The 61383-nt window shown below is 40.4% G+C and overlaps 1 protein-coding gene across 3 annotated transcripts; it reads left to right on the forward strand.

Annotated features, from left to right (window-relative positions):
• Positions 1–16636: 16636 nt before the first annotated feature.
• Positions 16637–57947, forward strand: tcf7l1b (transcription factor 7 like 1b). Of its 3 annotated transcripts, none has more exons than XM_054773619.1 (12): positions 16637–17405; positions 17506–17578; positions 17660–17787; positions 40416–40499; positions 53389–53524; positions 53891–53993; positions 54282–54365; positions 55842–55985; positions 56073–56235; positions 56325–56432; positions 56544–56595; positions 57042–57947. In XM_054773619.1, the coding sequence occupies exons 1-12, from the start codon at positions 17220–17222 to the stop codon at positions 57515–57517; spliced, it is 1737 nt and encodes a 578-aa protein (XP_054629594.1). In that variant the 5' UTR covers positions 16637–17219; the 3' UTR covers positions 57518–57947. The 3 variants fall into 3 exon arrangements, with proteins under 3 accessions (XP_054629594.1, XP_054629595.1, XP_054629596.1); XM_054773620.1 differs by having other exon boundaries at positions 16638–17405; positions 56076–56235; XM_054773621.1 differs by having other exon boundaries at positions 17270–17405; positions 17492–17578.
• The last annotated feature ends 3436 nt before the right edge of the window (positions 57948–61383 follow it).

A 61383-nucleotide genomic window follows, 5' to 3' on the forward strand; every position in this document is an offset into this window, starting at 1 on the left:
GGGATCGACGCATTACAAATAAAAGTATGACCACAAGTGGTTTTCAGTTTTATAAAAATAAATAAATAAATAAACGGGATGAAGAATACTAAGTAAAACTTTTTTAAGAATTTATTGAATTAATTTTTTTAGCAAAAGTGAACAATTATCTTTTTTTGTTGTTATCCTCTTAATGAACGACCTGTATTATCATTAAAAAAACTCAGCAGTGCCTCACCAGCCATGAACCTCACCGCACGTCACTGCTGCCAAGTGTGACACGTGCACTACAGTTAGCCCTGCACCCTGCCTGGCCTCAAACCCGTATCCACAGATCCCCGCTCAATGAGCGTGGAACAACGCTGGCCAACCAACTAAAAGCCTGGGCAGTCAACTCATTGTCCAGTGCAGCTCTTGAAGCGTTGGGGAATGAGGTGTACCATCATACTTTCACACAGACACACATGTAAACATAAGCATATCACATAAGGCCCAAGTGTATACCAAGACCACAAGACCCCATGGGGTATCAAAAGATTCATTGTGAGTGTAGTGTTGCTTTTTCGTTTTTTGCAAAAGTTATGTGTTCGGCCAAGAAGTGAGAAGAGAAGACAGATATCTGCTGAATCAGTGTTTTATTGTTATGCTATAATGCTCCTATAAGAAGTGGATTTTTTTTTACAATTGTATGGCAGTTAGGAATGCCACTTAAAACATTGCCTACGAAAGGTAGCACTTTGTCCCTGGAACATACTTTACTCTGCAACAAACAAATGCACAAATGTGCTGTATTTTCTTCTGAGGAGATTTAAATATTACTGATCAGTCATATTGTAGCGCTCCACAACAGATTACAATGCAGAAGTGCATGCTAGTGTGCGTGTGTGTGTGTGTGTGAATGTGTGAGTAAGCGACTGGGACATGGGGGGGTGCCCATCCTGCTGCACAATAAACAGTTTGTTTCCCATGAGCACCCCTCATGTTCCTGTTGTTGGCTCCATCCCTGCTCACTGGGAAACGTCCTGGCTTCTATTGTCCAAGATGTCAGGGGTCACAGGATGCTCCTAAAGGCCCAAAAGGGGTGGTAAGAGGTTGGATGGAGGCGTGATAAAGAGCCCAGCTTCCCCACAGACACATACGCACCACTTCATAAACAAAACATTAAAATTACTTAATTATTTTTTGTCTTGTCACACAAAAATTCCAGCCTCAATGAAAAAGTTAAAAAAAAAACTTCCTGATTGTCTTTAATGCTTTCTTTTTTGCACCCTTGGAAAACTATAGCCTGCAAGCTTTTCTGTCCAAATATGTTAAATTCAATCCAAACACACTATCATTATAGTAAAAACAGCCAAGAAAAGAGTGGTTGCATTGTACCCTTTTTACAACACAAAACCACAGGCTGAGCTCAAACACAGGTTGACGCTTGCAATGAGCCTTTTAACAAGATCACTGAAAGGAGGCATATTCTGTAAGTACTATGTTGCAGCGTGAATAAATATATGACAACAGCCGTTTATGGAAGTTAAACAGAGACATTATAATCCCACAGTGGAAACTGCATGTGCCTCTCAAATAGACCAGACTAACTTGCTGTATATGCAATAAGTCGTGGACTTGAAAAAAAAAAATGTTTTCTACAATATAAGGGCCTGAACCGAAATATGGGTCGAGCCAGTTTTGGGCCTGCAGCCTGTCGTCTGCTTCCAGGTGCTGCAGAATTTGGATGAGAAGACATGCTTTTCCCCAAAAAAATTCACAAGGAAGCATTTATCTTTTTTACAGAGCCAAGCTGGAGCAATGAATGATATCCCAGATGTTGTATCATCCTATTACCTTCTACTGCAAAAAGCCATGGTAATTCATTCAATATTCACAACTGATGCAGTTTACCTTGTACATACAAGGCTCATAGAACATTAATAAATGTGTTGTTTTTACCCCACAATTTACAAATTTGCGAGAATAGATGACAATAGTCATAATGTTATGAGAAAAAAAAATCACAACTACAAATATATGAGGAATTAAAGGAATTAAATCATAGCTCAGATAACTGATCATTTAAAAAAATACTCCAATTATGCGAGTGCTCCTTTTCTCCTATGTGTGATGTGCTGTACATGTGCTGTAAACAAACACGGCATTGATTGTGTGGGACCGCCGCACTACCTCAGACACCTTACGCACTAGCCGCACCAAACGCTTCGCAAACACTTCGCGCTGAGAGAAAAAAAACATAGAACCTCAACACATCAACCTAAAACACCACCATCGCCACTACGGTACCCCGAAAGCCCATGAAGATGCCCACGCCACCAAAAAAGCTGCCCCAAAGCCAGCTGCGAAGTATTGGCCCGGGGCAGCTCCACCATCGCTGAGGAAACCGATCAGGCAAACCACTCCAAACCACCACGGTTTGTACTTCAGAGCCGCTGCAATTTAAAAAAATATTTAGTTGAAACTAGTGACAAATCTACAGGTACAGTTTGTCTAATCCAACTTTGTTTGAGTTATTCTCAAGATGGGCACAAACTACAGTTAAATCTAAATTAAAAATTAAAAAATAATAGTTAGAAAGTTTGAAAAGTTATCGGTCTTCAGAAGCAGGAAGTTATCGGAATAGAAAAAAAAAAAGAAAAAAATGGTGCATCCCTAATTAACTATTGTTTTTTGAGAAGCAATAATCTTATGAGAATCAAGTCATTTATTATTTTATATAAGTTATTTATTTTATTTTAACAAGTACACTGGGCACACGTGGTTAGCACGTATGTCAACCTGTGGCTGACAGGCGATCAGTCCTGGGTGTACCTTCCCTCACACCCAAAGTCAACTGGGATAGGCTCCAGCTCACAGCGACCCTGAACAGGATCAACGTTAGAAAAATGAATGAATTTCAAGTTTCTCACACACCTAAATGCAACAGTCTGAGACCAGTAGCAGTCTACGTCTGGAGACAAGCCATATATTAATCCGGTGATATGAATAAATATTTTTTTAGAAAGCGTCAGTTGATTAGGGAACAAGATGATTGCAATTCAGACTTGCACAATCACATTAAACTGCTTATGCTGACAGTAAACTGACATTTGACTTCCAGGTATATTTCTCTCATGCCATTAAAACTTTTTTATTTGGTTTTAAATGTCACAGTGTGATCCTTTTTTTCAGTGTCCTGAAGACTGATTTTTTTTTTTTATTCAATTAAACAACTGCATTTACTGATCATTCAACAACATGTTGATCAACATATGTTATCACAGGTGTACAGTATGTCACACAAAGTGAAAAAAATCATCTCCAAAAGTACAACTTTCATTACGCCAGTCGTTGTAAATTTAGCACTGTAAATGTAGATAGCAGCAGAATACTACAGCACATTATTATTATTCATTCAGACAATATTTGAGTATTATAATGAGTGAATTTTGTTAGCAGGATGCGCCTTAAGTAACAAAAGAAAAGGGGTTGAATTAGTTTTCTGGAAGAGTGCGTTAGTAGACTTTTAATATTATTTGAGTAGGTAAAATGAGGTAACAAAGTGGCAAAAAGTCAAGTTAACCTGCATGCTTAAGTACAGTGCATAAGCAAATGTAACCAGCACTTTTGTACAGTGGATTTCCATTGTTGTTTTCTCCTTGTATGCATGAGGACTTGTGTCTGATGTAAAATGAGAAGATATGTGAGGTAACATGAGAGACAATAGGCATAGACTATGACAGTCTTCACTTTTCAACCACAGGCAATTATGTTCATAATGCTGGTAGTTTGAGTTACATGTCATGAATCATCCGCAAGGCCTGACCCTCACCTTGTGTTGCCCTGTCATATCAGGTTAGGATACAAGGGCTGAGGGACGTGACAGCTGGAACTGCTTCGAGCCTCTCTGGATAGCTTCAATTCAGATTGCTGCAGGGAATGAAGGAGAGCCACGTGTTGCCTCACAGTGATAAATAAAACTGTTTCTGTGAATGATATCACTGTAGTGAAGTGCACCAGGTTGGTTGGGAGACACGGACTTGAGTTGTGGGTTTCCAGTCATCTTATGTTTTGTGCACAGTGATCTAACAGAACCTCATCTCCAAGAGTGTTTCTAAATCATGACTTCTGGCTTAAATTGCATTGCACTCTTGCTTCTCAGTCCTTCTTTCCTTTCTGTATGAACGAATAAATCTGACCGGTGCCAAAGGAAAAAAATGGCTTAAAATTCCCCTTTCGCTGTATTAAGGAGCCCAGCTGCATGATACCATTTGTTTTCCACAGTGCAGCTGCACAGTTGCGCTTCATAGAAAGGTGGGCCCAAACAAAGCATATCATTCAAGAAAACAGCATTTCGACATTTTCATTTCAGCCTCTCAATCCTCGAACTGTAACCTTTTTGTGAAATGTGTCCATTCCAGAAGACACACTGCACTCGAGACACGTGCTGTGTGATGCTGGTGCACAAACAATTATGAGTCAAACAGCAAACACAGCAAAACAAACACAAATAGTGACTGTTGCCCAAAGCCAAAGAATGATAATGACGCAAGCAAAAGTGTTGACAGCCCAAACAGGAAGCCTCCACTGCGGAATCATTATGGAGTATTTAGTCAAAAGACATAGTGCAGCTATTTTTTGAACAGATCATCACTCACTCGAGACGTTAGGGAGAGCAAGAGTAGTGTTTATTCACGTTAAGATAACACAAGGAAATGTGGTTCAGCAGGTAAGACGTGTCTTGGAGCAATATTATCTGGGCCATGCCATCTTTCAGCGGATTTTCAGTACATGGTGTCTGAGAGTAAAATCAAATAACGACTGTCCAGCAAGTTAATGACAGCTCCCTTCACCACTGAATGTGCTCATTCAGTGTCGCCAGTTGAAGCAGACACAATGCACTACTTCTAACTTAATTAGCGAAACCGCTTTGCCTCAAGAATGTTTTATTGTTTTGTTCTTCTTTTCTAAAGGCAGTTATGTCCGTTTTTTAAGCCAGATTTTGATCAGACATCAGATCTGAAGAAATTGCATTCATTTCCTCCACTGCTTTGAGCGTTCTATTTGCATTTGGGAACTAATAAGCTATTTCATGCAAAAGCTCCACAAACATGGTGGACATGCTATGCTAAAAAAGTTTATTATGCACATCATAATAAATAATAATTGTCATAACTGAGTTCAGTTAAAGTTGGTTCGGGGTAAGGTCATTGCTATTATATACATTAAATAAAAAAATTACAAAATGTAGGCTTACAGTACATTACTTTGAATATAAAATAATAATAAACCCTTGAGAGGCCGGACTCCAAATAGATATTAATATTGACGAGAGCTTATTTAATCACTTATTGTTAAGAAATTATAATATGTGTCCGTGTCCTAAACTTGTTTTTTTTTATTATATATGGGATATCTGTGCTTAATTTAAATTAGATACAATTTGTCTATTTGTTTGCTGTGATCATTATATGTACCTTTTCAAGTCAAGCTGTACAGCACACTAAAATAGCAAAATACAGTACTACAAAATATTAGCAGTGCACGACATGCAATACATACAAGTACACGGACACGCACAGACAAATCTACACATGTACACATGCATGTGAAAGTGTAGGTTGGTGCAGTACTTCTATAAGAGCAAGTTGTTTTTTTGCATGGCTGTCAGGCCCTGTACATTACACTGACAGTATGTGAAATGTACATGACTGGACTGTAGAAGGGAGACCAAAACACTAATAATATGTAATCCTTGTGAAAAACAAAAGTCCCAGTGAACTTGAAATAACTATATCATCTGTGGTTTCATACACACAAACAGCAAGGAGGCTAAAAATATGCTAAAGATTTGCGGTGCAAAGTTTCCCAAGGCCGGAGAAAGGAAATAGACAGACAGTTTCTCCCTGACCCCTTTGCCCCCCCTCCTGTAACCTCCTAACAACCCCCTTGGGAGATCCTGTCTCTATGTGTAAAACAGACAGTCAAAAAGCATCCTGGAAACTTGAGAGTAAGGAAAACAAGAGGACGTGAGGAAGTCCAATAAGCTTGAATGTAGACGGCTCAGTCAGTGGATAATCCTGGGGCCACACAGACCAGGTGCCAAAGCCAAAAAGCCTAAAAGCTGCATGGTGCAGCAAAGCAGTATGGTCATTGTTGTCTTTGGAAAGTAAGGAGCTTCTTCGAGGCCGGTGGTGTGAAAGCTACCTCTCTTTCTGAGTGTGTGCTCCGGATCCTTCTGTTGACATACGGCGCAGGTGCGAGCGCACTCTGCAAGTGAATCAACTGAAACCCACCAACACACAAACACGGGGCTATATACACCAAAACATTTCCACAATCTGCTTTAATATCACGGCCACAATCAGCAAGGCACTGTGAGTTAACACAGGGCCCACTGAGACGAAAACAATGTCTGGATTCTTCTGGCCTGAAGATGGCTATGGGAAATGGCAGGGATGCCAGGGCTGATAAGTGACCGAGAGGGGTTCGTGTTACTTCCAGCTGTCTACAGCCGTGCATGCCTCTGTGGAACGTATAGTTCACACGTAATGCAAACCATTTCATTTGCACAACGCTCATAAAAATCTGGCAGAGATACTCAATGAAGTCAACAGACTCACACTTCAGCTTGGTTTACATCACGGGAAAGAATCTCCAGTCTTCCGAGGATGCATGCATCCTCAGCTGAGAAAACACAGATGCTTAAAGACTGTGACCTTGCAAAGGGTAACTAAATTCAATAAAACCTGTGTAGCAGAAAATCTGAATGCAGCATCTGGACAGAGTCAGACTCAGGCTTTGTGGACTACTATGGTTGTTTAACAGCCATACAAGTTTAATAGTATTCACATAGGACCTGTTTACAGCATCGGCTGTGCAATTTTTTTCCCTTCAACCATAAAATAAATACTTCCAGCACAAAATAATTCCCACATTCTCTTCTTGTAATTGAAATAAAGATTAAATTAGGTTACAAATCAAGCCTTGAGGTAAACACTGGCAACATTTTACAGCAAAAACTAGCACCACACTGCATTAGCATCACCTCAAGACCAAAGAGGGCCTCTTCCTGTTCATTTGAGGAATATAAGTACATGTTCAAGCTAGTGCACACTCCAAGTGGAGAGTGCTCTTGGCCAGCTTTGAAGTCCCCAGAAAATAATACTCCTTAAAAGCATCCCTTACAATACTGGCAACCGTCAACATGCATTTCAGTCAAGAGCCTGATGAATCCGACTTGGCAACCACGTGACATGTTTTTGATGTCTTCTTTGCCTTAAAATATCGCACCCTTGCACAGACAATACTTAGTTGCTCTTACAAATGAGGGATTTTGACATGTATTCACATAATTGTGCATTGTCTGCTGGATTCTGTGAAAGATGCAAGATAAAGTTCAAAAAGGCTGATCAGTCACACATTTAGAAACAACTTGGATTGAATTTGAAGGGATTTCACACTGTTAATATCTTGACTTTATACAGAGGAGAAAAAGCTTTCCTGTCTTGAAATCAAGACCCATCTGGAAAAGGAATCCTGCGAATGCAACACTACACCAGAAAGGAGTAAAACTTTGCAACTAAGTCCTCTTGGCACAGTTTAGTGTTACAGTTACACCCTTCAGGCAGTAAAAACTGTCATCTAATCATATCCTCACACAATCTTGAATGCCATTTACACCCATACCAGCCTGGAAAGGGGTCCTTACAGTGGATTAGAACGGATATGAGGTTATTTTTTTTGTGTGATCCATGATTGTGTGAGCAACTCCCAGACAGAGGAGCTGAGCCTCTATGGTACATGGTGACGCAGAGAGAGTATGTACTATACGTTGTTTAGCTGCAATGGACACTGCCTTTTGTTTAACCCTCATCGGTCTGTTATGTGTGGAAAAAGGTTGGTATTTTATGCCTGTATAAAACAATACACGTCAATGCATTGATATTAAAGTTCTATTATAGAGATAATTAAAGATAATTAGAAATCTGCCAATAATTTGAGTGCATTCATTATTGTTTCATCCTTCTCTGCATCCCAAATCTCCATTTGGTCACCGGCCAAATATCAGGCTAAATTGGCGATGCTGCTAGAAAGTATACGGGCAACAAAACTAACATAACACAACACATGTACTCATCCGGCTACCGCTACCTGCATTAAAAACATTGAGCAAAGTGTTTACCCAACAAGCTCGTTCAAACGCTAGACATCCAGCTTTCCATATTTACAGACGATAAGGCTTTCAGGATATCTCCTCCACATTGAGTAGCTAAGGTACCACATCCAGGAAGTATAGCCAAAAGAGTTGCTATAACTATCCACGGCTGGACGTTTAGAGCAACTGACTTTTTTGTCACTATCACTGCACCCTACACACTATAGATGAGTGGGTTTCGAAGAGTCATCTAAATGGGAGTAAATCATACAGCAGCAGAAGTTGCTTCAGAATTATTGTAAATGTAAGCTCCCAGTCAAAAATTTGGACACATTTCCTCATGCCATTGAAAGTGTGTCCAAACCTTTGACAGGTAGTATACGTCGATATGTATATCTCACTGGCCTCCGTGATGGAGATGCACGTTCCAAATAGATATCAAGGTTAATTTAAACCATACACATTAAATAAAAGGAATGCGTGCATAAGGATAAAGATGGAGCTTTAAAAAAAAATAAAATTTAAGGTATACAAACTTGGGACACCCTCCAAAGACAATGAAGTCAAACTTATACTGGGCCAATTGTACCCTGCTTGGGCCCACTCCACACCACACGTTCGGCTAGTGTGAATGCTCTGATCCATCCTCAAGCTTGGCATACTTTCCCCTCCTTTTGCATCACTGGAATAGGTGGGTCAGCATGATTACATGTACATGCACAGGTGTGCAATGCAGCTGTAATGTGCTCCTTGCAAGTCCTTAATGACTATTTTTAGACATATTTCATAATAGAAATAAAGTACAAAGATTTTAAATAACCCAACCGACGGCACGCCTTTGTGTGTTATGTAATAATGGCGCATTATGTAATAATGTAATAAATTGGCAACTCATTATATAATAACGCCGCATTTCGTAATAATTGCTGTATTCCGTAATAGAATTCTTGAATGTATTTGGTAATAAATGTTGCCGCATTTTGTTGTAATAACTTGTTACATATTGCAAAAGTTACTACCAAATGCGGATGCTGCACTTTTTTGGGCAAGAAAATGTAACAATTTGGTGCATTTTGTAATGAAACCATTGAAATTGATGCCTTAATTAGAAAAAATAACATTAAGCATGTCAGCTTTTTTCACAATTATTACAAAATGTGGCGTTATTACATAATAAGGTGAAAATGTATTACCTGATTACATAATGCACTATTATCACATAATGTGGTGCTACATGTGTACAGTAAATACCTGTCATTTAATGAATGTGATCAGTCCTCTTGCAAGTAAATGACAGTCGCCATCTTGCACTAAATAAATAATCAGAACGACTTGAAGTAAGACATGCAGTATACAGTGGATGGGATACACTAAACGGGCGAAAGCATGAATGCTCAGTGTGAGTACAGGCCAACAGCGGCCTGGAAGAGCAGGCTGAATCCCGCCCAAGCCCAGCACTGTTCGAATGGCCTAGTGTGAGAAATCCAGTGACCCACTGACCTGGCAAGATATGCTGGATACACTGCAGCAAATCAGAAGGGAACATATCTGGTTAGGCAGAGGTGAACACATGATGAGGAGATGGGAATTACTGCTGAATTAAGCACCACTTTGATTAGGACGAGACTCGCCGATGGTTTGCGAAACATAAAAGGATGACCTTGAATTCCCCTAGGTGGGGTGGATTGACTCACATCATCTCAACGCCCCACCCTTTCTGTTTCTGTCTTTGCTCTGCTGCTTTCCCTCTCAAACATGACAACACACAGTGCTAAATACACCTAATAAAACACATATCAGTAGCAGCAGCCTTTTCCTGCTCATTAAAGTGCAGGAGGAAAATAAAATCCACATTCATGTCTGACGTGCCAGTGTGCAGTGAGCAACTTCAAAGCGTGGCAGATGCAGGCACAACGTCCGGTGAATGCATTTTCTGGCCACCAGTCGATCTGCCCTCGGGCAAAGATTGTGGCTATTCAAATCTCTCCTGACCCCTCATCATCGCTGCACTCAAACCAATCCTGGTCCCACAAGATAGCTTCAGGTGAAAGAAGGGGATGTTTGGGTACATTTTAAAAAGATAAAGGGCACGTGTACGCAACAACACACAAGTAAAAAGAGTTTCATGTACAGACTAAAACGTCTTTTCTCACTGACCTACAAAAACAACAAAAAATGTTATAGTATGCATGCCAGGCCTTTACTTTATGACGAAACACTACACGCATTTGAATCAACTGATTGTCCTCCTGAACAAAACCATATTTTGACACCCCCTGAATGAAGACTGCTGGGTACAGTAGCAATGCAGTTCAGATACACTTTGCTGGAAAAGTGTTACTCTCGTAAACTCCCTCTTTATACACAGTTACAAGCATACATGTCGCAACGCTTTGTTCTGCTGTTACTGTTCAGATTGTGACATACAGTACGTGTTCCACCTGCAAATGGTGAAAAAACTAATTGATGTCTATTTTTGACACACGACCCACGCCCCCATTTGCATTACTGTTGTAGTTACTGGATTAGATTCAGCTTCTCTCTTCAAATGCCATTGTTCACTTGCAACACAATCCAGGCCTAAGCCCTAAATATGCCTCACACATTATTAAACACATTTAATGTGTACGTGTAGGTACTCACCAGTAATGAATGATAATGTAAGATGATCGATGAACAGATGATATCGGAGTCACAATGTCAGCAGTCGCAGCACACAACTATGGTGGGTTCAAGGACAGCCCAACGAAGTGCAAAATTTAAAACACTTTACAAAAGAACAGTGAAGCATAAAAACGTAATGCCCACCAAATGTAAAAATGGTGGGCATTCTAACAGTGCTACATGTATGCTGTACATTTTACCTGTATTATCACTTATTTATAAATTATTACTGACGTACAGTGCCCTGCAATTGGCTGGCAACCAGTATGGGGTGTACCCCATCTCTCGCCCAAAGACAGCTGGGATAGGCTTCAGCATACACTCACTACCCTCGTGAGGACAAACGTATAGAAAATTAATAGCTGAATGACTGACTTATAGTGAATGAGATGTGTTTTCTGAGGAAAAAATAATATTTATAAATCTATATTTTTTGAACCAAAAATCCACAAATTTGCGAAGCCATGACTGCTACAGTATATTGCAATTGTGCGGGGATCCCCTGTATTTGTGCATGACGACACTGCTCCCAAAGATCGTTTGTTTTTATTCAGCATTAAAGCTAATACATAATTATAAAAGATGCGAGGGTACAAGCATGTTAGTTGTCAATAAGTAAAAGTATTCAAACAAACTACCACCGTTAACTAACATATGGACAAACACACACAAATACAGTACAGTGCTCCGTGATTTTTTTCCACGTTGTTAGTTTGGTCTGTGTACTACCAGTTGAAATTGTAGCTTTCTTTTGTTTTTCATTTTGTATTGAATAGGCACTTTATAGTATTTATACTAAGTGTTCTCGATTTTATAGGACCAAAACCTTGCAGGTAGATTTGTGTTATTCATCACTAGTGTGTTATATCTCACTGAACTGTTACATTATACTGTGAACAACAGGAGCTGCCTGCATGTCTGCCGTGGCTGATATATAGCACACAACTGACTGTGTGACTGACTGCGAGTCAATAAAAGGTATCACTATTCACCAACTACTCCTGCCTTTTTTTCTTGACTAGTTTTGATATTTGATTTGCATTATTATTCATAGACCCTGAATAGTTGCAACTACACCTGCTGAGCCATTTACAGTCTATTATAGCCAGCATGTTATTTCTTTGAAAATGTCTATTTTGTCTCTTTCGCCTTCTCTCAGAATGGCGATAATTATAGTTCATTAACATACAAGATGGCAACATGAAACATTTTGAGGTAAAACGTGTTTTAAGCATTACTTATAAAATTCTGTCACATTCATGGCATACTATAGCTCATGAAAACAAAAACATCTGCTTGGGGGCAAATATTCACCTATGCACGTGTGCGTGCAAGTGCAAACGTGTATTTATGCAAACAAGCGACCTGCTACCCTCCGTGCAATTCTCAGTGATGCAGTCAGCTATAGGTTGCCTTTAACAGAATACAGTTACACACACACACACACACACACGCACACAGGAGGAGTGGGGATCTAATGAGGCCCGTGGAGACACTGAATTGTCAGTCAATACTCAATTCGCTGACACACACTCGACAACATCAAGGACCTCTTTTTTTCAATGAGGAGAAACATGTCAAATTGCATCAGAATTGTGCACATCCATTGCACTTGGACTGGAGAACGCAAAGGATGAAATAAGTACGGAAGCATTCTAAATCATTCAACTTTACCAGTGTTGTCACTTTGTGTCCCCACACACCTCTAAGCCAAGATTGAGATTTATGTGCAGGTTACTCCACAGGAAAAAAAAATTCTAACCACTTCCCATCTTCCATGACTGCTTGCAACGCTGGGCCTCCAATCCTGTTCATCAAATTAACAACGTGGCCCATGTATTTCAGTCTTGTCTCAGAGGAGGCCCTGGTCGCAGGCTTGCCTCACTTTGCCTTCAGTTACGCCACCAACATACTGATCCCAGGTACTCATGTTTATATCTCTGCCATCTTATTGTTTCACCACACATGCAATTATGGAAGCATATAATTATGACACTCTCCCTGAACATACTGTGTCATTCACTACGAGGTGAAGGCAGTGAAGTAAATCTAGTAAGTGAAGTTTTTATAGCGTGACTTGACTTGACTTCTGCTCAATTGCTGACAATACAACAATGATAATAACCATACAAGATGACTATATCTGCACTCACACTTGCTACAAATCTGAAGAGTATTAAATATTGATATTTTAAAAAACAATAGAAAAAAATCTTGCAATCAAAGTTGGAACATTACAATGTAGTATATTATGTACCATACAGTTGTCCCTCGCCACTTTGCGGCTCAAATTTTACGGCTTCACTCTGTAACCGTTTTTAAAAAATATATTATTAATGAATCATGCTGTTTTGTGGTTGAATACAGCCTAAAATTTGTCAAAAATCTGCATATTTAAGCAAATGTTTGTATTTTTTGCCTAAATTAAGCATTATAAGCATAAAAATGGCTAAATGAATTGTAAGGCATTCAGAAGATGCATTCAAAGACATTGATGTAGTGTTCTCCACTCGTGTCAGTAATGGAACTGAAATGTTCGGTGAGCCGCACAAGCGCTGGACTTGATCGCCGGAACAACAGGCTTTTGTTGCAAGTTTGAATTATCTCAAAACAATAATAATGACATAATAATAATAATAATAACACGGGCTACTGTTGTGCACTCTTAGCTAAAATTTAACTCTGAATACTTCCTGTCTTCCACATGTCCAGAACACATTTATTGCAACACACACAAGCACAAGTATTATTTATGTTTTAAATAGCTTATTTTCCGTTATTACGTCTACTATATTGGGCAATGCGAATGTAAAGTTGATTGTAGTAATGTTAGTTCTTGTCTAGAAGGCTCTAATGATGTTTAAAAATGTATTTAGAAAGTGGTAAAAAGGTTTTCTATGCTCAAACTACAAAAATATTTGATTTATAAATAAGGAATCCTACTTCATAGAAATTCATAGGTCTGGAACCAATTAACTGCGATAAATGGGGGAATACTATAATATTTTGGCATAAATAGAGGATGTATCAGCATCTAAATGTTGTTTGAAATGTAAAGAGATATAATTCAATATTTGTCAAACAATACCCTCAACAAAAACATAAATGCAACACTTTTGTTCTTGCTCCCATTTATCGGTGTATACAGTATTTGAGGCAAATGGAGATCACAGCAGTTTTCAGACCCCTCCGGACCACCTCCAATACAGTTGAACATTTGAGAGTGGCCTTTTACTGTGGCCAACCTAAGGCACACCTGAACAATAATTATGTTTTCTCATCAGCATCTTGATATACCACACCTGTAGGGTGGATAGATGATGAATCATGAGTGATGAATGCTGACTAACACAGATTTAGACAGATTTGTGAACCAACCACAGTTCTGTGGTCTGCGTTGCCATTCAAGAGATGTTATAACTTTTTGAAAAAAAAAAAATTCTTTGGAGGTGCACATCAAGCTTCGCCGGAGGGTTTGAAGGGAGAGGAGCCAGTTGGAATTTCTTACTCTGTTGCCGTGATGCAGAAGCATAATTGCTGGGTCGCAACCATATGACCTTGAGGTAGTCCGCTTCACTTCCGGTTTTGAAATGGGGGACGAACATTTCAATGTGGCCACTGTTCAGTTAGCACCGGTTGCACAGATGTTGGACTTTAAATGACATTAAAAAGGTTTAGAGCATAATATACAAGACAATTATAATAAAACAAAAAGCTGAATGTGATGGAGTGGATGCAGACACTCTTAAGAAATACTTTTCACAACACCAATGTTGTCACTTCAAACTATCTCATGGACCACACTTACTTCTACACTCCTACGGAGTTCAAAAACTTCAAAAGTATGGCGGCGTATCATTTCTTCACATATGGTTTTGAGGCCATGAAAAGCAATGTTGGAATTATTTATGTGTTGTATTTGATGGGTGTTGATGCATGCATGCAATCTTTGTTTATTGGAGTTAGTTTCTGTGTTGTCAAGCAATTCGCTTATAATTTTTTCTGCATTCTTCTTCTCAAATATGTTGCTCTCGTCTATAATTCGGCATCTGTAGTTGCTGGTGCGAAGTTAGCTTTTCCTCAATGTTTCAGTTGTTTCCTTGTTGTCCAGCAATGTTTTGCACAAGTTTAGATTTTGTGGATAGCAAGCAAGTGTTTTGCCTACATTATGCCTGTCAAAATAATCAGTAAATCAATTAACCGCAAAATAAAAACAAACTAGTTTGTTTTCCTCCTCTCCCTCTACCAAACAGGCTGGACAAGAGGGTTCACTCTGTGTATCTGTCTCAACACCTGGGTGTGTTGGTTTTATAGAGGAATGAACGAGGTGAGTGAACCATCCTGTCTGTCATTCTTTGTGACGTAATTCCCGAAGTATAACACCACATTGTGCACCAACCACATTTTCCTGCATCCAAAACATGTACTTTGACCAAACTCCACCAAAACATTATACCTCATTAAACGTAAACAGAGTATTCCATTAGATAGATAGATAGATAGATAGATAGATAGATAGATAGATAGATAGATAGATAGATAGCTCTTCACATTCCAATTACAATGTTAAATACTCTTGAGAAATTAGAGTTTATTGCTTTTAATACTGTGTACTCTCATTATTATGCCATATATTATCACTACATTAATGAAAAAATGGTCTCAAAATATGTTGTCAATAATGTCGTTTATCTGCAATAATTTGTGGGACAATTATCGTGCAGCAAAATTTGTTATAGTGACAGGCCTATCCTCCATTTCTTGTCTAGATGAGTTGATTGTAAGTCTTCGCAAACATTTTAAAGTCTTCACTTGCTTTTTGCTGATAAGCATTTTTTGCTGTCATAAACCATTTTCATGAACATTTTCAAGTTACACCAGTATTTTAACTTTGTTTTTGTGTACATTATGCTTGTTGTTGGTCACTGCAAACTCGAAAGAGTTCATACTCTTCCCCATGACGAAAGCAACTGTCAAAGGAAGTCTGTAACTTTTTCCAAAAAGAACAATTTCCACATGCGAGAACAGCGCATATATGGTATTTTCGGTCTGATTTCACTCAAAGTCTTGCTACGACTATGCTTGTTTGACCCCCTTTTGCTTGATCCTGTGACGACTCCAACTGGAAGCAACGTCACATGCAACCCAGCAATTGAAAGAGATTTCGATCCAGATCTGGACTGTGGTCAGTGTTTTGAGACCCTAAGGACTTTATAGCAGGGATGTCCAAAGTGTAGCCCTGTGTACATTTGCGGCCCGCGGCTTGCTTTTCATTGGTCCTTGGTACATTGAAGAAATACAATTAAACCAAAAAAAAAAATCCAGCAAAAATTGGAAAAATACAGCAAAAAGGCACTATGTAAAAAGAAAAGCAATATTATAGTAAGAACTAACAATAATATCTCTGTCTTTAAACATACTTCAAACTTTTTTTTTTTAGCCGTGTTACAAAACACATTATATAAAAATATAAATGTTGCTCCCAGATTTTTCAGTATGCAACCATCGGTGGGAAAAGTTGGAAAGCATGAAACAAAATATATCAAGAAACGCCAGTTGTTTTCGTGTATAATATAGCCTGAAAACGAAGTAACTGCTATGCCAGTGTAATAACTACCTTTTTGAAAGTGTCAGTCACAATTAAGCATAATTATCTTTGCAGATGAATTTTTTTTTACTACTGTATCGGTGCACCTAATTTTGTGGCCGGTGAGTGAGCAAAAGTTGGCTGTCTTGATCGTGTTAGTGTGGCTAACAGTGTGACTCCGTGTCGGTGTCTTGGGGGTTAAGAATAGCAGTGTTGCTGGAGGAAGAAGTGTCGGTTTTCAGTGTAAACTCCTCCTCTAAACGCACGGACGGGCTGCGCTCTTCCACTTGAGCAGCCAACTTGTTATCAGGGCGCATTCTCCGGTTGCTATGAGGAGGGAAAGACCCACCGCGTCCAGATAAACATTTACTACTTTTTTAACGTCCATTTTTAAATCTTTGACTTTTTGCGCGAACGGAAAACAGCCAGACGTTGGCTCAAACTTCAGGGGCGCACCATAAAGTAGGCACACATTCTTGGCTGTAGCCATTGTTTCCTCACACATGGATATTTAGTGCATTGAGTAACTTCTAGCTGGCTTGGACTGCAGTTTTTGTGTCCCCCGGGGCTCTACAGGAGGACATCCCACAGTTCGGACGCACGGAGAGGGGACGCGCACGCTGCGAAGGAGACAAACTTTCACAAGTTGCTGCAAATACTGTGGATTATTGTTGCCATGGACGTCAGGACAACGTCCAGAAGATGATAAAATGGACATTTACTTGTAGTTAGTTTTGTCTCTCCACTGAGCCATTTGGACGATCTGATTACAAGTGGTTTGTTGTAGCAGTTGCACACGTTGTGTTTTTTTCTGCTCCTCTTGTCGATCCAATTTACTGGTGTGCAAATATGCCTCAGCTGAACGGAGGTGGCGGGGATGATTTAGGGGCCAACGATGAAATGATATCTTTTAAAGACGAAGGTGAACAGGAGGAAAAAATTTCCGAAAATGTCTCGGCGGAAAGAGACCTGGACGACGTTAAATCCTCGCTAGTCAACGAGTCGGAAAACAACAGCAGCTCGTCAGATTCAGAGGTAAGAAAGTCAACTGTGACTCCTTTTCCCCTTTTATCCACGCATATGTATCATACAAGTGATGTTAAAAATGAAAATTCAACTAGTTTTTCTATGTCAGCAAGCAGAGAGGCGCCCCCAAACCAGAGTTGACTCAGAAAGTTATGAGAAAGCACGAGACTACTTCAGTGAAGGTAAAAAAAGGGACAAAGACAAACAGTATGGGCGCAAAGCTGGTTTTGCCAGTGTTAACTGACTTTACTATATATTTGCAGCACTGAGAAGACAGCAAGATGGAGGTCTCTTTAAGAGTCCCCACTACCCTGGTTACCCATTCCTCATGATCCCTGACCTCACCAATCCATACCTATCCAATGGCTCTCTGTCTCCCAGTGCAAGAACAGTAAGTTTCCACATCCTGTGCTAATCTCCACACTCTTTCCTGTCCAGTCTTTCCCTCTCCTCAATAACTTTGGGCGAGCCTAAAAGTTTCTTGTGCATTGCCAGACCGCCATATTCCCTCAGAGTAGTCTCTCAAGGAACTACTTCTTTGTCCTATTTGGGGGTTGATCTAAAGTACGCAAGTGTTGCATTTGATAAAGTGATAAGTAACTTAACACTGGTATTTATGGTTAGTAACTTGCACTAATCTAGTTTTTAGTATGGCTTCATCCCAATTTCCCTTCAATAGCTGAGATGTTATTGTTTGCATGGTGCTACCTATCACCTCTATATGTTTACACTGTGCTTGCAACTTTCCTAAAGTCACACCCAGTAGTCACAACAATGTAATACCTTGCTTTGACATACACGGGAGGCATCACACTGTGGTGTCTATGGCAGCTGTTGTCCAAGACTTTTTCTAAGCACAGATTTAAAGTGTTGATGGAACGCTTGCAGGGACTTGTTTAGCATGTCATTTGCTGCATGGTGTGCAGCTCCAACATGCTTTGCTTTTCTTATAGGTGTTATTTTGTTGAGCACAATGTTGTCCTTGCAATTTGTGGTTTGCAATATAATAGAAATATGACTGCTGCAGTGATATTTTAAACTCATGTTATAAAAATAGACCGAGCTAAATGCTGGTAGACATTATCAAAACCTGTTGGAATGATGTTTTCTCAAATGGGACACAACTTTCTAAAAATGTTCCGAGTTGGAGAGCTGTTTCTCACATTTGTCCATCCCCCAACCCTTGTCACCTTCCAAAAAACAAGTACTTTCGTTAAGGCCCGCAGGCATAGGACTGAAAAGACACCCCCCCCCCTTTTTTTTTCCGTCGTCTTTTCACTGTTGCAGGCCCACCACTCCCCTCGCCTCCCTGTACCTTCCATTCAATTAGAAAGGCGTTAGTTGACCATTGTTATTCTGAACAGTCTTGATGGCTTCATTGGAGGTCTCCATTGGGGCTCATTAACTAAATGGCTACTCTGCTCTCTCTGGACCATAGACAGCAACTTGATGATTGCTTTTGGCCACTATGGTCAATATAAATGCACATGATTTAGCTTACATGCTTTCAATAGATTATATTTGCACATATTTGTATTACTTTTTTTTCCGGTTGTGCCTCTGATTGTTGAACCTTATTATTTAACTTGAAGGCTGTCACTTAAGATAAAGTAAAACATAGTGGGGAATGTACAGTAAAGATGAGAGCCTTCACATGAGAAAAAAGATTGAGGTCAATGGGACAGAGTGAGCAGACTGCGTCCATCATCGCCATAGCAGAAAAAAGCAACCAGACAAAGGCTGGCATACTTAGGGGCCGTCTTGGGGTCTCCATATTGCCCAGTGGGGGTCTAATTGGTGAGAGGGCTGGCTTTTTCATTTCAAACTCAGGGTTTGGTTTGTCTACATCATGGATACATTTCATTGCAGTAAAATCATGCCTTCTTCCATGATTGGCCGACAGTTTAGGTTATGAGTTTTACAGTTAAATAGAGCTGCAATAATTAATTGATGTATTGATGAGTAGTCAAGTATCTATTATGATTATTAATTATCTACTATTTTGGTATTCTATTCTATGTTTTTTTATTTCAAAATGTACTGTAAATATTCTCTGATTTCAGCCTCTCAAATGTGAATTTTTTAAAATTTCCTTAGTCTTCCATGAAAGCAGACCCATTATCTTTGTTTCAGACTAGGGATGTCCTACCTAGTCAGACTAGTGTTTGTCCCACCTAGTCACTGAGCATGAACTGATGAAGACTGATTGGATGAGAGGCGAAACCTCTTTGAAGGCACCTGGAACAATCCAGTTGCGATCGATTCAATGCCTTGAGAATACAATGACCCAGATTAATGAGGATACACAAGCATATTATCTTTGTGTTTTAGGCAAAGCAAGATATTCACATACAGTAGATCAGCTTTGACTTTGGAAAACAGCGATGAACATTTTTGCCTCTTTTCTGATATGTTGTGGACCAAACCACTAACTTGTTTGTGTTTGGTTCATGGTGATTTCACTTCTAGGGCCTAACCGATTACTTGGTTAATCAAAACAACAATTAATCGTCTGAGAAAATAATCGTTAGTTACGGCCCTACTGTTACATTCATCACATGCATGTATGTAGAAAACACAGAATGTCCTGTGAGATAAGAGCTACCCCAAGGGTGCCCTAATATGTGCAGTGATCCCTCAGGTCTTGAGAGGCAAACAATCAATTTGCCTGAGCGCAGTTGACTGACTGTGCCCCGTTGCTTTGGGCCTGACAGGTTTGTTTTATGTGCAGTGTTTTTGTGTGTTTGTGCAACATGAACATGCTCGAGTTGCAAACAGATTGATTAATAGCAGGTAACATTATCTGCTGCTTTCGTTTCCTTGTTGAGAGGTGCTGTCTAATAGGGTTAATAGGTTTAAAAGACTAAAGACGTTTTTGTGGTTACATGTACAACAATGTGTGCGGATGTGTTTCTTTTGAAATGGACTGCTTGTATCTGTTTATAGTCAATTAGTGTGAAGCAATTTGAGGCAGCATAATTCCACTTCATATACTGCACATTCAATATAATAGCACCTATGAAATATAGTAAAGACTAATAAGGCAGTAATTTCCCTGTGTGCAACACGAAGGATTGGAGGCCCAGCTTTTAAATTTGGATGTGGCGAGCCTATCATGAGCAATGAGAGACGGGCCTACATGGGATCAGCACAGACTTCCCCTGAGGGCCAAGCATAACTGATTTAAAGCCCGCTCCGAGCTGACATTCCGCTGTAATCCGCTGAGGGCCGAGGAGGAGGTTTTATGTTTGCAGAGATGTTCCACCAGACGCCTGCCTGAGGTTTGTCTCACCAGGTCTAAATCCAGCTCGTTGTCTGTCAGTCCACTGACGTGATTGTCACCTCATTGTTCCAGTAGTGACAGAGCGGTGCCGGATTTAATGGCCGAATCTGCTCTATGGCCACGTCTGACAGCCTCATCAGCACTTTGAAACAATTCTGCAAGTAGCATCATCATCATCATCATCATCGCCACTAAAGAGTGAAATGCCTCTTTTGTGTGAGAAGTGGCGAGTAAGCGAGAGTGAGGTTAGCTGCTCAAATATATCTTCATCAAATACACAGACTCCTAAGCATGATTGTTGAATAGAATTGTGTGTGTGACTGAGATATGAATGGAGAGCTTGTGTAAGTCTGAACATGTCCCGGGCTACAATTGCATGCCTTTCTGAATCTTTTTTCTTTTCTTCTCTCTGCTGTTGCTTTTGCCGCTTAAAACAGACAAAGAAAAGTCAACACAGACACTGTCCTGATGAATAAAAGGGCCTCTCCCAACATAAACATATACTGTTGGCGTGGAGGTATCTTTTCATCACGTTGCACACTCTATTCACCTTGGTGCGCACATATGTGTGTGTGTGTGTGTGCGCGTGCACCCATGCATGTTGCACGTTTCAGTGCGTAAAGTCTGCAAGAGTTAGTGGAGGCGGCGATGGCGTGTTCAGGTGAAGCCCTGTGGATACTTTGCCACAGAGGCAACAGTGTCCAGCACTCACATTCTGACAACCCCCGGTGTTGTATTCGACCACTGCAAGTAATCTGAATGCTGGAGTGCAAATATTTTTTCAGCCAAGCTCTGTGTCAACAGAGGCAACATTTCTGACTGGCTATATAGTTTTTTAAGGATTTTTCCTTCAAAGGCAAACACATCTACATCAGTTTAGTGGCACTGATTAATTAGACACAGATTGGCAGCAACCGCAGCAATGTAATTGCTGACTTGCATCCTTGTTAATATTCAACTCAAGCATAGATTTATTTTGAAGTCAGCAATAAAACTGAAATAAAAGTAATCCTTTATTAATTACATGTGCAATGTTGTAAAATAGTAGTGTTGAAAAAGTGCAAAAAATCTTAAACATTCTTAAAAATGAAAAAGTAAAATCAGTAAAACATACAGTAACTTTAATGAGAAATACATAATGTAATCGTTATTTGTAATGTGTTGTTGAAGCTGGACCTTTTTTGGATCTACAAAAGCCAAAGAAAAACCAACAGACACGGAGTGTTAATCCTCACGGCATTGATGCTTGATGAGGTGATGAGGTGAGGCCTTGTGCTATACAGTAGGGTTGGGTGATATGGACCCTGTATCACGTATTGCGATATGACAATATAATTAAATTCAGCGGAGTCTTGTATAAAAAGCTACAAATCTTAACCCATATAATTAAAGACACTTGTCTCAACTTGTAAATCACATGTATTGATTTATTGGTAACAAACTGTGCAATACAGCAAGTGCATTTAGTGTCTACCTAATCAGTGCAAAGTATTCAGAATTCAAGTATACAGTTTAGTAGCAACTGCAAATTGCAAAACTGTAATACAGCTAAATATTGTTGAGTATAAAGGCATCATGTTTTTGGCTAAATAATATGACACTGCATTGGTCAGTTCATGGCATTATTAACTTTTCTTGTCGTAAAGAAGGCCATAAGCAAAAGCGTTTTGTATTTTTGACTGGGTAAGTGTAGACGTGCTCGCTGACTCTTCTCACGCTTCCTGACACAGTCTTAATACTCAACTCTGTGTTTGCACTTGAGATGGTAGAACAAATTTGTCGTGTTTCTACGTTTTGCCGACACCGTTGCTTTGCAAACTTTGCTATTATGGTCTCTTGCTTCACATCTGTTCTATCAAAACCAAACCACTTCCATATTACAGAAGCACCTCCCCGTTTAGCAACAATTTCTTTGTCTATAGTCTCCACCTCTCCTCTGCCTTTAGCCATGCTTATTTTGACTCGTTGTTGTCTCTGCTCTTCTTTTCTCCATCACCGCTGGACCATGCTGTGGTATACGTGAGGTCCTAATGCATCAATACGCAGCAACAACACGTCATCAACTCTGCTTTTTTCCGTTTTGAATTGTCATTGATACCGGTATAAGTCATTTTCTTATCATCGGAAGAATTTATACAGGTATATAAAAATTATTGCCCAACCCTACTATATAGTATGCTGATGTTATGCACGACGATGGTTTGAGCTTCTGTGAAACTTTAGACGCATATTTTTCCCCAAGCATTTCGGTAGAATTCTGAATATTATCGGAATTCCACTGTATTCTGATATAGTACAGTACCTATATCCCTGGCAATACAAAGGAAATCAGTTTTTGGTGGTAATTATGTGAGCAATATACACACTGTCAAGTGCATACATTTGTTCTGTCTAGCTGTCAGATTAGCAGATGCCATGTGAAGTGACAATTAAATAATGTGGCTCAGTGGCTTCACAAATAACCTTGTCTGTCTAGATTTTATAGGAACACATTGTTTTTAGTTCCTCGCTTCCGTGAAGTGCTTGTGTGGATCTGTTGTAAATGGTGTCAGTCCTGGTCTATATCCTTCCCTCGTCGGTCTCGGTGGAAAGCAAGAGATGGCGTCAATTCCCGCCTCTACCCCATAGCCTAGCTAGTTTACTACCTAACCCATCCGCCCGCCTGGCATTAGAAATTCTGTTTAAAGTGCACTCTGGCTTTTCCAGCACAGGGCCCATCAGGAGCGTCTCTGCATCCTTTGAGGAAAGGATAACCAACATCTTCCCAACTCCCCTCTCCAGCCTTAGAATCCCCATGTTCAGTGACATCAATGAATCCCTTTGATGTAACGGCATGAATATGTGTGCAAATGTGTTTTTATCAATTCATGTGTTTTTCTCGCTCACTGTTTGGCCGAAGCTTCTGTGCAGGCTGGGGTTTTTGGAACATAGTTTTTCTGTGTGAACATTTGGGTGAACTTCTGTTGTTGGCCAAAGGTGAACATCTTTCACTTGAGATTGCACTCCTTTTTTTCTCCCTCATAGCTTTGAAGACATGATGTAGAGTGTGTCCGCTTATTCTGTTAACAACATACCTCCTATTCCAAAGACATATATCAAAATCATTCAATAAATAACTCAGCCCACATTTATTTCTGTTGGAAAATACTGTTCAGCACTTGGCTACACATGCGCTGTATTATCAGCCTCCATTCAAAGAGCTGTCTGTGGATGGTCAGTATATCAGTGTGCCATTTAGCCTTTATGGGACCGACAGTTAGAGGAGAAAACCTCCAGCTGCTAATCATCACAAACCATATTCAAGATAAGATGGGGATGAGGGAATGTATGTGTCACATGGGCACCAACTTAGTCATTTTCTGTGGTCTGAACCTGGAGTCGTGGTGCAAGCACCAATGGGTGAGGTTCAGGCAGTCCTTCTCACCACTCACTTGAATCAGAGTAGAAAAATCAATGACTGAAGTCAATCTGTACACCTGAGTTGATGCTAACAAGTCAAATATAAAATGTCCTATTGTTCTGTGTTACATGCTGTGTTGCATATTATCCGACCTGCGCAATATATAAGAGACCATAAGCATGGTTTGGTTTTTATGCGCTGTGTTCTGTTATCACCGCATAGTGATGACAGAGTGACCACTTTCGGAGCTTATCAGATATCTCCTTAATGCCAGTGCACACGGTCAACTTCCTTGTCAAAGTTTTTGTTTGATGGCCAGCGTCAGTAAGGGTGTGTTCACATGTCACATGTCACTTTATCGAGGATAATGTCACTTGCATTTGCAAACTACGAGGTCATAAATAAAAAACAAATTGGTGTGTGTAAAACCTCCAGTACGAGAATAACGGACAGAGAAGCAACAACTTCGAACTTTGTTCGGCACCTAAAGTTGCACAAAGAACAGTAAGTTGGACTGATACCTGTTGTGAGCTAATGCTTTGGGTAACTTTAGCTTGGCATCCATTTTATGCAACAGTACATGTTCCTCTGTAAAACAGCTGTGGCTAGAAACTGTGACACTGAAATTAAGTTAGCTGAAGTGGATAAGCGGAAGAGGATGGAGGGATGGTAAATAATGTCATGTGGGTCTGTTTATTTGGATTTTTGAACAAACTAATGTAAGTAATCCCTCGTTTATTGCGGTTAATTGATTCCAGACCCGACCACGATAAGTGAATTTCCACAAAGTAGTATTCCTTATTTATAAATGGGATATTTTCGTACTTAGAGCATAGAAAAACAGTTTATGACCTTCTAAATACGGGTTTTAAGAGTTAGAGTTGAGTGGGTAACAGCTGCATAAGTAGTCCATGTTTATCCATCCATCTATTTTCTATGCCGCTTATCCTAATTAGAAATTGCGGGTGTATGCTGGAGCCTATACCAGCTGTTTACGGGCGAGAGGCGGGATACACCCTGGACTGGTCGCCAGCCAATCGTGGGGCACATATAGACAAACAACCATTCACACTCACATTCATACCTATGGACAATTTAGAGTGGCCAATTAACCTAAGATGCATGTTTTTGGAATGTGGGAGGAAACCCACGCATGGGGAGAACATGCAAACTCCACAGAGAGATACTCCAGCGGAGATTCGAACCCAGGTCTTCCCGATCCTCCTGACTGTGTGGCCAACACCGTGCGGCCCCCGTCCATGTTTTTATTTTTACTATTATTATTTATTAGGAATTATTGTGCCTGTGACATGATTCAAACCAGCAATCAAAGCATGTTGTTCTGGCGATCAATAATAATAATAACAACAATAATAGGCCATATTCAACCACGAAACAACATGATTTTTTAATTTATGTATTTTTGAAGAAAACGTGATAGAGTGAAACCGCAAAATTAAAAATGGCATTTTATTTGATAAACACTGCTTATGACTTGTAAGGAGTTGAAAATTTCAAGCCTATGACTTCAGACTTGACTTGAACTGTCTTGTCTTAACTTGAGACATGACTCAAGACTTGGAATTGAAGACTTGACGCTTACTTGAGACTTTCAAAACACTGACTTTCTGCCACTTCTGTCTACACAAGCTAAAAGCATGATGAGGAGGTGGTGGATCACCATTCACTTTATTAAACAAAACAGGCTACCGTTGGTCGCAACCACGCCAAAAGAATATCAGAAAATGTAGCTAGAAGAGTATAAGCAAACTTAGCTGTCTCCACACATGCAGCGCCACACACAAACATTCATGCGCTCAGCCTGACGCATTCATGGCTGTCTGGACAGTCGGACAACAAAGAAAGCCTTAACATTCCACATAACTTCTGAGTAGCAACATTATCATTATTGTTGAGTTTATACGAGGCTGTAATAAACTCCTCTCAACAGGCAAGTATGATATTGTAGTGACCCAGAAGTTTTGTGTAATGTCAAGAGTGTGTGCAGCGCCAGTGAGGAGGACGGCTGCAGTGCGGAGACAGCTAGGTTCACTGATGCTCTTTTGGCTACGTTTGATGATATGCTTCTAACTACATTTGCTGCCAACACGAAAGCACAGACATGGCTCGTGGATCGGAAATCTCCACAGGTGGTATTGGAAATTTCCGATATATGAATTACGCTGGTAAAATGGATACTGGATTGGATCAGCCCCATCCGTAATCTCTGTCATGTTGTAAATTCAGTATATATAGTTTGACTATACGAGGCCATAAGCGAAATAGTTGATAATCAAATACTCTTATTTTAAAGGGCTGAGTGGTAGTTGGAGGGGAGTGTGGTGACAGTATTGTGTCTTGCTCTGGAATCTGTATGTGGCTGTTACCACTGTACTTTAGTTCACATAAATAAATGCTTTCCCTCCATAATTGTACCTTAAACGCTTCACTCCATGCTAATAAAATGTGATTGTACAGCAGAAAAAAAAAGAAAACGCTTTAAACAGGGTTTCATCAGTCTGGTATTCCGAGCAGCTGTTTTCACTTTAAGCTCTGCAGGCAGCAGAAGAGGGAGAGCAAGCAGGCAAGACGAGGGAGATTGTTGACGAGATGTGGTGGTGGGAGCATAAACTGGGGCAGATACGGGTCCTGCTATTCCTTTGCCTGTTATCCTCGACTGGGCCCACTTCCAGACCTTGAGGCATTCACTTATCGGGGGATTCTTGTCTCCCACAGAGTGCCATGTCTTGCCATTCCCTCTCACAGCCCAATCAGCAAACAGCAGGAGGCTATCAGATCACATACACGTACCATCGATACTGCTAAGATTTCTATCAGGCTTTGCCTTGCTTCATATACAGTGAAGTATCCACAGAGGGATGACTAAAGTCCATGTCATACAGTATGTGTTTCATATCAGCAAGGTTGTAGTGTTCATACTAAATTAAGAAGTGAATGGATATCCGTCCAGGATGAGAGCAGTTGACAGCGAGCGTAGCAGCTGTTCTTCATGTTAAACCTATAACTCACTTTAGCTGCTTCCCTGTGAGTTTGCTATATAGCTTCTTAAGTCCTCTGATAGAAATGTCAGGTACTATACCTGATGAATCTGTGAAGCAGAACTGAAAGGGGTGATTTCATTAAGCGCTGGCTTTAGAATTCCAACCAGTGCTTCCAAAGGATCACAAGTTTCCATCCATTTTAAAAGTGGGGTGCAACAACTTTTCCATGTACAGTACAGTGGAACCTTGGTTAGCGTCATTAATTCGTTCCAGAAGGTCCGACTGAAACATATGTTAACCGAATCAATTTTGGCCGTTAGAAATCATGTAAATCAAAATAATCTGCTGCAGAAAGCCGAAAATATTAACACAAAACATGTTTTTAGAGTTTTAAAATTATAGTTTTACATGCAGAAAACAATTCAAGGTGCATATTAAAACATATAAATTAGGGCTGGGTGATATATTGATATTTTTTAAATATCGGTATTTTTTTAAGCACAATATCAAAAGAAACATATTGTTCATATCGATATAGACTGGATTCGTGCTGTAACTCCGGAAAAGCTCCACCTCGATACTGGCGTCATCTCCCGCTAGCACCGGCCTTTGGAAGCAGAGGCTAACACCGAGCCCCGGAAAAGCTATCCTTCGCCATAAGCACCATCAGCAGCCGGCACCAGGCCTCGGAGTGCCTGTGCCTCACACCTGGCCAAGCAGCGGCTAACACCGGGCTTCGGAGCAACTACGCCTCGCACCCGGATTGGCCGGCGCAAGCTAGCACCAGACGTCAGAGAAGCTACGACTCACAGCGTTGAGAACACAGTTGGATTCATGAAGTATATGAACAACACGAGACGCGTGGAGAATGCATGGGAACCGCGGCAAAATTGTGTTTTGTTAACCAGATAAACCGGGGTTCTACTGTTTAGTAATTTACAGTAGTTGCATTTTATGTTAAGTCATAAAAACTAACATTGCAATAAAAGCCAACATGGTAAAATTGCTTTTATGTGGGAAACAACCCATTAAGATAAGTAAGATTTGTTATTAGTACTATTTCCCAACTTGCAGTAAAACAAAGCAACACAAAGAAGCTGAAAAAAGTTAAAAGTAAAAAAAGTGAATTTAAATATGAGTGTGAAAGTATGAAATATAAGGCATTGTATCGCAACAAAAATTTGTGTCAAATACTTTGAGGATAAGCATTGCTCCTTACAAAAAATATATTCAAGTCAGGTCAAAAAAAGGAGAAAAAGTCAGGAGAAAAAATGGCCGAGGATTTGCTGACAATGCTCATGCCACTATACGTTCATTCTTTATGTAATTGTCCCATAAGGTAAAAACTTTGCATTGATAATAATGCAACCTCTGGGTGCCCCGTACTTCTCTCAGTTACCCTCATAAACCAATTGTACTTGTTAAGGAGTCGCAATGTTCTGGCAAGCATCAAATTTGATTAAAGCCAAGCAAGAGCACAAGTCATCCTAAATGTGTAGAAGCCTTATCTAAAACTGAACTTGTGGATCCTCTCCGAATAAACGGAAGTAACGTCTGATGGACTGTTAGTTTCACTGTTAGATATCACTCTTTCCTGACCTTATCTGCTTAATTCAAAATGTTGAGGTAATGTTCTTGATTAGTTCTAAGTAATGACTGTGGTTGAGGAACCTTGTGCTCTTCAGACATAAGACATGGGTCAGATTCCCCTTGTGCCCGCCTCAGATGATCAGCATGATTAGGTTTCTTTGTTTGGAGACTTTATCATGTGACAAGTTCAGGTTGTCTTCTCTGTGAATATAGAAGTGTGAGGCAAATAGCGGCCTTAGCAGAGCACTTAGGCCCTGTCGACAAGGGAACGCTCCTGAGATTTTTTTTTGGCAGCTTGAAAAAATCTGCGTCCACACTCTGCTGGTTTAGTAAATAGTTGCATCCAAATGGGAACGGATCACTGAGTGAAAACGATGTCATACACAAGGCACACCTACGTGTGGCGCTGTGAACAGACACGCAGACGGAACTCCGTGACACATCAAACCATAGAAGAAGACAAAACGCAGGCGCATAAGTACACCGTCTTCAGCTTTCCAAGGCTCATCTAGACTTAGGACAAGTGGAATTACTTCTGTGAGTCACTATGGAGTATAAGACAACAAAATATCAGAAGAATCGCGATTGGGGTGAGCCATGTCTGTCGAGATATTCAGATGTTATGTTGCCTTGTCATCAAAGCTCAAGTCTGGTCACGTGACGACGACGAGATGACGGTGGGTCGGTGACGTCATTGTTTTTGTGTAGGCTGTCTTACACGAAAACAACAAGCCGGCATCTATTTAAAAAAAAATCCCGTTTCAGGGCGCTCACAATGCCGTGTTCATGTGGATGAGAGGCTGAAACGATAAAGTTCTTTGCCGATTGACCTGAAAATGTATCTGTGAGGATAGCCCCTTACTGTTGACATAATCTCCCAGCCATTTCTATGACCACACATGCGGCTGATTTTTTTTCAACTCAAATTTTGAGTATCTACATCAAGAAAAAAAAAGATCTAATCAGTCTTATATGACATAGACTAGGCAGAGGAGCCCTTTTGTTTGATTTGTACATGGTTTGGAGGGGCTGGCTATTGGAGATCCCTGAAGCAGGCTTTAGGGGCAGGTCTGATTCTCGTGTGAAATGGGGAGGCTGTATAGCTCTCGGCTGACTTGACTGGGGCTGTATGGGTGTGTTGGCAGGGGGAGCGCCAACCATGAATAGGTTCTTTGACTACCTCAGACTTGCCCTGAAAGGCAGGACAAAGACCCTAGGGCAACGGCTTAGAGCCTCACAGCTGAGCTCCAGAATGCTTGGCCCAGTCTTCCTCCCTTCTTGCCTGATTTAAATACTACAGTGGCTTTCAGCATTCTGGTGATGGAGGCTCACATTCACATCGCCGCACATACGCCACCAACCTTTCTCTGTGTTTTCTGTTTGTTTACAGAATAACATAATATATACTGCCAGAGCTCTAATCCAATGAACAGAAGCCCTTGATGTGGTGGTGAAAATGCATCAGCGAGTCTCCTAAAAAACTGCATAGCTTAATGTTGTTCTTATCAAGAGGAATTTCTTTTGATATTGCCCAACTTTAGGCATGTGTGTTTCACTCGCTATCACTACTCTGCTCAGATTCATTAATCATAGCACATTTAGTCTCACCTCCACCAAGATGGAGATGCTGATTACTAAACAAGATGGAACAAGGAATTCACCTCAAGCATCCTCTTTGTGCGGATCTATTAAAAACAAAGTACAAAAATACTGCACATCTTGTAGTTAATGGGGTTATTTGAGTCCTGAGCAGACACTCTCTCTCCACAGAGTGTCTAGTTTCAGATGTCACTCAGAGCTTTGTTTGCCCCCCAGGGTGAAGGGTTAGAGGCCAAGGTTCAGGGCCAGTTGGCTGAGTGGCCACAAAAGCCCAGGCTATCCTCGGCACATCCGATCCCTTCTTCAACACCAGCCTTCTCCCACAATGAAGGGATCAGCTTGCAACATTTGCCTTTTCTTATTATAATAGAGAATTCATTTCACTTATGTTACAATGTAATAAAGATAGAGTTTCAAAATGAGGTCAGAAATCTGGTTTAGATTTTAGGCTGGATACTTGTGTATAAACCTGGGCAATGTGTTGCACTTCCTTGTTTGGAAGACTTCCATAATTCTTGTCATCCAGCTACTGTGCTGATCTATTAACTTTGAAAATCTGCTTTATTCTGCATTCTTCAGCTATTGTGACCATTTATGTATCTCAAAGAGTCTTACTTTCTTGGTCAGCCTCAATTTTGCAGAGGGGCACTTCAGCAAAAATTCACACCAGGTTGTAAAAGAAGGCTCATATTTCCTTTGTTTAAAACACCTCTGGAAGTTTGGGAGCACATAACCTCGACCCTCATCAGCCCCCACCCACGATCTCAACTTCTCCCTGCCCCGCCACCACCCAAATATGTCCTCCAGCCAGGTTTATTATGCCGTTTCACGCAGACCAAAATTGCAGCTGCATGGAGAGCAATCTGGAGCACATTAGCAAAGGCACTGTGATTTATAAATTGTTTCTCAGGCCATAAATCCCTGCTGTAATTGTGCGCAAGCACCCCTCTCCTCCTCCGGTGACTCCCCCTCCACTCTCTCTCTGTCTGCCTTTCCCTCAGTCTCTTGCTCAGAACAACTTACAGTTCTTGGGTTTAGACTGATTGTTTGCAGCAGTGTGCAGTTTGGATTGAGTAGAGGTTTGTTCAATTGTGGCACAGATTTGAACGTTCAGAAACAGCTCTTCAGCTTCAGCTCTTCTACTTGCATTGTGTTCGTAATCTGTGAGGGTTATGTTGACACCGACATTTGAGTGTTTGTCTGTGGTTCATGTTCTGCATTCCTGGATTCTGTGTAATTGTAAGGAGACGCTCCTGAACAAAGTCTGTGAAAATGTGATATTTGCGGCATAATCACCTTGACGTTCTAATTAGATCGTACTGAAACTGAAAGATTGCAGCGGCTGTATATATTGTTTGCAATGTCAAGTTCAGGCTTGAGTGCTCGGTGGTGTGTTTAATGAGAGGAGACGTATTTGAATACTACCTATTTTAATTCATGTTAATTCATCTGAAATACCTGTTTGAGGTATTTTATAAATACAGGATTTCTACATTTTGATGAAACCAAAATATGCAAACCTGAACTTTTAACTGCACATGTTTTTACAAGCCAGACCAGTTACATGTATAGCCATATATCACGTTGACGTGATTCAACGCTGAATATCATTTGAGCAGCATGACGAAAATGAAGCCTCTAAATTGCAAGCCGGGCCTTTAACAAATGTTTGAGATTTAAAAATGCTTGGCTGCTATCCAGCCCTCCCCGCAGTCTGCTGACAATTCACATAGCTAACCCTGGGGAATGTCAGGGTAGTAAGTCGGGTGTTGCGTGGTACTGTAGAAGGATGAACCTATGCTATTACAGTTTCTTTTCATATAGTCCCACAGTATTCCAAAATCCACAATTCCTAAGGACCCGATGTGTTTAAGTGGGACAGAGCTGGCGTGCAGGTGGTGAGCAGGCAGACAGGCGAGTCAGAGTGGGGTTAGCAGTGGGGTGTTAGGGATGTCAGGTAGTAAAATGTGAGATGAGGCAGGGCCCAGAAATCTGTGGGCCTGGAGATTTGTGCACACACTCACAGAGCAAACACAGGAGGCATCTGCAGGCAGCTGTGTTGGAAGGGGGAGGGGCTCCCGCTCGGGACAGGGGGTAGGGGGTGGGTGTTTGGGGAAGCTGGGTGGTGTTAGGTGGTGGTGAAGAGTGGAGGAGAAGGGGGGAGAGGGGTGGGGAGTGGACCAGCAGAGTGAACACAATCAGCCCTCTGTTTTCATAAGACTTGTGGTATGTGCGAGCAGAAACAAATGTGTTTAATTTAGTTGTGTTTTTTTCACTCTTTTGCCTTCACTACACCCACTTCTGCCCACCTCACAGCTTCAGACTACACTACACTGCCACAGCTACTCTTTTTTAAGGATGTTTATTTAAAAGAAGAGCCAAGAAAAATTACCTACTGTCCTCCATCAGAGAAAACCAAGCTGGGGGTGGAGGCTTGTGGATGATCACTTCGCTGTGGTATTTACCCTGTTCAGTGTGAAGGGGCTTATCATTACCTCTAATGTCTTGGCAGGAAACTCTGCATTATATCAGTCTCGGTTCACTTTTAAATGAAAAGTTCTCACTTTTGTGTCACTGGCGTCGACTTCGAAGCGCACACTCCTATTCTAAGTCTAGCCTCGATATAAACCTCCAGCCGAGTGCTGCTTACCACTTCGCACTCTGGAGTTAATTATACAGACGTTTACGGCTGTGAATTTCAATGAAACGAGCCTACTCCCCGGACAATAAAAAGTTGTGTTCCTGTGCAACTGGACAAACAATGCCACAGGATACAAAAAGTGACGACACCTCTGACACTGGATGTGTAGTCTGTTTTGACATGAGAGCATGCTGACACAGAGCAGTGCCGCTGACAATTGAAGACAGATTTTGCAGGTACAAGAAACCACATAACTAACTTCTTATAATTGACTTGAACAGCTTTACACTCCCATCTCTGTTTTTATGAGATGGCTTTGCTCCTACCAGATACATAATTATGTTCTTGTGTGTTAAGTTACACAGTTAGCTCCATGTGACCGGCTGTTGCGCACCCTAACAGAATAATTTGCTTATTCCTCGCTTTAACCCCAGGTAAATAACTTTGCTGTAATTACATGTGCTTAAAATCACCCCAAAGTCTGCTAGTTAGAGTCGCTGCTTGATTTAAACGTCCATGTGAGCGCAGAGGCAACGTGCTAAAGCTGTGGATACAGGAAGCAATAACTCAGGATCGTGTCATGCAAAAGGAAGAAAAAAAAAAATCCTGCAAAAGCTGCTTGAGTTGCAAAAATTCTAACTCACTGGGTTACAGTGTTAAAGAAGCTCTTTTGGGGGTGGGTTTATCTTGGCCTTGTATTTTGGTCATGCTGTTTTATTACTGAAACAGCAGTACATTCGCTCCGAGGACGTTTCAAATATACTCAACTTACGAGCCATTTTGTGTGTGTTACATTTAGGGCTTACTATGGACTGTGACAGTGCTATTTACTGTTACAACAAACGCTGTTTTCCCTAAATACTCCAAACTAATCTGAAAATGTGTGCACATTTGAGTAAGGTGCAAGAGGTTAGATTGAAACCATGTTAGAAATCTTGGAAAAACCTTGAAGCTGTGTCATTAGGACCTCCCTCACGCTGCCTCCCCTCTTCACTCTCCTCTCTCCCTAATAGTTCTTTTGTGTACAAGAGCATGTTAAGAGGCCAATGAGCCTGGCCTTAATAGGCCATGTTACCATAGAAACCACAGCACTCTGGATGTCTGACCTTTGACCCAGTTCTTTACTGGCTGTGAATAAGAGTGCAGAACGACCAAGCAGGTCACAATAGAGGCCCAGCAAACCCAGGGAGTGTCCCTGACATAGTCACTTAACTTCATTCCTCAATAGGCTAATGAGCACTTCAAATGTGGTAGCCTTTAGCAGGATGCTATCTCCAACGGAGAACCATGGGCTTCACAGGGTTAATATAATGAGGCTTCGTGCTGAAATAAATGGCATAAGTAGCTCAAATGTAGTAAAAAAAGTAAGTGTCATTGCAGGGAAGCAAAAATGTATGACAAGAAGGCACAACGACATGTTTATCTTGACAGAATAGGCTTAGTTTGTTCTCCGCCTTCTAAATTTGTTTGTTGTTTCTTTCTTGTTGTACTGTCTTTGTAGATAGGCCTAATAAATGGCTTCCTCCTCGACTAATCTACTTACTTCATGGTGACGGGATAAGAGGGTCTGGTGGCCATTCAAAATTTTGCTTTGGCCCAATAGGGCTTTGCAGGTCTGACCAGCTGAGCTGCTTGTCGTTCCCCCATCAATTACACACTAATTAGCACAATGACTGCCGAAGTTTGCTTAAGAATTGTCAATGTAATTGCCACTAATGTTGGCAAACAATGAGTCTTAATGCAAACTTGGAGACAAGGTGGGGGTTACTTATCACATTTTCTTTGTCATGAAAGCTTTAATTGTGTTTCATGCATAGATCAGTTTGGGGTGTCAATAGCCCCGCATAAGCAGGTGATATCAGCAGAGCAAACCAGGGAGGGACTGTTGTGTCGGGGCCTGACAGGGCTATTGTCTGGAGCTGCTGTTCATATGGACAGGGGATGGTAATTAACACCTCAGCCAAACAGCAAGCTGTGTGGCCCATTTGTTTTCTGTTGGGGGCTAAAAGAAAACAATGGGGAGGGGTTCTCCACACAGTAGGTGATTGACATTATCTGCTGGAGTGATCCGTGAAGGCATTCCTGCTGCTATGCTATTCACTGCAAGTTAGGCGAAGCCATTTCACAAGCGTGAGGCCTCGTCTGAGCCGCCACTTTGCACACATTCACTCTTTTATTTGCTCTTTGACTTTGTCTGATTGGATTTGAGCTGCACACACCAAAAGCTTTCCTACTGCTATTGTAGGTGTGTATAGAACTAGATTGGATACAAAATATTTGTGCGATTGTGAGCATGAAATAGTAGGTTTCCCTCTGAAACATGAGGTTAGTTGCTTGTGAAGTTTTCCTCTCATTTTCACTGTATTACTGCTAAATACTCAAACGATATGTGGCAACTGTCTTCTCGATCCACCCTGTTTCTGTCCATAGCTCCTGGAAGGCCTCATTGTTGGCATCATATACATTAGAACTCCAATACCGCCCTCTTTCCTTGATTTTAGGTGTTCGTCTCCTTTCTTCCTCTTTAGGAGTTAATGTAGGTTAGCAAACTAGCTCATTTGCATTTGACTGTCAGCTGGTTTGTCAGCAGCAAAAAATATTAAATAACAATAAAATAAAATTGGTAAATTAACTGGTAAGGTTGCCAACTTCTGGAAAATAAATAAAGGACATCTTGGTGGCAGGGCCAACCAACCCGACTGTTTATTTTTTTGGCCTTTAATTGTGTGGAACAAATTTGACACCAACACAAACCTGAATTTATTTTGATGCCCGTTTTAGAATAATACTAATACATGGGAAGTTAATTGTTTAAGAATATATATTTTTTAGTTAAAAATAACAACTTCAATCTTTTTCTTATAGAAATCTGTCCTGCTTAATATGAAACAGTATAAATTGAGCTTTATGATAGCACAAGTGTATCCAACTTCCATCGACAGAAAGAAATTAGAGGTGAGCTGCGTGTTTTATGTGACTGCCAACATTTCAATTGTACTTCATTTACAAAGTACATCTCCGCTCTAACAGTGTGCTCATTGTCTTTATGCTATTTTGTGCTCATTTGTCATGAGATACAGACATCATGTCTGAAATGATTTGAGTTATATAATAATAGAGAGAGTTTAAGAGTTTAAGCAAAATATTCTTTGGTGAGCTACTCAACTGATCTGACGGTGAGCTACTGGTAGTTCACGAGCTACCTGTTAAGATCCTATGACAGCGTCACTATTTTAAAGCTGGACACACTACGTGTTTATGTTGAACAGCTCAGACACACAGCTAGTGTTTTGAAGACAAGACGTACTTATTATAATGGTGACAAGAGAGCAAGATTATTAAGTGACACTTTAGAAAAGTTAGCATGTACCCCAGGAACGTGACAGCCATGAGAGCTTCTCTGCGGGACAAAAACAAGCTCGGAACGAACAGCATTGCTTGTTTATTTTAAAGAAAAAATGTTATTGTGGTAAAAAAAATTAAATAAAGAGTCACATTTGGAGTCCGTGGACCAAAGACTAGGCGGAGAGACAGTCGAGCCAGGCGAAATGTGTAAACAAAGATGGTGGAATAGTCGAACTTCAATGTGAGTCAAACGTGAGCAATCACACACGCTGACATCGATAGGCTTACACTGTGACAAGCTGTTGTCAATTGACTACACATTTCACTATTTTTCATTCTCCGGTAATAAGGGACGTCCCTTGTCAACTTAATACAGGGCATGTACTTTTATCTGTTCTCACATGCGAAAGTAGATTAAAAAGTCACTCGCAATGTCTTATATTTTAGTCGCAAAATGTGACCATTTAGTCAGAGACAGGAGACCTGCCTTTGGCAAAGTGTGTGACTGAGTTTGACAGCAAATGTCCAGACATCTGTCTCTTTTCCACACTGTGATGTTGGCCAGCATTATGGCACCACATTTTGGTGATTACAAAGACTATTGGCTGTGTTTTTCAGCACTCTGTAAGAGCAGTGTAACAATTACAACACAACTCTGGCAGGCCACATGCCCCAGAACATATGTCATATTTTCTCTTCAGAAAGCCAAAGGACTCCAGTGTGGCTTTTTGGAAAAGAAAATCTGTGGCATCTTTGCCACCTTTGTTGCATCTGGGTCCTGTAAAAGTAGCACATCGACTGATGTCTATTCTGAGTGTTGGAGCCTGCAGGCAAGGCTGGAAGACAATTAGAGAATTGTGAAAATGGATCAGCTAAACATCATTTCAGCCACACATTTCTTTCTGTTGTCTGTCCGAGTCTATGCGGTAATGCTTCTCCCATGCTGAACCAGACATGTCTTCAACCATATGTCAGTTCCAGCTGTACTGTATTTGTTAAAAATAAATACGAAGTTGGAAGTAGGCATGGGCCGGTATGAGATTCTGATGGTATGATAACCTTGGGAAAAAAATATCACGGTTTCATGGTAATATAATTACAGCTCTAAAATGTGTTATTTTGAAATATCGTTTTGGAAAAGAAGAAAAAAAATATGTTGAACGGTCATTTTTAAACAATATACTGTAATATAACATGATGGAAGTGGAACACATGTATTAAAATAAATAACCAAAAAAATAAGTGATTTTTTTCTAAATAAATAATAAATAAAATGCAATTCTTAATGCACTCTACGGTGGCTAATCCTGCGACTCATGTCACAAGACCATAAATATTTTCTTACAAAAAAAATAAAGCTAAATAAAAATAAATGCAATCAGTGGCTCAAAAAAGGTCACAACATAAATAATAAAAAAATCTCATAATGTTACGTTATTATTTCATAGCGTGGTGAATGTGCAGGTTACAAGTTGTCCAGAAGGGTTTTGGAATTGTTAGATTATGCATTTGCTGAGCTTTTATTCATTTGCTTGTGTCACCAAGTTTCACTTCAGTTTGCGGGTCATGTGATTGTCGTTCGCAACTGTTGCTAAGTAGCTGTTGCTTGTTATTCAGTGGAAAGTGAACGGTTTATACCACTTATCCTCAGCTTCTTTCTCGTTCTGAATAACATCTCCACATTTGGTGATCCTCGATGTGAGCGATATGTCGACCGACCACAATAACAGCGCGACAGTATCGGTGGAATGACGACACGTGAGCCTTCATGGAGTTCTGCCAGCTAGCAGACTCGAATGCGTATAACAAGAGAACCTGTTGTAAATGGAGTAAATCTTGTAAATGTGCATCCCTTTGAAGGAATCTGTAATGTGAGTACAATGTTTTTACTTAATAATGCGATATATGAATGTACTTTGTCATTTACTATACCTTTGAAGCTCCAATGTGTAGTGTCAATAGGTGTTTGTTTACAATACAAGTGATTAAACAATGACATTTGTGACTTATTAGGTTATGATATTCACGTTGACATGTCGAAAATGTACTTAAACAGTGTTATGTGCTTACACATTAGTTTGATAGCTGCAAAGCCATGTGAAATCCACACGCTACAGGATGCAAAACTCTACGAGGGAGCACGTCTTGCCACACCGGCGCCGCTTGATGTTAACGAGGCGGCTAATGTCACTTCCAACTATGCCGCGACACAGCTCATGCCCGTGGTTTCAGCACATCGAAGCCCAGTTCAACTGCGAAGAGTAACACAAAACATGACAAAGTATTTCCACATAGTGGCCACGCTGGACCTCGACTTTCATAAGACGGTATGATAGACTATTTAGTGGTTTTGAAACCGTGACTTTTTCATACTGTGGTATACCTTGAAACCCGTAAACAGCCCATACGTAGTTGGACGGATGGTGTTTTAATCCTAGTGTCTATAAATCTATGTCTGGTCAATATTTTTTTATTGCAACACATTTTTACTAAGCAGCGCAGTTCACAATTTCTCGCCATTCGTTTCCTGGAACAACTCACATACCCCTGCGCCCCCCTCTCATGTGTTAGTGAGTGGTATGCTGCTGTAGGACCAGCAGTTAATGTGACAGCGAGCGACTAGGAAGTGTGTGAATAGTTGCGCCATTGGGCACACTGGCAATTAAAAAAAAGGTTGGTGCTCAGGAAAAAAGGGGGCCTCAAGGCACGTTCCTCATTCTTGGCAGAAAGCTGTCAAAAGCGGGATGGATTGGGTAAGAGAGTCATGGTGGGCAGGGTTGGGCCCAAACAAATGCTCACAATAGCACTTGTTTCATTTGTGGAAGGCCTCATGATTGACATAGATTAGACAGGGAAAACTGCATTGTTTTTTATTTTCTCCCTACAGTGTAGCATTCATTAGGCACCATGCACACAGTGGCAGAGAGTTTCAATAGTGAGCTAGCACCCTCTAAAAGCAACTGCCTCCTGACAGTTGTATGGACTCGGGCCCATTAGTTGGAACCTACAATTCAGCCTTGCGCAGTATAGTGAAGAGGGCTGATGTCAAGAAATCCCCCGCTTTTTTGAAGAGAAAAAGGGTCCCCTTCCCCCTGCCCCAGTACTCTGTTGGACCCCAGCTGTCAGGAAACAATACCCTCCGCCTGATCGACAAACTCATTCCTGAAACTGTTTTTTCTACCTCTTCTCCCTTTTCTCCTCCTGCTATAATGCTTTTTCCATTTTTAACCCACAGCCATCCAAGCTTCCTTCCTCCTTACAAACTAGAGTGATGAATGGCGTTTTAAAATTCCAAACGTGAAAGCATGACTCCTCCAGCAAGCTTGTTTGTCATCATTTATCCTGCACCAAGTTTTGAAAATGGGACATAGCTTTGGAGTTATTTTCTCCTGGTTTTGTCATCAAATTTCTCTAAAGTGTCATGTGTAATCCATCCATCAGATCTTTTTCTGTGGGTGGACATCACTCTACTGGTGCACAGGGATCCATTAGTACAATGCTATGTAAATAATAAAAAAAAACACAGTAAACATAGGCCTCTATAAGGGCAGAATTTCAAGAAAATGTCAATTTTGATACAATTTTCTTGGTGCAATACATGGACACGGCTGAGCAGAGGATAACTGAATATCAAATTAATTTGAAAATGTCCCAGGGAAGAAATCCACATGCATGACAAGCTGCTGTACTGTACGTGGTATTCAAAGTGATTCATACACCAGATGGTTGGGACATGCTTTTCAAAGTTTTGGCTTCATGCTAGCTTGATTGCTACAAGACAAAAAGTGGCGTTGAGCAATAAATCAAAAGAAAAGGTAAAAAAAATACAGCGCTTTCTCTGTGGCAAGGTGTTGAGCACTACTGAACGCAAACAATTACACAACCTTGTGATAACTTCGATATGAAGTAAACAGAGTTTGTGTCAACTTTGAAGCCCAACCTTTCGTTGCACTCGTTGGGACTTCCTCCCAGCTGTCTTGCCATAATCCACCAGTCTGTTTTTGACACCAGTCACTTTTGCTTTAGGAAAGATTGTGGCCTCTAAGTTTCAGTACAATTCAACAGAAGTCACATTAATGCATTAAATATTCATGTGTGCTCGTCTTGCAATAAGACGTGTGCCTTTGGTTTAACCTGCTTTTGTTATTCTCATTCACAGTACCTGCAAATGAAATGGCCTCTTTTGGATGTTCCCGGCTCTGCAGGACTCAAAGATTCCCGATCTCCAACCCCAGGCCATTTAGTGAGTGCACACAGACAAGTCAAGTAAAAACCTTCATTGAAGCATTCAATTGGATCCCCCGATTAAATTTAGTTGCATCTTTAAAAAGACTCCTAAATAGTTCATGTGGCATGTGTTAATTCTCCATGCTTAAGAGAAAAAGAAAGATCTGTTTGAAAACTCCCGCGTGACATATGTCTGAGCATTTGTGCTCAAAAGCCAATCATGCAAGCTTATTGGGGAAATCCATTTACAGTGAATCAAATAAGTGCTTTAATCAAACCACCACCATAATGTCGTTATTTTCCATAACAAAGTTAAATTCTGCCTTTAAATATCCTCGTTCACATCCCTTCACATCACCTCTCACCAGCTGCAGCAGCCAGAGGCAAACGGCTGACTGCTTTGTCTGTCTATATGGCAATAACTCAATTTCTTCCATAAAACTCTAAAGTTTGACTCTTGGTGCCTGTCTTGAACTTTCCCACACAGGTGTGAACCAGACCTCATGGTGTCTCAGTGCAGTCAGACAAAGTATGGCGTCAACAGACCCGTTTGCTTTGTGTTTGGGCTGTGACATGTGGGACTGTAAACATTGGATAACGTTTTTCTATGGGTTTACTTTGGATGAAGCTCTTGGCGTCCATGTCAAGATTCCCACCTGTTTGTCTTGATTGTGAGATCATGCCAGGAACTGTGCGGAGTCATGGCTGAATTATGCTGAAGTGAAGTCACTGCATAGCTTGATCCATTTACAGTACAATAGTCCCTCGCTGCATCACGGTTCGAACATCGTTCCCTCACTCTCACAGTTTTTTTGAAAAATAATTAATAAATGGCTGTTGTTTCGTGGTTGACTGTGGACTAATGGTCTATTATTAATCAAAAAATATTGAAAGACAAGTTATATGTAGTATTGTGGTCACTAGGCGTCAGTGATGTTACATTGATGAGACGTCACATTAAAGAGCTTCTGAGTGTGGAGTGTGCAAGCTGAGCGGTATCCTGTGTTGGAAATGAGCACAACTGTTGGTGTTAACGTTGGGAATAAACCTTAAAGGGAAACTGCACTTTTTGGGGGAATTTCTCCCATCATCCACAATCTTTATGTGAAACATGACCACGCATGTCTTTCCCTTTTCTGTGTGTTCGAAAGAGAGAGAAACAGCTAGCATGTGGGAGCTAAAAATGCACGCAACAGAACACACCTATTTCAACTATAAAGCCCTAAAACCCTCCAAAAAAGCCATCAATGTTCCATTTACATATCTGACCTGTATATAAACCAATGCACAGTGACATTGTTATTGTAGCAGCTAACACGAAGAACTAGTTTTCTGGCGTAGTGAGGTGTGTCCCACGACGTGCATTGTTAGCTCCCTCATGCTAACTGTTTTTCTCTCTTTCGAATGCACAGAAAAGGGAAAGACGTGTGTTCATGTTTCACATAAGGATTGTGGATGATGGGGGGGAAAAAGTGCAGTTTTCCTTTAAAAAGAGTGTCAGACTCTTTATGTCAGGTCGCCATAATATTATCTATGTGTTAATGTGTAATCTTTGCTCCGACACTCCTCAACTTGCTCCATTGTTTCTTTTGTTATGGCGGACTCAGAAATACATGAAGAAAAGCCAACCAATCACAGCTTTGCGGTGTGCGTCGCCGTTGACGTCAAGTTAGAAATTTTTCAGAGGTGCACGTCACGTGCCGCCAAAGGGTTTGTAGGGGACAGAGCGAGCCGGCGTCCCTTACTCTGTGTGCTGTGGCGCTGAAGCATAATTTAGGCTTTAGAACAATGGTCACCAAGCTTTTTGAGCCCAAGATATATATATGCCGAGAAAAAAATAAATAAATGCAATATATATTTAAATTACATATGAAATTATATTTACTTATATACACTTATACACACTTATTTTGTAGAATGTAACGTATTTAAATCTTTGTCTTTAAATACAAACCTGTGTTATTGTTGGTTGTTGTTGTCAACATTTCAGCCTGTTCTCATTGTGCCTTTTGCTCAATTTTTACAATTTTTGCTATTTTTTTAAAATGTTATTTTATTTCTGCATTGATGAAATGACAAATGAGCCACAGGCCGCAGATGGTCCCCGAGCCGCACTTTGGCTTCTCCTACTTTTGTGGATCTTCGTTGGGGTCGGGCTTGTGGCGTCGGCTCTACTGTATGAGCAAACTATAACTCGGCTTGTTGGCTCAGTGTTATCGGCGAGCGATGGTGGCTGAGGAGAGAGAGAATATGCTTTACAATAGTCAGCCAGCTCAAAGGTTTTTTTGGAGGTGCACATCTATGCAGATATATTTGTGCGTTAATTTTGAGGTAGGAAAGGCACATTTTGAGACACATTAACTTCCAATAATTACTGTTGTGTTTAGGCACATCACTGCACTCTGTCACTCTCTCTCTCTCTCTCTCTTTCGCTTGTCACTGAGCACTTGTTGTTGTGGGGTGAGCCAAGGAGAGCGCTGGCACCTCCAGCTGGGTTTTGGGGACTGGGCTTGCAGGTTCCCTGGAGAGTGAGGAGGCGTACGTGCGTGTTCAGTGGTCAATATGCGTGCCTGTTGGTCGCTCTCCGGGACAGGAGGGCCCTAATGTAATAGTATATTATTTTTCGAATATTCTTGCGATCGACCGGCAAAGTCCCAAAGATAGACTCGGAGCTCGAGATCGACGGGTTGGTGACCTCTGCTTTCGAGTCACACATAAGTAAAGAAGCTGTTGTGACTCAGCCGCTTGACCTCAGATACCGTTTCAAGACATGCTTGCTGAATTTGTGGTTGATTTGCTGAATCCCATAATCGCAGTGATGCGCATGACAATGTCCTCATTGAGTGCAGTCAATGGGAAACTGTTATGGAGGGGATAATGTTGGCTTGTGGGAATCCAGCACTGACTTTTGTCTCAATAGAAACCAATGATAATTATTTTATTAGAAAAAAGTCCTGACCTGACAGTGACCCTGATGAACATTTCTATTTAGTTTTGATGTAGCGTACTGATTTTGAAGCGAAGATGACATATGATTTCTATTTTCAATATTTTGGATTTTTCAATATTAATGTAATGCCTTAGAATGAAACTATTCAAACTTCAGTAATCGCTTGCTAAATCGTGGTTCGAATATCACTCCCTCACTATGTTGCGGCTGCCCAAATAATAATTAATTAATTATCTGTGTTTCGTTGTTGACTAAGGCCTATTATTGGTCAAAAAATATTGAAAGACAAGTTATATATAGTGGTCACTAGGCATCAGTAATGTTATGAGACATGACATTAGATTACATGACCTTTCACACGACATGCTAGCAGAGCCGACATGCCATGGCTGAGATCGAGTGAAAAAAAGCTTCTCCTCTCATTCCATCTGGAAGTGGTAAGTTTTTCTTTTTTGTCCTCCTTCCCCACTCTGTTGGAAACACTTTCTTAAGTTTAGAAAAAGTACATTGGAGCGGCAAACTAGTTAGCTCAGTAGCTTGCTATGCTAGCGCCGGCCGTCTGTTATGTCCCTGCAGTGATTCCGTAGCCAGAGCAATGTGATGTAAACAAATAATAACAGGAGTGTAAAAGTGACTATCCATCCATCCATTTTCTATGCCGCTTATCCTCATTAGGGTCGCGAGGGTATGCGGGAGCCTATTCCAGCTGACTTCGGGCGAGAGGCGGGGTACACCCTGGACTGGTCATGTAAAAGTGACTATTGGGTTATTTCATGTCTAACTGAAAGTCATAAACAGGTTCTGTAGGGTGTAACTATGAAAATGTTCAATTTATTACCACTGACTCATATATTGCAGAAATTCGTTTCACGCAGTTGGGTCTGGAACCAATTAACGAGGGATTACTGTACCACATTTAAGTATAGTGGAACCTTGGTTTTTGTATGCCTCAGTTTTCGGCAAAACATATTGGCACAAATACTACAAATACTCGGTTTTCTGTCTGTCTCGGTTATCGTACGACCTATCTCTGTGAAGAATGGATAGTGGTTCGTTTAGAGTTGGGAGTTTTGCTACCCACTGATCGATGAACAACTCTGTGTCTATCTCCTTCCTTCCTCCTTTCAAGCACTGCATTGTGTGCTGATGAGGCGTTCAAGCGCACGGTGTATTTCTGAGTGTAAATAATAATAATACTAGGAGTTAGAGGAATCTGTGATTTAAAAGAAAAATTTAAAAAGAACAAATTGTGAATTTTGCCATTCAGCTCCTTAGAGTTTCCTTGAAACCACCTTTATTTAGACTACCTGCTACCTGCTCTCAATTAATATATCAATAAGTCAATAGTGTTAGTCTCACACTAACTTTAGAGTTCTATTAACTGAAATTAAAAAGTAATAATATGATACTGTATGACTAATATGAAAGAATACAACTACTGTATGAAGTCATAAAAATCAGCTCTGCATAACGCACTAGGCATCTATAACACAACTGCTCTTTCTCAGCAATAAAAACAGCAAACATATCAAAATAATAACAGATTATTGTGCAAATTGTCACTTCTCTTCACTTGACTGGTCAGGATGACTCGCCTGCAGATGCCGCTTCAAGTTTGTTGTGTTTTTAGCGGTGATAATCGCTCACATGATTTACAGTGCCTTGTTCTCCATAGAGTTCAACGTTAAATGTGTCCACGTGTCTCCTCTTTCTCTTTCTCCCAGCCGTGGACATAGTGCCGCATGTAACTTCTTACAACATTGCAGCATACAGTATCGTTTTGACTCCGACAGCGTAACCTCACAAAGAGAGTAGTTCTGATTGGATCTCTTCTGTAACTCACCCCCTCTCCCACACACAGCTAAAGTAGCTGTGATTGGATGTATTCTTAACTTGTCCCTACCATGTAGAAGACAAAATTACATACGATAGGATTTCATTCACCTCTGTTGACAAATTTGATGGTCACAGCTACTTTGAAAAATATCGCTTCAATGATAAGAACTGTAATTATGAATTATTGCATTGACCATCATTTTGTGTCATTTGTTCATTTTTAAATGAAAATATTGCACATGATCTCAAATTAGAGTATTTAATTTTTGTTTGAAAAGTATTTTTTAGTAGGGCTGTCGAAAATAGCACGTTAACAGCGGTAACTAATTTATTTAGTTAATTACATAATTTTTTTTGGTGTAATAAAGGCATACACATCATGGCAAGCCACACCTCTATGCTATGACGACAGACGGCGGCACAGTGTCAAGTCCCCACAAACTCACACAGAGTCCGACGCTCTTTTATAACTGTATTCTGACCTGAGCACATCAACAGCAGTGCAATTCCAACATCATATATGTATCTCCAACACTCAAGCACGACTCTAGTCCGTTCATCCTGGGAACGACACTTCCTCATTGTCACCAGACAACCGCGAGATGCACGGACACGCTGAACATTACAACATTTTTATTATGCGTGTATGTGTGGTCTAAATAAACAGAAAAACAAAGAAAAACAATAATTAGGTATTGTTATCACTCACTTTGTAGCTCTTAATGCAGACGTACAATTAGCTACATTTAAGTATGCTCGGAAATCCCAGAAAATATACTCAAAACATGTGAATTCCACTTAAACGACGTCATAGTAACATGGTTAAAGTGAGATTCAAGTGTTGTGATACTATTAAAGAAACTAGTGTTAGGTAAATAGATTTTCAGAGATGTGTGGTATCTTAGCTTGATTTAAATTTTCAGTTTATTTGGAGCTGTTAATAAAAATTGTATATAATCTTGTCATTTATCACTCTTTAACTAAAATACAGTAAAAATGTACATTTTTCAGACACAGTTACACATCGTGATTAATCATGATTAATTATTGATTTTGTTGTGCTGGAAGGATTTGCTGTGCGCTGAGAACACAAGACCAGTGCGCGACTGCACACATGCAGCTTAGAGGGAACATTGTGTGAATGCTGAATTGAAAATATGTGGGGCTCCACTGTACATGGATATTTTTTTTAAATTAAAATAAAAAAAAAATAGACTGAATATAGTACATCTGTATTGCCTTAGTCATTGATAAGTAGACAACGATAATGGCAGTAGATAAGTATCTCAAGCCTCTTATTGCCTCTCAATAAATACATTTGTTTCAGAAGGGTCAAGTCATTGCCATGCATCAAGCATGAGAAAACACCTCAGGCAGGGGTGCTCACACTTTTTTAGCCTGCGAGCTACTTTTAAAATGACCAAGTCCCAAAGATCTACCTACTACTATAAATATAGAAAGTATATATATTTACTATATTTATTTAAAAAAATATATGAGTAGGTATTTATGTAGGTTATACATGTATATCAGGAGTGCACACACTTTCTCAGCATGCAAGTACAAGTCAAAATGATCTACCTCTTTCTATAAAACATATAACATACACAAAATGTAAACAGTAAACTCTGAAATTCTATTGTCAATATAAATGATTTAGATTAGTATTAAGTTTACAGGTAATCAAAGTAGTTGCTATCATAATTCACTTCAATATGGAAATAAAGATAATTACACATAACTCCTAAATAGTTGTGTACATAACCAGAGTACTGGTAATATGTCAGTCAAATTAGCTATGTATCGTTCATTAGGGCACACAGTTCATGTATTACATCCAGTTAGCATTTGCTATCAAACATTAGCGACATACAAGAATTTTAAATGATTATGCAAAAGACAGTGCGGCCGAAGTCAAGGCAACATATTGAAAAGGTTTCACCAATGGGCACATTTTTAATTTCATCATGAAATAATAGTTTGAGAAGCCAACGTGTAGAAAACACTGATTTCTGTAGTAGAGTTCATGACGTGAAGCAAAGCCAGTAAACAATACACTTTTTTTCTACGTAACTAGCCGCTACAAGTGAACAGATAACTTTTGTTATAGATATAGACATCTTACCGCAGAGTTAGTTCATCCATAATCAGAATCATAAAGAAGAAAGTTGCATCTTCGTGTATAGCTCGTCAGTGTGCGTAATCGTGATGAAGGAAAATCCTTATTGGGTAACTACTTTTACTATTCACTCGTCATGCTGTGTGATGGGCCAGTCACACACAGTGACCGCCCCTCCCTAGACAGACTCCCGACAGCCAGAGAGAGGAGTACGCCGTACATTTGACAAGACAGAGTGGAACACGGCTCGTGTCATGTTGGTCACTTCCGGTGTTTTGCTTTTTTTCCCCCCGTCTGCTTGCTTCTAATTTGGCTTGTGATATAAAGTCAGTTGGAAAACTTTGCTTGTCGTGGTGCCTTTGAGAAAACTACAGTGAACAAGGCTGACAAATTAGTTCCCTGTTTGCCATCAATGGATGTTTGCATGAATCACCAACTTCACACAGATCATTAAAAAATACATAATAAAGTCTTACAGTCTTACACATATACACAGTACATCCGTGTCAGTTTCAGACTCAAAATAATGTAATGATTGAAGCACCACCAATTCAGTTTAAACCACGCCCACTTCTGTTATATGCCCCACCCACTCCGTGTACAGATACGGATACAGATAATTTAGATGGGTGAACACATACAGATACAGATAGTAGTGTACTCGATCATCCCTAATGTAAACCATTAATTAAAAATAACTCACTGCATTGCAGAAAGTTGGGTTTTAAATAGTTGGTCAAAGCAAACCATCACAATGGTGATTTTTTTCTATGCCTCTGAGGAGCACCATAGCCACAACCACAACCTCCATTTGACTGCTATTGGCATGTAGCATTCTCATCCTCTACCCATACAGCTAAGCAATCTGAAATGACCGGAATCACTCCCTAGCATTTCGGAGGCACACAGCGTTTGGCCAACAATCGAATTAGAGATTGCGATGTGTGAAAAATGGAGAGACCAACCTATTTTGGGAATCTGACTGTTTTAGTACATTTAAAGGTAAGTGACTATCACAAGTAAAAGAGGTAGTCACTATGCTTGATCTGATGACCTTTGAGCAGAGACTCTTATTGGGTACCCTATGCACAATGGATTGAAAGTGTCCTTACACCTCACTCTGAGCCCAGAGCCCACATGCTCCTCGTGTGTCTAGATTCTGACAGGGAGCCAGGTTGATTATGTGCTCATTACACCAGTTGAGCAGTGTGGGTGTGGGAGGGGAGAGGCAGGCTGTCTCTCCAGGCCTGCAGGCTCCCTAGGCCGATAACACCGCACTAATGAGAGCAAGGGGAACGGGTGGGCACCCATGGGGGTCCAAGGATTACTGCCCAGGGCGAAAAGGGAGCCAGAGAGAGACCTGAGGAGAGGGTGAGGATACACCAGTCAGAAGAGTACTCATTTGAATGCATGGCATGTGTTAAATCTTAGATTAGCAAGTAGTCTACTAGTTTTCTATAGAACTGTAAATTATGTGCATCTCTGTGACTAAGCCGCTTGTATGAGGCCTGCTCAGTCTAATGTATTTACTGTATCTGTACATCAGTAATGTGATACAGTTGCCGCCTTAAAGTTTTACATGCTATAAAGATTTGCTCTCATTCATTCATTTTCGGCTGCTTATCCTGTTCAGTATCATGGGTGAGCTCATCCCAGCTGACTGCAGAGGAGGCAGAGTACACCATAGACTGCCCGCCATGCAATTACAGGGTACACATAGACAAACAACCATTCACACTCACATTCATATGCAGTAAATGGGAAATTTTGAGTCTCCAGTTAACCCAACATGCGTGTTCTTAGACACTGGGAGGAAACTGTAGTACCCGGAAAAAAAACAATGTGGGTAAGAACAAGCAGGAAACTGTAGTACCCGGAAAAAACCCATGTGGGAAAGAACAAGCAAACTATTTGAACCCCGGATCAACTGACTGTGAGGCAGAATTGCTAAACACTTTGAAGAATTCTCTTCGATCAATGTTATCATTTGCTCCTAACCAAGATAAGTGCAATAAGGGGTGGGCAAATTGAAAATCATAGCAATTTTGCAGATAGGAATGTAAGGGAAACCATCCTTGTGAATGTGCAGGTTGGGTCCATAGGGTCTGTATGCTAATCAAAGCCTCCTCCGGCCTGAGATTCTCAATTATTCAACAGACAGGCTTGTTTAGCATTCACTTGGTATTGCATTTGGTAGTAACAATAGTGGTAGAAGGATTGGGAAGAAAGGAATAAGTGCTTCTGTGAGCATACAGTAGCTGTCACTACCAGGTAAACAAACACGCACACACCAAAAGTCCACATATGAGGTCGGGTTCAATTGGTGACCTCTTCATGAATAATCAAATGCGCTGCAGGGCCAGGTGATCCAGTATGGGGAACTTGTCATCCCATCAGTGGGGCTAAGTTAGACCAGTGAGAAGAGGTGCTGCTGTAGGAATTATGAGCACATCCTTGTCTAAAACACAGTGATTCACAGTCGTTCACACTGATTTGATAATGATGTCTGAGCATGGCGCTCACTGAGGTTATTCTGCCACTTGCAGTAATTTATCCACAAGAGCTCTTCTTTTTGTCAATAGCCTCTGCTGTCATACTGGATTATTGCAATTGTGACTCTTTAATGACTGACCAGTCTTTGACCTTCAGATATTTATCCAATCACAGTTTGAATATGGGTAGATACTTCTTTGACATTAATATAAGAATTGCCTTCTTTGTTGGAGTGTTGTATAAGGGCAATCGCAATAAAGTCAATAAGACACCTGGACCTGTCAGCAAGTCATAAGTCACTTAGTCACCAAATTCTCTTGAGTATTTGAAGTGGTAGCATTCCAGGGATACTTTTCCCTTCCCTGCATGCATCAGCTCTCTGAGCTTGACAATGACTTAAGTGAATTCATTGAAAATTGTCAAAATTATATGTTTACTAGCTTTTGACTATTTCAACGGCTCTTTGAGGAGAAGACTGTGGAGAATTTCATGCTTTGTGTTGGACTGGGAAACAACCAGGATTCATCATGAAATGAAAGGCTTTGGGAGGACTGAACTGAATACTGATCTTGGATCTGTAGTCACAGGACACAGGATCCCTCTCATAAAAGGAAAGGAAACCATACTTTTATTGTTGTTGTAATGGTACAAATTATTCTTTTTTATATCGGAAGAATATTTGTTGTTTTTGTTACAGTTTTTATTAGCCAACCAAATTCTGTGATTTAAGGCCATGTTTGGATCCCATATATGCTTTGCTGATTTTGTATGCCCCCTTAATTAATTTAATGACCATTGGGAAATTTCACACCACATGTTGGCGACTGCAGTATTATGACGCCACTCTGCTCTTTATTATTTTAACCCTAGAATATTGCTGCCATTGACCTTTTCTGGGGGAATGGCCAGACATAAAGCAGACGTAAAGCTTACGTTGTCTTTTGGAGGGGTTGATTTTAGAGATATACGACACGGTCAGTTTCCCTCTCACGTCCGTTTCCTGTTGCCGTTGACAAACAAGGCTTGGATTTCTCAGCATGCCAGGCATTCTTTTCACCCTGTCTTTCCTGGAGTTTTGAAAGGCCTCTGAGCCTCCCACCCAGAATTGCCAAACATAAAGACACACAAAGCTGTGGGGTTATTCAGTTTGTTCTAAGCTCTCTTCCCCATCGGCTGTTTGCCTAGTAATTCAATTCAGATGTGCAGGATCCAAAAACATGTTTGCTTGAATGAAATCCACCCCTCCACCCACTTTGACTAAGGACTGTGCTTTTCTTAGCGCCGTTCCAAGTTGGACAGCCAACAGAGGTACTGCCACCTCGGCCCTAGTTAGCTTCAGAACCTCTAAGGTTGAGACAGACATCTTTTCTCTGCACTGGCTGCTTTGCTGTTTGCTTTTTTCCTTTAAAACTTCCTGTTACTATGTCCTATCACTGCAGGACCAGTACTGGCTGTTTTTACTTACTGGCTAAGAGGTATGCACCACTCCAGACTTGTTTGCAACAAGCACTTCTATGTAAAGAGCATGGTTTCTGTCTGTCAGTATAGATACCATCTGGTTCCAGGTTGCTTGTTATCTGTCCTATCAGGTAGATGTTTATTTTTAAAACATAGCTCACATTACCTGTGGTTTCCTTCATACACTTTGCTTGTGGGTCATGAATAATAGTATATGAAGTTGTCATGGGCTATAGTAATATTGTGTCCACAAATATAGCAAGTCAACTAAGTCACTGTTACATGACTGTTTAGTTTAGAGCTGTGATTAAGACATTAAGCTTCTCTGACTGAACATTTCAACATTTTTACCAACTCTGTTGAAAAGTGAAAGAAATGAATCACCCTTATTTAAATAACAAATTATCAGAAGAAAGAGAATTGGCCATCGCTGCCTTTACCCTATAAAGTAGGCCAGAATTGTTTTGTCGTATTGTCAGGCTGCTGAACTGAAAGGCAGCTACGAGTTGAAAGTAGTGCCTTCAAACTTTGAAATATGTTTAGAGCTCACGATTGGCGTATTCCAGGCAATGAATTATTAATAGCCAGCATTTAAAATTCTCACTGAACTGCTTCCCAAAATGTGTTGGCACCCAGGTCTAGAGGTCTCAAAAAGCCATCACAATATAGGGAAAATTCCAACGTATCGTACACCAAGTAGAACAACAAAGCACAACTCAAATTATACATGACATGTGGAACCTGGGATTCCAACCAAGCAGTTTACAATAATTTTGGCTCGAATCCTCATCAAAGCTTCTGTTTCGTTGTGTTTTTAGTGCCTGTACATTGACCTTAAATGATCTGGGTCTCTGGAAATGTAGAAATCCCTGAGCAAAGGGATCTTAATATATCCATGTTTGACACCAGTAAATATTTTCTTCTCCATCTGGCATCACCAGAATCAAAGTTTGCTTTAGACATCGCAGAAACCAATTTACTTAAGATTTAAAAGGAGGAAAAGGCTGGTCCATCCTTAAAAACGGGAGAAAAAAATAGCATGGCCGAGATTTGGAACAATTCTAAGCAGAGTGAAGCAACAGCGTGTACAAATGTCTCAATGCAAACCTTGTTTCACTGCAGACCACGCTGGAGAGACGAGAGGTTGGGAAAGGGGTGGGGAGGGATATTGAAGAAAGGTTAGTCTGGAGGAACAAGACTCTTTTTTCCCCCACCCCTTGACCCTCCCATGTGACTAGTTGAGCCAACAAGTGCTCTATTCAGCAGGCAGCAAGGGGAAATGACTGCTAGGCTGAGCGCTGCCTAATGAGAGACGCTGGTTGTTGTTGTTCGCTTCATCTTTGTTGGAGTCATAACGCTGGTCATGTCTTATCAAAAGATCCCCATTTTTCATTGTGATGCAATATTTGTGTGAAAAAAGAACCATGCGAGTGATGCAAGCAAAGGCAGTTTTCATCTTAGGACTAAGTGTTCTCCACAAGTGCTACGTTTTTCTGACCTTGTATTTTTGTGAGATTGGGGTCGTGATACAATATGGCAGTATATATATATATATATATATATATCTCCATCCATTCGAGTCAATTTCCCACATATCTGTCAACTGACTGCTGTCAGACTGAGTGGGAGAGGATGTCTCCAGTTGTTTACCAGCATGAAGTTTACCTTTGCCCAATTGTGTTTGTGGGTTACTGGTGTGACGTTTGGACTTGGTGGTGCTGTTGTTTTTCTAGTTGGACTGAACAAACAGTTCTTTCCTCAGCTAAATGGCTGTAATGGTCTTGGCATGTGTCTGCAAGGCTTTTTAAGTGTTCCTTGGTTAGGATCCAGATTGCATCAGCAGAACGGTCAAACACACACTTAACGTGACGGCCTTTCATAAATGAAAAAAATATTCTTTTGATGTTTATCAAACACCACCCAACGGATATTTTATGTAATGTATGCAATAGGAAAGTGCGTGCTAGCTACAAGCACATTATGTCTGCTATTTTGAAAATTATGCTTGTCAAGAATCACCTCCAAAATATATTTTTCTTGCATCCACAGTCCAATAAAGTTCCTGTAGTGCAGCATGCCCACCATGTCCACCCGCTGACGCCCCTCATCACCTACAGCAATGAACACTTCTCTCCTGGCACGCCACCATCACACCTCTCTCCAGAAATACTCGACCCAAAGACAGGTAAAGTCACCAGGGATGAAAAGAATGCACGTAATTTAATAAAAAGCTTGACAAAACTATTGCTTGAATTCACACGAAAAGTAGTTAGTTAAGGCACTAGTTAAAAAACAATAAAATAATGGAAGGAAAGGCGGCTACGCTCCTTGTACTGAGCTCAAGTAACAGGCGTGTTTATTCAAAGCTGTGTTGGTTTGGTTTAGTTTAGTTCCGGATGCGAAAATAAATAAGCATTTTTCTGAATTTAAATGTAGATATTGTTGGAATTCCATGCCCATTAAATCTGCTCTCTTTAAGAGTAACGACTATGTACATGTACTGCATTTTGAACACTTGTTTTTTTTTTCCTTGTGTCTCTGGCATCTGTAGGTATTCCTAGGACACCTCACCCATCAGAGCTCTCTCCGTACTACCCCTTGTCTCCCAGTGCTGTTGGTTCTATCGCCCACCCCCTGGGATGGCTCATGCCACAGTAAGTTTCTTCTGGAGCAGTGTTTATTTTAAAGCTGAAACAACAATGCTCTAGACTCTGAATACGGTTATCCATATCCAAATAAAAATAATGATAATTTAGCAGTTACCCACAGGAAACAATAAACATTTATGAATTATGTCACGACTCGTGGAATCAATTGCAACAGTGCTTTTGCACAAGCAGGGGATTTGAGTTGATGAGTAAGGGATTAGTTCTGCTGGGTTCTGCTGTGGGCTGTGTGGGATCCAACTCACATATCCCTTACTCTCTCCCTCTATCTCCCAGGCAGGGCCAGCACATGTACTCCATCCCTCCGGGGGGATTCCGTCACCCCTACCCAGCACTAGCAATGAATGCATCCATGTCCAGGTGAGTGGATAGAATTCAACAACACCCCTACCATCCCAGAGGGAGAAATGTTATATCTGCTGCTTCCATGACATCCTGCAATCAGAGTTGGTGGAGTTGGTGTTGTTCAAAAAATCAATGGCAGGTGTGCCATTTTAAAGCTCAAGTATTGATAAAGGCCAACTATTCAAGAAGGCAGCAATAATAATGTATAGTATTTGAAAGATAAAAGTGAGTTTGAGACAAATTATAGGATGTCAGATCCCAGACTGCCACTGTTGTTAGGACTACAAAGGCAAGTAGGCCTTCTTAAATAGATTGAAGAAATTATTGACATTCAGTACAGCTTTCCGGTATTTTCTCTCGAGCTAAAAGTGGGTGGTGAGGCCAATGTTCTGAGGCTCTCAACAACATGCGCACATACTAGGGAGATGAAAGGACTGAGAGTGAATCAGAACAAATCACAGCTCATCTGAACCAACATACTTTATCTGAGTAAACTCTGGCTATCACTCACAATGGATGTGCACGTAGTCCTGAGGTGATAGTAGAAAAGTAAAGAACAAAGGGTTTCAACCGAACATGTCACATAGAAAACTATACCACAAGTATTTTTCAAATACAAAATGTATTTTATGTCTGCCAAATTATTTACCAAGCCAAACGATAAAAATGTAAATGTACATTTCAGTTACAAATTGTGAGTTATCAGGCACTTAAAAAGTATTTACGATCTTTATTTGTGAACTTGACTACGTAAAATTATTTGATATGAACTGCAACAATATTTGGAGTAATATATCACTTGACACACTTATACACTGTCAATATATATTGCATTTATTTAGACAGTTTGTGACCTTTTGCATTTCACGACACCAAATATTTCCCAAATCACTGAAACAACCTCCATATTAGGGAAAATGCTGAGTCAGTCAGTGTGCATTTTAAGATAAAGCTGCTGACTCTGGATTTAACTCATGAGAGTAACAATGCTGCATTGTGTATTGTCTGTCATGATACATGCAACATACTCAAGACTTAAAATTCAAGAATTGTCCAATCTAACAGGGCCTCATGATAGTTTGGTTATGGTGCCTAATTTCTCTCACAGTGCTTCATTGTATAACGTATTGGGAAAAATCGAGAGATACTTTAGAAAGGTGTCCTTTGTGGAAAGCTGTATGAACACTCTTCCTGGCTGGTCTGGAACGTGGCAAGGAAAGTGGTTTCAGGTGTCATGGCCATGCTGTCGCCCTGGTAACAACACACTTCACTTTCTCAAACCACTGCTGAATAAAGGGGCTTTTGAAAAAGTCTTTATTTCAACAAAAAAGCAAGCATGTAACTCATTGTGTGTACGGTTTTAGTCTAGACAGACGCAGACAGACACTTAGCGTGTTTTTCAAGGTGAGGGAGGGCAGTTATTTGGCATGTGCGCTAAACTTTTTCATGCTGGGTTAACATAATTGCCCCCACCTCCCTTTCTCCCCTCAGCTTGGTGTCCAGTCGTTTCTCCCCTCACATGGTGACTCCACCACCGCACAGCCTCCACCAAACTGGCATTCCCCATCCTGCCATTGTGTCGCCAGCCATCAAGCAGGAGCCCAACAGTGACAACACCACCCCCTCAATGCATGCGTAAGATTCATTTGACTGTTTTTCCTCCTTTCCTGTTTGCAGTACCAGTCACATTATTAACATCATCTCTTCAATGTCTTGGATCAGCAGGAAATCTCCCATCCCTCCCAAGAAAGAGGAGGACAAGAAGCCTCATATCAAAAAGCCTCTGAATGCTTTCATGCTGTATATGAAGGAGATGAGAGCCAAAGTAGTGGCGGAGTGCACTCTGAAAGAGAGTGCTGCCATCAACCAGATCCTTGGAAGACGGGTAAGTGGCACTGACAGAGATTGGTGTGTTTTTATCTTTTGTCCACTGGGATGTTGACTAAACCTTTGATATATGCTATTTGTCCACAGTGGCATTCCCTATCAAGAGAGGAACAAGCCAAATACTATGAGTTGGCTAGAAAAGAACGGCAACTCCATTCCCAGCTCTACCCTGGATGGTCAGCAAGAGATAACTATGTAAGTAGGACAATTTCATATGACATTAGTGCTCATTTTCAAATTGGATTTGTTCTTCGTTGACTGCGACAATCAACACACATTTTAAGCTTTTTTCCCGGGTTTCTGCAGGGAAAACGAAAAAAGAGGAAGAGGGACAGTAAAACTGACTCAAAACCGGAAGGTAAGGAGCCGATCACTTGTTTTTATTGCCTTTCTCAAACAAGTTCTCAAGTGCTAATCTACTAATATGACTCTGCCTACTTTTGGCAAGCAATATTTCATCACTAACACTTTTTTAATCTATACTTTGACAAGCAGCTTATGAGGTACAGTGCCAATAGTGGCAGGTATGTCTGCAATAACTAAAACAGAAGTTGCCTAGAATCATAAGGGCTATCTACATTTGCGTGTTCAGTGTATCATATTTTGAATCATTCATTTGTACCATGTGAATGTTTAACATTTCTTTCACTTTGCAAGTTCAATGTTTCATTGCTACCATCGCCACTGTTTTAATAATCACTCGTTGACTTCTGTCACTAGTGGCATTGAGGGACGTGTACCAGATTTTAAGCCAGCACCAGATCCATAATTGAAGCGCCTCCATCTCTTCTTTGTGTTCCCCAGACTTCTCAATAAGAAGCAAGAAGCAGTGCGTTCAGTACCTGCCCTCAGAGAAGATGTGTGACAGCCCAGCGTCTTCCCACGGAAGCATGCTGGATTCACCAGCCACCCCCTCTGCAGCTCTGGCCTCCCCTGCTGCTCCTGCGGCCACTCACTCCGAGCAGGCCCAGCCACTATCGCTCACCACCAAACCGGAGGGACGCATGCACCACCACTTTTCTGTACTCGGAAAGGCTTCTGGATCTACGTCTTCCTCCTCCTCATCCTCTTCATCTTCCTCCCAACCAGCCATCTCTATCCCTATTGGTACTTCAGGAAGCCAGTCGACCCCACCCATCCTGACTCGGCCGATCCCCTTCACCTCTCTGCACCCTTCCATGCTATCGCCCCCTTCTCCTTTCCATCAGGCAGCCCTTCACTCCCATCATGCCCTGTTCCAGTCACAGCCCCTCTCCCTGGTTACCAAACCAACTGAATGAATCTGAAAAAACAATTTTTCTAGCATTTATTAAGCTGTATATTGCTTTTCCTTAAGCTAGGTAGTCAAGCAACTTTTTTAAAAATAATGAAAAGGAAGAAATATTATTGGTCAATATTTGACTGTCTCCTTTTCTACTCAATGAAACAAAATGTATTTTTTGTAAAGTTCACTGCAGAACCAGTTTTGTTTTGATGCATTTATCCAATGAACCTCTTGTATAAAAGAACCAATGTACATATCGTTTCTTTATAAAAACAAAAATCGAACAAAAACACATTTTCTTTGTAGCCAAAATCTGATTAATGTTAGTGTTGTGTTTTTTTGTCCTTCAGCTGGCCAATAATTTGGAAGCCCTGTTTTCAATTCACAAGTGTGTGCCCCTTCTTTGACATGTTAAATAAACATTTGAAATGGTTTCTTACAGCAAATGTTTCTTTCCGTCTTTTAATGTGTTCAGTACATATACATACACATACATCTAATCAGATATACAGTATGTTTACAATTTGTAGTAGGTAGGATTAATATTCTTATAATCATGACTACAAAAGTGTCGCTTTATTGTGTTATTTTATGATAGTCACACTTAAATAGAATAACGGCCTAGAATGCCATTGTCTGTTTAGCTCTGAACGGGAAACAGATACATAAAAATCTCGCTGATGCTGCCACAGTTTAATGTTTAATAACACACAATTAGGCTAACCACACTGGAAAATAGGAACCTGAATCAGGGTGACAACATTTCAAGGCTGAAATAAACACAAATAAAATAATAATGAACATCTGCTCCTTCTCAACATACCGTGCACCATATCAATGATATAAAAGCGTGTCAGCATTGTCCCAGCACAGTAAAAACCTGCATGGGATCCCTGGTCCTCTTGCACTTTTACTGCATCTTTATTCACCATTGGGTGTGCAGCTTAGACATTGATTAATTCCTAGGTAATGGGATGTAGCCCCTGGGATCTCATTAGACATTTCAATTAGTGAAAAACACACAAGGTAGGTTGCAATTTTTGGTCGCTTCGGAGATGAGGAGTTATGCCAAAAATGGGACAATTATGCAGGAGCAGGGGGACTAACATTGACAAATACACTGACATACTCCTCCCCACCTTCCCACTTCTGGAGCCAGGGCTGAGAAACCAACTGGTTCAATGGATATATGTGGTCAATAAACCCACACACCAGCATTATCATTTCGTCTGTGTGTGTATACTGAAAGGCCACAACATTATGACCACTTGCACAATGTAATGATATCCAATACTAGAGCCGTATTAAACATTCAACCTGTGTTTGATATTGTTTTAATACAGTGAATTACATCATACTGACAGGTATTTCTAAAATTCTGACTCTTATGGAAACCAGAAATATTCTAAACATTTCAGTGTGATGCGGTGCAGGTCTACATCACTGCAAATTACAGCCATAAGCTCATTGTTGTATGAATGACCATGACAGTGTCAGTCAAAACTGAGCATTGTTATCTTTACAAATGAAAAAGTTACGATATAGCTCGTATATTGGATTTTATTTCATTGTTCAAGCGGTCATTAGGCGAACTATAATTCTCCAAAAAAAAAAAACCTCAAGTCCTCTCCATTCAGTTTTAGATATACATATGCCAACAATAAATGTCAGCATGTTTGCTGTCCTCCATCATTCCAGGATCATACCTGTGATTCCATGGCTGCCAACCCTAAGCCTCTGCCAGGTAAACGTCATGATCTGTCACTTAAATCACAGGTAATGAGTTGTCAGTCAGAAGTCTGTTGTATCCTTGTTATGAAACTTTGCAGGTCACAACATCAGGTAAGCATGCACGCTTTAAGTGTGCTGTCCCTCTTCGGGACCAAACTATACTGTTTTCAGCCAAAAAAATATAAGACCACGACCGGCAAGCAGATGTTACCAATAGTGATTTAAAAGAACATATTGAACAAATAAATGTCTATATATCACAATTCAAAGTTAAAGTTTGTAATCATTTTGCTCCGCCTGAATTATTGTTCACGTACATGTCCGCTGGGTACGCACACAACCCAAAGCAGTCTCAGAGAAGCGACTGACAATTTGGAGTCATTGTGTGGTTATGATATACATTCTATGATAGATAGCATTAGCATTAATAGCAAAACTTTTCCAAATTGTCAGCATTAGCCGACAACAAACATAATTATATGCGCATGCGTGTACGTTACGTGGCACATGGCTTGCAACGCTTGCATTTGACGGTTAGCGCACCCCATACATAACCAAATTATATGGCACCTTTAAGGAGATCCAATACAAGAGCCGTATAATAATAATCTGCAATGCTGTAAACCCCAATTGCATCACACTGAGAGGTACAGTATATTGTAATATGAATAGTGTGATCATTTCATGTAGCTAAGGTATGCAAAGATAATAATAGAATGTAATGTAGTGCAGTTCTGTGCCACTTCAAACTACAACAACACTGCTAAATATACTATATTTTCTCTGACAGTGTAAATTAAAATACAGCATTATTTTGACAGGACAATTTCTTGAATGCTGATAAGTGTTATGATTTTTTGTTTAGAATCTTAGATGGCACTAATTCCGTTCAATCTTAAAAAATGTATATAAACAATGCCCAGAGGACAGGCCATAAAGGCCATAAAGTTGCAAGGCTCCACAGTCCATATGACATGCCACTCTGTAACTAATGATGTATCCGATGCTGCACGGCTCAGCATCTGCCATGAAAGCGCAAGGTCAGATTTAATACATGTTAATTTTGCTCATTGAAGTCTTCCAATCTCCTGCCAAGGTTCTTTTTTTCGGGGAGGATGGTTGCTTTGATCTTCATTTCAATCCAGGTTAACCCTTTCTATGCCACATACACAATATTGCATCCTGCGCTTTAATTGTGTTTACACAAGCCTACTCATATTTCTCATGTAAAACTAGAAAGCAAAAATGGCCAAATGCATAACAGCCATCAACTCGTGACCTTATATTCTTACAAATAACAGGATGCTGTTTTTGCATCACTCAAAGTGAAAGAAACCGATTGTTTCTGTAACATTCTCCATGACTCAGGTGGTGCCTTTTTGGCGATAGGTATGGCTGGCTGTGAGGTTAAGAACATTGTTACCTCCGCCAAGCGCAGCGCAAGTGCAGCACCGAGGTTATGTTTTTGCCGGCGTTTATCTGTGTTTGTTTGTGTTCAAAAGAGCAAAGTATCAAAGACTGATCCAAAAAAGGAAGGATTATTATTTTGGTGTGAATCACAATATGGGGGGTTCTATGGCGCTTGGCGGAGGTCTGCGCTCTCCGAGTGCTTCTCTAGTTAATGTTTTATTCATAACTCTTTGACCTTAAAGATGGAAATGCTAATCTGTGTCAAGAATGAGAGGGATCATTGGACTTTTCAAATGTCAAATAGCCTCGCACAATTTAGACATATTCATTACAAGAACCCAGGTCCCTCACACCCTGCTGAGATGTAAAACACCTTCAATTAACATTAAAACACTTACCTTATCTCTCAAGCTCTAGCAGCCATTTATCTAAATGTCTACATTTGTCTTGGTAATTGTGATACAACTTTAGTAATTTTAGTTAGTGTGTCACATAAAAAAGTATGGCCAAAAAGCATATGTCATATGTCCAATTTATATAAGGTTGATACAAGTATATATAGTTTTATATTCTATGAATTCCTGCTACAGTCGTCCCTCGCCATCTCATGCTTTGAATTTTGTGGTTTCACTCTTATCACGGTTTTTCAAAAATATATGAATCAATAAATCATGCTTTTTCGTGGTTGAATACGACTTATTATTAGTAAAAAAAAAAAAAGCACATTTAAGCAAATGTTAT

Source organism: Dunckerocampus dactyliophorus, chromosome 4 (genome assembly GCF_027744805.1).
Source record: "Dunckerocampus dactyliophorus isolate RoL2022-P2 chromosome 4, RoL_Ddac_1.1, whole genome shotgun sequence".
In the NCBI taxonomy this organism is placed as follows: domain Eukaryota; kingdom Metazoa; phylum Chordata; class Actinopteri; order Syngnathiformes; family Syngnathidae; genus Dunckerocampus; species Dunckerocampus dactyliophorus.

Bases quoted from the DNA above. Each gene is read 5' to 3' on its own strand.
- tcf7l1b (XM_054773619.1), top strand. From the start codon at position 17,220: ATGCCTCAGCTGAACGGAGGTGGCGGGGATGATTTAGGGGCCAACGAT. The intron at 17,579-17,659 runs GTAAAAAAAGGG...ATATATTTGCAG, and splicing joins ACGAGACTACTTCAGTGAAG to CACTGAGAAGACAGCAAGAT. The intron at 56,433-56,543 runs GTAAGTAGGACA...GGGTTTCTGCAG, and splicing joins GGTCAGCAAGAGATAACTAT to GGAAAACGAAAAAAGAGGAA.